We start from the raw sequence: 72,089 nt of genomic DNA, 5'->3' as shown, positions 1-72,089 counted from the left end.
TCTTTTCCACTCTTGGAACATCATAGAGTAAGTACAATGTAATTTTTAATATGTAGTAGTGTTAGGAGTTCATGAATTAAAAACTCCATATTTATGCATATTTTCAATTTCTAAAAAAAAATGTTTTAATTTTAGTTTTAAGTTGATAAAATGTTTATTTAATTTTTACCATAAAAATATTTTATTTCTTTTCATAATTAATTTATATTGCTTAATTAATTAGTAATTATGTAAATATTGCTTTTTAATTATTTTTAACCAATCAAAAAACTCCAAAAATATTTTCCTTTTAGATTTAGGTTTATATTTTTTATAATCTAATTTTTGACATATAAAAATAATATTTTTCTTGTTAAGTTTAATTATTTGTATAATTATTTGTTTAATTAGCTTGTTAATTAACTTAAAATCAATTCCAAAAAAAATCACAAAAAGAATGAATTAAGTTTAATTTGTTTTATATTTATTTTTGTATATTATTTGATATTGTTTCTTATCTTTTTCCTTTGTCCCGAATCAGAATAAAAGATCAAATATGGCAGAGATTGTATGCAGTTGTTTTAAGACTTTTGGAAATTTATCGTGTAGTCGCTATGATTCTATCAAGCTTCTGATAAATTTTCATTAATTTTAAATCCGAGATCATCATTCACTCACCACCGATCTTCACTAACATCGTGAATATACTTAACTAGCTTCAAGATGATTCACGTGCTAACATACTAACAATTGACTTTAATTTCCGCATTTTATTATATTGTTCTTTATATTTCTTGCTTTATGCTTTATTTTATTATTTATTATTTATGTTTCTGTTATTTATTCTTTGTCCATTTGGACATATTATTTATATTTCTGTTATTTTTTCTTTGTCCACTTGGACATATTATTTATATTTCTGTTATTTTTTCTTTGTCCATTTGGACATATTATTTATGTTTCTGTTATTTTTTTCTTTGTCCATTTGGACATATTATTTATGTTTCTGTTATTTTTTTTCTTTGTCCACTTGAACATATTATTTATATTCCTGTTATTTTTTCTTTGTCCATTTGGACATATTATTTATATTTCTGCTATTTTTTCTTTGTCCATTTGGACATATTATTTATATTTCTGCTATTTTTTCTTTGTCCATTTGGACATATTATTTATGTTTCCGCTATTTTTTCTTTGTCCATTTGGACATATTATTTATGTTTCCGCTATTTTCTCTTTGTCCATTTGGACGTTTATATTCCGCTATTTTCTCTTTGTCCATTTGGACGCTATGTTTATATTTCCGCTATTTTCTTTTTGTCCACTTGGACCATACTTTACTTTTATGCTAAAACACTAATAAACAACAAAAATCTAAAAAAAACGCTTAAGGTTCTCTCTTGGACTACTGGTTACTATCCCTAGCATTTTGGAGATTCGGACTTATGGACTTAGTGCCTCTAGACCCCTATTCTGTTATTACTCTATGGTTGTTCTGTCTGTCTGGCATTGGATTGTTGTCTGTTTGTGTATGCAGGTGTTTCCTTGAAAGTCCTTGATGGTTAATTCCAAGGCATTGAGATAAGGATTTTACCCGAAAACAGCCGTTACTCTGCCCGATTTTCATCAAAATTTTAATGTGCTTAATGCAAAGTGGTGCTAAAGATAATAAGTTCATCTGGATCCCCAAGTGGTAATGCGTCGGTCAACTGTTGGTATCTTATTTTGGTCAGATCATTCTCTCCTTAAACTTTTATTTTATGCACTAGGTTAGCCTCTTCATCTCCTCCACTTCTTATATTTTCAAAATCTTCTTCCTTTTTTTTTCCAAAATCTTCTTTTGTTTGTAAAACCTTTTTTAAAAACCTTTCTTAAAAATGTCTTTTACCCTTAGTGGCTTTTCTGCAAAAGTTTAGACACGATTAATTGTTGTAGTGAGTTGCGATACCCCACGATTTTGAAATTGATTGATATAATGAGATCTTTTCTGCGTGAGAGAGCTAGTGGCATACTCGTTGATTTTACCCGAGTTGGAGCCCTTCTTTCATTAGCGATGCAAAGAACTCATTTGTTCTCATGCTCAAGATCAATGGCCGAGTATTTCTCTCCGACGATGATAAAGTGTTTATTCGTTTTTTTAAACCGTTTTCCCTTTTAAGCGGAACTACATTAGCTCTGACTTCTCCATTGCACCGAGGAGGTATGTAGGCACAAGTCTTAATGTCTTGCCGAGCTTATTTTAAAAATCGAACAAGGCAAAAAGTGATCTAAGCAAAATTAAGAGCCCATGGATAACCATGGATACAAAGGGTGCTTAAAACCTTCCCTTTGTATAACCAACCCCCCGAACCCAAAATCTGTCAAAAGGTCTTTCCTGTTCTTTTATGCCTTTCCTAAATGTTGGATAAAATAAAAGTCGGTGGCGACTCTTGCAATAATAAAAAAAATCAAAAAAAAAAGAGCAAGAGCAAGGAGTCAGTTCGCCTCAAAAGAATTGATTGAGTTTTAGGCTTACCTCGAAGAATGAGAAATCAGATTTCTGAGTTTGAGGTGTTACCGTGATCTTCAGATGTTAGGCATCCATACCAGCAGAAAAGAACGTCAGAGAAGTTCACAGCTTACAGCATTCTTTGATCATCCAGTAATTGTTTAAGGATTTCTACAGCGAATGGAAAACCAAACAAACAGACAAAACAGAGAACAACAGAGAAATAATCTCGAAGTCTCGGATGAAGTTAGAAAATTCAAGTAAAATGTGCAACAGTAACCAATTAGAAATTTAAATGATTAACTACACAAAATAAAAGAAAATATCAAATTCAAAGTAAAAAATTAATTCTAAAAGAAGATATTTTTTTGTAGTTTTTTCATGAAAAGAGAAAATAATTAGAAACATAAACTTAAATATGCATCTAATATAATTTTGGAGTTTTTAATAAGAATTAAAAAAAAACACACTTATTAACATATGAAAATATTAAAAACATATTTTTTGTCATTTTTAATAAGTATTAAAAAATAAAACTAAATCCTATATTTTAAATAAAATACTTAATACTTTTTATGAAAGATAATAAAAAAACTAAGGAAAATAAAATCAATTTGGGCCAGAGGTGTTAAAATCAGATGTGGAGGTGTACAAAGCCCAATTGCTGAAAACTGAAAAATAATTTAAAAAAAGCTGGGCCGGACCGGGTCGGGTCAGGATGACCCGGATCCACCCAACTTCTAAAACACGCACATGGGTTAGAAGACAGCAAAACCTAAAACTATGGGAATGAGGCAGCGCCTCTTGCATCTCTCTTTCCCCTTTTTTTTTTTCTGAAAAACTCTTCATCTTTCTCACGATGAGCAACAACAACTATGGCCTCTCTCGGTGAAACCAAGTCTACTGCAAGAACATCTCTCCTCTCAACGAACGTGGCTCTCTCTCTTGGAACAAAACAACAACAGCGAAAGCCTCTCTTTGCTCTTCTCACGCTCTCTCGGATTCTCACCGTGAACAACAATGGCGAACTCAAACTTTCCCTCGGTTTTGTGACGAACAACAAAAACAAACGAAAACCTCTCTTGACCTTGACTCACAGCGGCCGTGGAAGAGAAATCAGAAGCAAAATTCTAGGCTTGTGTCTTTAATTTCGTTTTCAATTTTGTTTAACAGTATAACAACAAATGTTTATGCATCCTCTATTTTTCTGTTTTCGGTTTCAGACAATTCAACAATTAACAGCAATATTGAGCGTGAGGTATGAAGATAACTTACCTGCGGCTAGAAGATTTTAGCCGGATTAGTGTTGCAGGTATGTGTCGGTTGTTCTGCTTCTGTTTATTCGCAAATCAGTGTTGTAACTGATTGTCACTGCTGAAATTTTGCTTTGCAAGTTGTTGTTTTATTATTCTGAATCTTTGAATTAATTGTGATGCTGAACCGCCTTTTTTCTTGCTACTGCTTCGGAACTGTTGTTGATTGTTGTTATTACTGAATTTTTCTTTGAGTTGCTGTTAAATAATACAGAACCGTGTTGAACTGTTGATGTGGGCTTTAATTCTGCGGGACCGAGTGGGAACTCGAAGATTGTTGAATTTTTTAGCGTTTGTTGTGATGAGGATGAACAAGTTGTAAGTTGATTTCTTTTTCTCCCTCTTTGCGATATTTGAACCGAAACTGTGTTATTGATGTGGATTTGATTTGATGATGAACAACTTTGAATTATTGTTACTAACAACTTTTTTTTGAAATTGTTGTAGGCTCTTTGATGAAGGTGATGCCACGACACCTCTTTGGATTCGCGGGAACTTTGGATATTAAGGAGACTTGAAGATGATCTTCAAGTGGAAACCTTCCACCAAGGTATGAACTATTTCTTCACCCTTTTTCAAACTTATGGAACTTTGAAAATTATGAAAAGAGAGAAGTGAGAAAGCTAGTAGTATAGTAGCTTTTTTGTGTGATTTGCAATGAAGAGAATACTTCTATTTATAGGAAAAGCTTAGGATGTGTTTGGCAATTTGGTGAACTTGATTGGCAATTTTCAATCATGGCAAGAATAAGAATAAGAATATATTCCTCATCATTGCAAGAATAAGAATAAGAATATATTCTTCATCATTGCAAGAATAAGAATAAGAATAAGAATATTCTTATGCAAAGATATTTTTCATGATATAAGCCATGTGTGTAAATTTTTATGTCATTTTATGATATCTCTAAGTTGCATAATTTTATGACATAAAAATCTCTCTTTAACATTCTTTGACTTTTGCTAATTTCACCCCTCTTTGTTTCTTTTTCATGTTGCATGAGAACTTTGAAGAAAGCATGAAGAAGCTTGAACTTGAAGAATGAAGACTTTGAAGATTGAAGAATTCAAGAATGTCTTTGAAGCTTTTTCTTTTTTTCTTGTAATCCCAAATTTATTCAACTTTTAGAATTGTATGAACTTGTATTCTTGAAAGTGAATAGAATTTGAAAGTTGTAATATCTTTGAACTTTGAATTAGACTTGAAATGTTACAATCTTGAATTTTGGACAAAGTCTCTATTGTAATTCATTTGAAATTTGGAACTTTGTAAAGAGTGAAATTCAATTTTGAATGCTTGAATTTCCCTTAAAATCTTTGAATGAAGTTGTATGAACCATGAATGTTGAATATTCTTGAATGAACTTTGAATTTTGGCAAATTCAAATGATCCATGGTAGTTCTTGAAGTAATGTGAAGAATGTTCTTGCACCAATGAACTTTTAATTCTTGAATTTATGGTTTTAAACCATACTTGAAATAATCTTTCAACAAATGGACTAAAAGATATTTCTTGCAATTTTCATGAATTGTTTCAAACTTGTATTATCTTCCAAATAATCCATAAGAAACAATTTTCTTCACCATGACGAATCCATAGGCCAAAATCTTGAAATAGATTTCAAACAAAACTCTTGAATTACACAAATGGAAATGGCGCACTTTATTTGAAAACCTCCATGGACACGAAATTATCTTGCAAAGAATACGTGAATGAATGAAGAATCCTAGTTTGGTCGATTCAAAGCCTTTGAGGTTATTGAAGTGAATCTTTGAGGACCAAATGGTGACTGTGGATCTTGAATTGAGATACAATTTCCATTGGATGTTGTCATAGGGATTATTTGAAGATGATTGAAGCTTTTGATTGACTTCCTGGGGATTTTTAGGGTTTCCCAAATGTGATCCCTGATTTCAGTCCCTGATAGTTAAAAACCCTGATCTGAGGATTTGTCTGATCAATCTTTGTATAGGAGATGTTATGAGCCAATGGATTAGGTCAAAATGATGCACTTGAGGTCTTGATATCATGTCCCAAGCCATTAGGTCAAATTCTGAGCAAAAGTCAGGAGTGTGCTGTGTTCAGTCAAAACCCTAATCTGGTTGGTTCAGAGCCTTTGAGCTTGATGAAGTGAATCTCTGAGGACCAAATATTGATTGTTGATGAAGATGATTCACTTGAAATGGAGGGAGAACAAAACCCTAATTGATTGTTACTTGTACTAATGAGCGATTTCTTGATTAAATCCCTGCCGAGTCACAAGTAGCAAACACAAGCTATGCAATTTGTTAGAGATGCAAATGATGCATATGCAAATGATATGAGGTGGTATCTTAGGTCAAAAATTGGGGTATGACACTTACCAACCAATCTGTTATTTTGATAGTATGAAGAGAAACAAGAGAGATAGAAAGAAGAATAGGAAAGAAGAGGAGAAAGAGGAAGATATCTTGTAAGTGGAAGAAAAAGCTTGGATTAAAGCCAAACCAACTCCTTTTCTTCATTATCAATCATCTTATTAATGGTGGTTTCTAGATAGTTTAGCTTTTGGGAAAATATATTTATAGATTCGGAGCTTAGGATTTTCATGTTTATGATCTGATCATGATAATTGCTAAGGATACATGTTTTAACTGAGTTCCTTTGCTTGTTTATGCTAATACATGTTCTAATTGTTGTTAAATGCTTGTTGTGTTGATTATGTTGTTTGGAATGGTTTAGGATGATTGAGGTAGGAAGGAGATGTGTTTAGAAGTGATATTTTGGGGGGAAATTGCAATGACAATCGATTGTAGTGATGACCCATTCGATTGTCTTCATGAAATTTTGAAGATTTTCTGTTGTCTACAGTGACAATTGATTTCACCCCTGCGACAATCGATTGCCATGCTCAGATTTTCTGTTTTCATGCTTGGACGAAGGTTGAGGAACTTTTGGACAGTCGATTGTACTTATATGAGAATTGATTGCTTCCCCTGTTTTCATTATCAAATGAGTTTCGTAACTACGTTTTGGGCAGAGTCGTGAGTGTTAGAAAGCTAACGTAGAGAGCTATAACATGGAGAAGTTTCTATGAGTATATTCCACTATAATTTTCCTGTTGAGTCCAATTAACCCCGCCATAGGATGATCGGGCGTACCCTTACAATGTGGCGTGTAAGTGGAATAGTTTAGGTTGAAGAAAGTTGCATGATTATAGTGCTCCTAAAAATAGTAATGTTACTGATTCAACCAATATTCCTCATGATTATAGTGCTCCTAAAAAAGTTACTATTCAGCTAAGCTATTAGAACAAGATCTGTGTAATACGGTGAACTGACTTTAAAGAAAATGTCGCGGTAAGCAAGAGTCGCCACTGACTTTTATTTTATCCAGTTTAATAGAAAGGCTAAAAGAATATGAAAAGACCTTTTAAAAAGATTTTGAGTTCGGGGGGTAGGTTATACAAAGGGAAGGTGTAAGGCACCCTTTGCATCCATGGTTATCCAAGGGCTCTTAATTGCTTAGCTCACTTGTTTGTTTTGATTATTTGAAAGAGTAGTGTGTGAATAGAAAAACCTTTGAAGAAGAACTTTAGCTTGTAAATAAGCGTAGTCTTTTTGAATTTGATTTTGAAAAAGAGTGGGAAAAGAGATTTTGAATTTGAATTGAGCAAGCAATTATAAGTTACCTACCCTAAGTTTGAAATTTGTTCTTTTAGCTTTTCAGGGTGAAAGGGTCTATCCATACCATGAGAGGGCAGGAAATCTTTCAATTGGATGTGAAGGGTCATCGAGAAATATCGTTCGCCATAAGACTGTCCCTTGCCATAAAGAGGGCAGGTAGTCTAAGGGAAGGATATAATAGTCATTCTGTTTAGGCATCATGCGAGGATACCTTAGCAATTGGGACAATCATCATGTTTTACCGAGGCAACTTCGAGGGACTAGATCTCATATGATGATTTCAATGATTAAGGCAACCTTTGCTTTAGGTATCCTCGGAATCGAGGGTCTTGACTATTTTAAAGTAAGGCAACAAGGCAACAAATAAGGCAACAGGCAACGAGAGAGATTACCCTAAAGTGTGTGTGCGTGGCACAATCAAGTGGTTAATCTTACCGAAAGATCGAGTTTCTTCTTTACAAAAATCTCTCTTTTCTTAATCTTACCGAAAGATCGAGTGACAAGAAGTGTACACCTCTTGAATACCTCGATTCTTTTGGATTAACACCTTTCTTTAAACCTTTCATTAATCAAATCAAAGTGATCAAGTGACAAGAAGTGAACACCTCTTGAATACCTTGATCCTTTGAATCAAAACACCTTAATAAAATCAAAGTGATCAAGTGACAAGAAGTGAACACCTCTTGAATACCTTGATCCTTTGAATCAAAAGACCTTAATCAAATCAAAGTGATCAAGTGACAAGAAGTGAACACCTCTTGAATACCTTGATCCTTTGAATCAAAACACCTTAATCAAATCAAAGTGATCAAGTGACAAGAAGTGGACACCTCTTGAATACCTTGATCCTTTGAATCAAAACACATTAATCAAATCGAAAGATCGAGTGACAAGAAGTGCACACCTCTTGAATACCTTGATCTTTTGAATTAAAACACTTTAATTAACATGGACAACAAGTGACAATGGGGCTCGCTCCTGTTGAATACCATGGGTAAAGACGCGCTAGGTGAACACCTATGCTCAATCCTTTGCTAAACGTCCGCAAATATCTCCTTACCATTTTAAATCTCTTTCCATAAACGAGACACTTAGTCAATTTCTTATGCGAACATACTTCCACATGTGAAGATCGAATATCTCCAACTTGAATGCGATGATGGCAAAAATCTCGTCTCACTCTTGATTTAGTCATCCATTCTTGTAGTGATCTCATATCCATGTGCGCGTAGTATTTCCATTTGAAAGCGATCGAGTACCTCTCCCTAAAATCAACCAACAAACTTTTCGTGGTTCTTGCCCGAACTACGATTGCTCTGACTTTCCCATTGCACTAGGGAATACGTAGGCACAAGACACAAACGTCTTGGCGAGCATAATAATAATAAACCATTTCTTTTTTTTTCTCTTCATAATAATAAAAACCCTAAAAATATTTTCTTTTACCTTTTCTCAATTAATAAGCTAAAGAACACAAACATTACACTAACACTCAAACACGAAACTAACTAAATGGGTCCCATCGAGTACGATGGAGGTGAGGGGTGTTAATACCTTCCCCTTGCTTAACCGACTCCCGAACCCTAATTTGGTTACGACGACCATCTTATCCATTTCTTTTTTATTCGTGGGTTTTATCGATATTTTCCCTTTCCTTCTTGGAATAAATAAAGTTCGGTGGCGACTCTGTTGTACTCCGAGCGCGATAAACGCTCGAGTCACATTTTTTACCGCTACAGTATTGTTGTGACTTTGATGTTTGATCTTGTCTTGGAGATACTCAACTGTGGATTTATGATTTCTGCTTGGGGATGAGAGCCATTAATCTTGATGTATCCTGACTGGGAATAAGAGATATTAATAAACCATGTTGGAGGAGAGAAAGGTGTCGGGGAACCGGCAGTGTTGAAGATGTAAACTCCATTGAGGAGCTAAGTCTTTGTTGGGACGAGAACATTTGAAGATCTTCTTAATGATTACTCTGTGGGGATATGATCCTGTGAAACCGGCCTTGTGGGAAGACATGGATGTCTTGGAATGTGCCCCAGTATTGTAGCAACTACCATTCCTAGATTTGTATCGATTGGGATACACCAATGAGTGTTGGTTAAAGTGTTAAACAGGCTTTGCACAACTTTGCCCCTGCCAGTAGGGAGTTTTGAAGAGATTCGCCTTGCGAGGACCTTATGAGATGTTTACTATGGGTGACATGCCCCTAGTATCCATAAACTTAGTATGATGCCTCATGTCGCTTGGGGAAGTAGCTTCAGACCCCCTTGGGTGCATGCCCCTGATTGTTTGGCGCTCCTGAGAGATTCTTTGAATCTTGACCTGATTGCCCCAGTATTGACTAGATAAAGCATGTCCTTCCCCTTATCTTTATTGACTTCTAGTCAATTGAGTCAGTTATAAGGGATGTTGCTGCTGAAACAGTTTCGTCTGTCAGGATGACTTTTAGTCATTAGTCGTACCCTGTGCAGATTCTTTCTGATGCTAACATTTGAAATTATGTAGCAGAATATGTTTAATAATGGATTCATGAGATGCAACGCATATGTCTGTCTTGAGTTTGTTGAAAAACATTAAAACTGGAGATGTAAAAGCGTGATGTTTATAAAAACGTGATGTTTGTAAAAGACGAAATATCAACTCAGCATTTGTGGTAGACCTTAAGGAGTCAGGATACCTTTTTGGTGATAGTATGCTTTCGAACTAACCATGCTTCAGTTAGGACTTTCAAGGGTTGTAACGTGGCTTGGTTCACGGTTTAAGAAACAAAGTGTCATACCCCAAAATTTGCCCATACCATTTCTCCTATTCAAACTCAAATCAAGGCACAATTAAACAAGGCTCAGAGAACTAGGGTTTTATTATTCTGAAGGAAAAATCTAATTAGCGAATTTCCAACTTTTTTGAGTATTGGGCCTTTATTAAAGCATCCACGTGAGTTTGTGGGCCAAATATTAATTATTTTATGAATTTATTCATATTTGATTTTAATTCAAATAAATTCAAATAAAATCATCAAAGTAATTATATAATTGGTGCATTAAAACTTTTATTTGATTCAACTCGATCAAATCTCATCCATGGGCCAATTCAAGATCCCTAAGTCTATTATTTTATTTTGTGGCTTTTATTTATATTTATATGAATTATTATTCATTTAAATGTTAAATAGACTAAATAAAATATATAATAGATGGATTTGTTTTTTTAATCATGAGGAGGTGACCAAACCATAAAAGATTCGTGTAAAGCAAATTTGGAAAAAAATGATTGAAATTGGCAAAGTTTTGGAAAGCTTGATAATGAAAGATTCAATCACATGACAAATTTCAATCTGCCAAGATTGAATACAATTTTGTTAACCTACTTGGTTCCATATAAATACTTAGACGAAGTGAGAAAAAAAAGGGGAGGGAAGCTTCAGAATCCTATTCTCGAAAGTCAAGAACCGTGGAAAAAAAGTGAGGTTGCAATCAAGGACCTAGGTGGATTCAAGCAATTCTACGCATAAGGAACGATTTCCCAGTGTATTCTGAAGCTATTGTGATCATCACCATCAATTGAAACGCCCAGGAACTCGTACCTATACGTCACGGTTTGCTCGTTTTTTTTATTTTTCGATTTCGCAAATCCGTGCATCATAAACGTAATTCAATCATATATATGTGTTCTTCATCATGTTTGAAACGTGTTTGCATCGTTTAATTTGAGTTTCAATGCAGATTAAACATTCCACCATTGTTAGGTTTCAGAACCTTCAATTGGGATCTCTCGATACAGGAAAAATTGGCCGAAAATAAGGACACCATTGGATTCATGAGTCAATTTCTAGTTAATCCACGGCTTTGGTTTTAATTTATTGTTTCGATTCATGGATTGTTGAAATTCACAGGACCATTGCAACATGAAGTAACCGTGGCTGAAATTCCAGTCTTCACGAGGAAGACAAAGTCTAGGCGTTTTTTTTTATTTCATTAACGTCAATTAATTGCACATATAATTCCCAGCCCAATTCAATATCACCAATCCTAGCTAGCTCAATTGGCAGCGCGTTGTGTCTCTCATACGCAAGGGCAGGGGTTCGATCCCTGCCTCTTGCGTTTATTTCCTTTGATTTTTCAGGAACTTTGTTGCTTGCAGATTCAGTGTAGCTGGCTCACGCATATGCCTGATGGACCCTCGCTACAGCAGCCATTCGATCAACTTTTCAGTAGATCCAACGCATACAAAGGCTCAGCCTTACCATGAGCACTCAAGGGTCACCACACTGAATCAAAAGCTTAGTCTTTCTCCGATTTTTTTTTTAATTTTTTTTTATTACATAAATATTCTCATTCTTTTTCTTATTTTCTCTTTTTTCTATTAGTCATAGTTTTTACTTTATTTTTTTTATAATAAATTATAGTTACTTATTTTATCAAAAATTCGAGTTTTCAATTTTATTCATAATTGTTTATTATTCAATATTATTTTCAAAATAAACCTTTTATCAATTAAATAATTAGAATTATATCCAATTTAATCGATATATTGATCCAAACTCTCGATTTTTCTCCATAACTTTGGTTTTATTTCAATTAGTTTGTTATTTTATTAACTATGGTTAATTTACGCCCGAATTAGGGTTTACGAGAATTAACCCTACACTGAAAATATTTCTTTTTCGTGCCTTTTCAGGTTTGATTTTCCAGATGCCTTCCAACTACGCGCCTTCAAGATCCAAAGCTAAGTATTCATTTAAATTTCAAAGTCTATTTTGTTTCCTTTTTGATTTTAGGCTTTACCCTTTATATATTGTGCATATATTCACTCCATCGACTTGTCTGCCTTTGCCTTTTTCAGGGTTACCCCCGAGGCTTCCCGCCAACCATATCAGATCAAATTCGAAGCTAAGTGTCCTTTCTCTATTTTACTTTTAATTTCATTATTCTTTTTACTTTTATGGTTAATAAAGTTCGCCTTCGAACCGATAATGCACTCACTCTCTGTTTTCTGTCTCTTCTTTTTTCCTTTTCAGGGTTTGTCAAATGCCAAAGTTACGTCGTTGGTAACCCTAAACCCTATTTTATTTTATGGCTTTTAATTATTACTTATGTCAAACCCTATTAAGGGGTCCGCTGGTTACAATTTCCCTCCCCCATATCTGTTTTGGTTATATTATTTAAATGCGTGGTTAGTAATCCTAGGGAGTGCAACCTTTGAATTGAACATAGAATCACTAATTTTACAAGATAATATATTCGAATATGATCACGTGATTGATGCACACACGCACACTTTTGGGTAACCTCTCTGTTGCCTTGTTTCCTGTTGCCTGTTGCCTGTTGCCTTGTATTTTGTGCAGAATAGCCAGTCCCTCGAATACGAGGATACCTCAGCCATGTTGCCTCAGTTAAAGGTCATGGTCCCTAATGATGCTGCCTTCGATACACTAACATGACCTCGACCCTCGGATGTTGCCTACGGAAAAGGCTGAGGTATCTTCTGGTTGCCTACGAAAGGCTATTCTGATCCTTCCCCTTAGACTACCTGCCTCTCTATGGCATGGGTCAGTCTTTGAGCGAACGATAATTCGATGACCCTCCAATCTCCAAATGAAAGGCTTCCTGCCCTCTTATGGCAAGGATAGACCCTTTCATTCTGAAAGGCAAAAAGAGACCTATCATCTGAGTTTAAGGTAATTGCCCCTAATTGCCTTGCAATGCTCAAACCTTTTTATTATATTCTTTCTCATAATTTTTCAAAAGGGCAACGCTTATTCACAAGCTAAAGTCCCTATCTTTTTCATCTACTTTTTCTGAAAACGAGCAAGCAAAGCAATTAAGAGCCCATGGAAAACCATGGATGCAAAGGGTGCCTTACACCTTCCCTTTGCATAAATTACCCCCCGAACTCAGATTTTCTTTAAAAGGTTTTTTTTCTGTTTCTTTTTGCCTTTCTGAATTTGTTTGGATAAAATAAAAGTCGGTGGCGACTCTTGCTTAACCGCGACATTTCAATTATAAAAGTCAGTTCACCGTATTACACAAAGGATAACGACTCAAAGTTTATTTGTATCCATCCCAATCTTCGTGATGTTCTTCGATCCTATGCTCAGTTAATTATGTGTTTAAGCCTTAGCAAAGCTGGAAGTTGTAACATTAATATTTGATGATGGTTAAAGTATCAGAGGTTTAATTTGGACAGGCAGTCATCCTTTTTTTTTAATACTTTCTTTTTGTCGAGGATTTGTAGTGACCTCTTGTTTGACTTTGTTATCCCTAACTTTTGCCTGAACTATTTATTTTGAGATTACAGTCAGCGGGATGTTTGATTTTTGATAAGTCTCCTTCATAGGTTTTGACTTAACATTTTTTATCTCCTTTTCTTTTTTATGGATATTGACTGTCTGACTTGATGATTACAGAAACCCATCATTACTTGTGTAAAAACAACTGGTATAATTGAGTTAACTGAATTACTACCCTGCCCCAGGTTATAATTAAAGGTTTACAAGAAAGAAAACTTCTACTCCTTAGGCTCGAAGGGGTTTACAAGGGATTAACATCCTTATATCTCCACTGTTTAGGAATTGAAACAATGCATGTACATCGTCAGCGTAGTCCGTTCGAAAGCATATTGTATGAGGTTGCGGTATCATTTTCGTCATCCTCCCTCAAAAGGCATACAGCTTTAGAAGGAGTTAAGTATCACAAAACATATGCAAAGTAAAGACGCAGTTAAAAATGAGTGATAGCGAAATAAATTATTCAAGACAAACATATGCAATGCACTGATGATGATTATTAAAACAGATAATGTCTATCATAAACCGAATGTTTAAACAAACGGGATAGAATTTGCAAATGAAAGTAAAGCTAATGAACCAATAATCCATCCTTCTAGACGTTAATCAGTCTTGTCATGATTAGGCATGGGAGCAGTGATCACTACAGGAGTTTTAGGACTGTCGAACTCAACTTCACCAGCATCAATCATGTCTTGGATCTTATTTTTCAATGGCCAACAATCATTCGTATCATGTCCAGGGCTATTGGAGTGGTATGCACACCTCGCATTGGGACTATAGCCACGAGCAAAAGTACTAGGATTCTTAGGGGGGTCCTTTAAAGTAATCAACTCTGATTTCAACAAGTATTGTAATGCCTGAGCCAATGACATATTAATCTGGGTGAATTGACGCTTAGGCGTGTCTGGCTTGCGTCGTTGTTGTGGAACTGGTGTAGAGATTCAGAGTATCCGGGGTTCGAGCTTCCGGAATGTGTATCTGATAAGAATGTTTTAGAATGTTCGGGGTTCGAGCTTCCGGAATGTATATCTGATTGGAATGTTTCAGAAGTCTGGGGGTCGAGCTTCCAGAATGTTCATCTGATTAAAACTTTCAGAATATCCGGGGTTCGAGCTTCTGGAATGTATATCTGATTGGAATGTTTCAGAAGTCTGGGGGTCAAGCTTCCAGAATGTTCATCTGATTGGAACTTTCAGAATGTCCGGGGTTCGAGCTTCCGGAATGTATATATGATTGGAATGTTTCAGAAGTCTGGGGGTCAAGCTTCCATAATGTTCATCTGATTGGGATTGATTTGTTGATGGTATTTGTCTGACCAGTTGGTCGATCTGAAAGGCAAAGTTAGTTTTATGTGATGTTATGAATGCAAATGCAATCTTTTCAAGGATCTTTAGGAATTTAGTTAGCAACATTAGAAAATCATTTGGTCGCGTCTTTGTCTGAAGAATTCTGACTTTTGTCTTTGAATGTCTTTCTTTGAGAATCAATCTCACCATATCCAGTGGGTCATAGCCTTTGATTCAGGATACTTGTACTTTTGAATTTGAAAGCATATGGCTAGAGGAAAATAAATCCTCTTGCCCCTTAATAGGTATTGTGTCTCTGAACTGGAAAGCGTACGGTCAGAGGAAAATAAATCCTCTTGCCCCTTGATAGGTACGGTGTCTTTGATTTGGAAGACAAATGGCCAGAGGAAAGTAAGTCCTCTTACCCCTAGATAGGAATTCCGTCCTTGATAAGAGCACCTGAAATTGTGCGCCCTAAATCCCTAAGATCCTTGAAAGGGTTAGTTAATATGATATGTTATGATGTCATGATGTCATGATGTCATGCAGATGTAGTGCATTAAGTAAAGCATAAGGTAATAAAGGCGAAATGTCCTACAAGCAAATCCTGCAAGGAAATAGAAGGGTTAATAGCACACACAAGCAAGTCACACAAATGTCCTTAGGTTTAAAGGCTTGCATGGAGTTTTACTAGGTAACTATCCTTCCCCAAAGGTACTTCTAAGGATAAGGATGATATCAGCAACGGGTTCTACCAGTGACCCAGAATTGTCAGCCCCTTCTAAAGCACCCTCGAACATGGTACATGCATACCACGCAATGATACTTTAGGAAGAAACCTATCTGAGCTGTAGTATCGGGTCGTGACCATAACTTGGCATGCACCAAGAATAGCCCTCCCACTACGTTCCTAAAAGTTAAGATGGGTTAAAGGTGACTAAAGGTCCTTGAGCTCGCCAAAGATACATGCGTAAACCTCTCTCATGCAAAAGAGGTACACAATAACCAGTGGAGGCCTAACTCAAGTGCGAACTTCATATTGACCAATCCCAAGCATACACGAGGGAGGTCTCCATGACTATGCCGCTCCTATCTTAAGTGTACTTGAATCCGGGTGTAGGATTCGTCCTTCATTTAATTCCCAAAACAACCCTGAAAAATAAAGCAAGCAAAGCAAACAATAGAAAACATTTTAAAGTGAATCCTAAACTTTAAGGTAACCCCTCTTTTATTCGAAAATCCCCAGCAGGGTCGCCAGTTCTGTAATACGGTGAATTGACTTTAAAGAAAATGTCGCGGTAAGCAAGAGTCGCCATCGACTTTTATTTTATCCAGTTTAATAGAAAGGCTAAAAGAACAGGAAAAGACCTTTTAAAAAGATTTTGAGTTCAGGGGGTAGGTTATACAAAGGGAAGGTGTAAGGCACCCTTTGCATCCATGGTTATCCATGGGCTCTTAATTGCTTAGCTCACTTGTTTGTTTGGATTGTTTGAAAGAGTAGTGTGTGAATAGAAAAACCTTTGAAGAAGAACTTTAGCTTGTAAATAAGCGTAGTCTTTTTGAATTTGATTTTGAATAAGAGTGGGAAAAGAGATTTTGAAATTGAATTGAGCAAGCAATTAGAAGTTACCTACCCTAAGTTTGAAATTTGTTCTTTTTGATTTTCAGGGTGAAAGTGTCTATTCATACCATGAGAGGGCAGGAAATCTTTCAATTGGTTGTGAAGGGTCATCGAGAAATATCGTTCGCCATAAGACTGTCCCTTGCCATAAAGAGGGCAGGTAGTCTTAGGGAAGGATGTAATAGTCCTTTTGTTTAGGCATCATGCGAGGATACCTTAGCAATTGGGACAATCATCATGTTTTACCGAGGTAACTTCGAGGGACTGGATCTCATATGATGATTTCAATGATTAAGGCAACCTTTGCTTTAGGTATCCTCGGAATCGAGGGTCTTGACTATTTTAAAGTAAGGCAACAAGGCAACAAATAAGGCAACAGGCAACGAGAGAGATTACCCTAAAGTGTGTGTGCGTGGCACAATCAAGTGGTTAAATTCAGATATTTATCTTGTAAATAATGTTAGCTACATTCGATTAATTATCTTGCACTCCCTAGATTACTAGCCACAGCAGAAAAATAAAACAGTTTAATGGTCCTACGCTATTACAATAAACACCTGTGGGCAGAAAAATAAAGGCAAGAATTATAAACCTAAACTATTACAATAAACACCTGCAGGGAAATAGAGACAAAATATAGAAGGAATATAATAAGCCATTGCAAGGCAAGGTTTTCAAGGGCAATGAAGCAAACAAATAAGTGTAAGGAAGAATTGACACCTGCTCCCTTTGGCCAAAGGAGGTACCTGCAAAAAATAAAATAATAATAATAAGAATAAGAATATTAGTAATAGTAATAATAATAACACAATAAAAGAATTGGGGTTTAGCAAATTAAATTATGGACAAAATTACGAATAACCTTGATTTGGCCAAATACCAAAAGGTTTTTGGCCAAATATGAATAACCTTTATTTGGCCAAATACCAAAAGGTTTTTGGCCAAAAAAGCAATTGGGGTACCATCCACTTGGTCAATTCATAGAAAACCTGTTCATAAACCAACGCAATGTTACGGTTAAGAAAACAAATGGAAAAATAGAAAAGTGATTAAAATAAAATCAAAAAATTATGAAAACCTGATTATAAATCAAATAAAATAAGAACACGAAACTACAATTTTTTTTAGATTTTTTGAAAATACAAAAATTGAAATTAAATCAAATAAAATAGAAAAAAGAGGAATTTGCGATTTTGAGGGTCGAAATCTTTTAGAATTCTATTCTAAAGAGTATTGTTCTACGATTTTTTTATGAACTTTTGGAAAAAATTTGGAGCAAATCGAAACAGTAGTTTCAAAATTCGACTGATAGGCTGGAAAAATTATTACTGTGCTGCAACCAGAATTATAACCCTGAAGAAGGAGAAGTAGGAGAAAATATTTTTTGTGTTTGTGAGAAGAGAGAGAGAGACGGAGTAAGAGTTAGAATTGTTAGTCCCTTCAAAGTGTAGAACCTAGTGCTATTTATACATAAAAATTAGGTTAGTAAAAATATTAAAAGAATCAATTAATTAATTAATAAATCACAACTCTAAATCAAATATAATTTGATTTTGATTTCTGAAATATTTAACTAATTATGTTAATTCTTTCCTAAACTATACAATTATGCAATATTAAAAAATATGAACAAAATCTTTGCAAATCTTTTTTTTTAATGATTTTTGGACTAAAATTACAAAAAATAAAGATTTTAATGAAAAAATAATATTTTAAAAATGTCTAATAAACAAATACGAAAATAATAATTAAATGATGAAAAAAATACTATTTTTGATTTTTTTTTTATATTTTATGATTTATGGTAATTTTTTGACTAAAAAATACATAAAAGTAAAAATTGACTACTTTAAAAAATGCCTATTTAATTAGTACGAAAATTAAAATTAAAATGATTAAAAAAATGCAATTTTTGTGATTTTTGAATAAATGGAAATAAAGTTAGAACTAAAATTAAAAAGCAAGTAAAAGGGGAAATGTTAGAAGTGGGATTCGAGCCCGGGACCTCTTGCCCTTGAACCTTTTAACCTCAAATCCTTACCAACTGTGTTATGTCAATTATTCGAAATAAAATAACATTTGCAAATATATGAGGGTAAATTTTGGGGTATGACAATTTGGTTCTGCACTTTATCTCTAAGTTTTTATGATAACAACACATATATTTTATATGTAAACAATTTTGTTTCTAATGTTTTCTTGAGTGTGCGTATCAGAAGCTCTGAGTGATTCAGGATTGTTGTTTAAAGAATTATCATATATGTTGTCTTCAGAAAGACTATTTGCTTCTACGTCTGAAGAAACACCAGTAGTTCTATGGAATGTTGGATGTTAATCAGAACGGGATCTCCTGTGTACTTCTCAACAAGCTGCTGCTTTAGAAGTCTCAAGTGTCTCAAGAAGAAATAGGTTAACAAGAAGTTGTTGCTTCAGATTAGAAAATAAAGTCTACATCAGATACAAAGATGCTGCTTCAAAAATCATATGTCAAGATATGTTCATCATAAGAGTTATTGCTCATTCCTATGAAGACATAGTTTAGATCAACTGATACAACTCAGCAATACGGATTGGTTGTTAGGACTCTTGTTCGGATATCAAGACGTGCTCCACAGATACGTTGTTGCACTATTATCTAAAGATATTGTTTTATTCTGAAAGACTCTAATATTATTGCTCGTATAGTTTGTGTGTTCTCACCTCTAATCAGTTATCTCTTCAGATACAGTTTTGATCTAGGAAGTCATGCGCCGTACTTCAGAAAGGCTGCTGTCATTATTTTTGAAAGATAAAGTTTTGTTCCTATTGGTTCTGATGTTCTCATGCTATCATAACAAAGTAGTTTCTGAACTACTCATCAGAAACATCATCAAAAGAACAAAGAAAAGAAATTGATCTCTTCCAAGCTTACTACTTCAGAATCAGAAGTACATCATTTAAAGATAAAATCAAGAAAATTTTTCAATAAGATCAGTATAACGGTCTACTCAACAACTCACATTTATCAAGAAGTTCGTACTATTCAAAAGTTGTCTTCCACACCATTATGTCAAAGCTGCAAGCTACAGGCTAAGGAAGTAACTTATTCTACTATCTAACAGCTACTCTTATATCCGTTGTAAAGTAACCGTTGGCATTTAGAAAAAGACTCTTCTATCTTCACAACATATCTTTCTCTGAAGACTATAAATGAAGATCAAAACTTCCGAAGAAAAATTGTTGGAACACACCCAAGGCTTGTTGCTCAATGTCATATACAGGTTGTTGTTACAAAAGCCTAGAAGACGCTCGCAAATGCTAAAGTTGTAATTCTACTACAAAATGTGAAGAAGCCAAAGCTTAATCAAAGCAAAGCGAAAGTTGTTGCAACATTATGAAGCTAAAGCTTAATAGGAGAAAGAAAGAAGGAGAGAAAGAAGATTACTACAAGATGCAACTCAACATTTGTCATATACATCTTTGTAGAATCTTGTAAAAGCAAGGAGTTGTTGCTCATTTCTTGCTCAACACTTTTATGTTGTATTTGTACTTAAATCTTTTGTGTAATCTACTTTTAAGAAGCATTCATGTAAACACAACTAATAATAATTTTTTATTGATTGTTCCTTGAGTGACTAGTCTTAGTTTGTATACTCAAGAAGACGGTGAGAGTTTGTCATCATGGGAAATCTTCTTCAGGGGACCTGTTGGGCCAAATTTCTTAAAGGAGTCATTGATCGTTATATCTCTTAGGGGACCAGTTGGGTAAAAATTCTTAAGGGATCACTAACAGAATTAATCAATGTTTGATTGTTAGTCACCGACAGTTTTTAACACCCGAGCCGAAGAAGGTGAGGGGTGGTTGCATCGCATGTAACACCTGAGGACGAAGAGGGCAAGGGTGGTCGTCACATCGGAATGAGAGGGATCTTGAGGTCGTGCGGGTATGGGACTGCATGGTTAAAAGAGTGCATATAAGGATTGATAGGTACTACATATACCAACAAGATGCATCTTCTTTTCGGTAGCCCGTTCCATAAGAACTCTATAGTTAAGTATGTTTGACTTAGAGCAATTCTGAGATGGGTGACATTCTGGGAAGTTTCCCAGAAAGCGTGTGAGTGAGGACAAATCATGCTGAAAAGACCCGATTGGTTTGTGGGGAAAGTCGATCATCCAGAAAGCAGTTTGGGGCATTACACAGTTAGCCCGTGCAATTGTAATTATCTCTATGATTAGTGGATTAAGTCCTTTTCTAAGGCAAAATTACTTTGGTGGCTGGACAGGACTAACCTTTTCTAAGGGGAACCTGGATAAATGAATGTGTCATCTTTCTCTTTATTGCTAACATTTTGAAAATTCATTTCACCCCCACCCCTTTATTGTGTTTTTCTCTACCTTCAATTGGTATCAGAGCACGGCTCTATTATTGATTTTTGAATCAAACACTTAACCGTGTAGAGAGATCCAATTTAAGAAAAACCTTTGGCCGTAATAACCCGAAAAGAAAGAAATAACCTTTGTCTTCTAAGCTTTTAAATCTTCACGAGAAATCTAAACTTCAAAGATAATATTTGTCATTCAAAAGGAATTATCAAGTAGCAAGGAACCTTGTTTGTAGAAAGTTAATTCTTTTTCAGTATGGGATGTTTTCAACAATCAGATTCGGTCTACCATTTACTTTCTCAGTATTGCTCAGTAGGAACTCTTTCATGTAAAGAAGAGTGAGATGCTCACTTCCTAAGATCATGCATGATGGTGTCAATATAAGAAGTCCTGAAGAAAACAATCAGAAAGTTGTTAGTATGCTCAGGAGTTTATGTTGATTGAATTAGGATCTGACTTCTTGATATCAGAATTAGATAAAAGCTTTAGAAGACAAATATGCAAAGGAAATCAACTGCGTCAGAAATAAATTATGATTGATTAAAACAGGTGTCATCTAATTCCCTCAAATTTAAGTATATATATATATATATGTGTGTGTGTGTGTGTGTGTGTGTGTGTGTGTGTGTGTGTGTGTGTGTGTGTGTGTGTATCACACAAGGTTACTTATCAAAGAAGTATAATCATTACGCACATTAATTGGCACATTTAACTATGCGTTTTATTTTGGGAGTAGTTGAAAAATCATCATTTTTCGCCGAAATTTTATCACGCTTGCGTGTTAAGCAATTTTGCTTCATAATTATTTAAACTCGTTATTCCACTATCACACCTCTACCGTTCCAACTCCCAAATCCTCTTGTTTCAAACTCTATATCACCAAATGACCATGGATTCCCAATTCAACGTCTCCCACGAAAGTATTAAACACATTCTACCCAAACCATTTCCTCACCTTCTTCAAACTAAGCAAATATCCTAGGGTGTTGGTCAAAACCTATTAGAAGAACAATCCTATGATCATTCTGAAGTCAATTTGAGCACTGACTTAGAATCGTTGTGTGTTCTATGTGAACCCTTAGTTGATTTTCAAAACCTAAAAGACAATGGGTTCAACTTTTAATTTGATGTAACCTTTCAAGGATGTGAAAACTACTTCAATCGTCTCAACGATCCAATTTATCCTCATCTTGTGAAATATTTTTGGGTTCGCGCAAAAACCTCTGTTTATCAAGTTGTCTCATTTGTCAAAGGAAAGGAAATTATAATCAATTAACAAAGCATTGCAAAACTTCTTAATCACAATGGAAAAGGTAAAGATGTTATGATGCAATACAAATATGATCAGATTTAATGGAGTAAATCAAACCATTTTCAAGTCACAACGAGTTTCCATGACTAATGGTCTTCATGATCATTTAAGAATCTGGGCCAAGATTCTAGTGTTTATAATCAGAGATATCTTATGTTCTTCATTGCGTCGGGAACTCGTGTAAACCTTCCTTCCCTCCTCTTCTATCATCTTCCCTCCTCTTCTATCATTTAAGAGATACTGTTAGAACAACAAGGAATGGGAGTGTCAAGATGAAGAATCACATTCCTCTCAAAAGATTCATCTCTGACCTTGCCATTGAAAGTATTCTAATCAATGAATTTGATGAGAATGATCTTGAAAAGAACATTGGAGAACCCTTTAATTCTATGAATATGGAAAGTATGGGACTTTTTAAAGAAGTGCCTAACCCTCCTAAATAAAAGGTTGTAAATATCAACTATCCAAGAAGAGTTTCAACTGAACCAATCAGAATATCAAGTCAAAATAAGAGTCTAAAAGAGTTAATTCCGTTTGTGAACTCGTGTGTCTCAGTAGAACTTGCCAAAGAAAGGAAGAAGACTCAAGAGGAGTCAGAAATTATTCCTCTTGTTGAAGATTCTTCTTGCAAGAAAAGATTGGTTGTTGAAACTATGCTTCAAGAAACTGATCCATCTCAGAAGAAGAAACCTAATAAAAAGGAATCTCAAGATGTTGTTTCTGATACACTCCTAACCACTAAATCTTAAGCTTTTTACAAGCCATCTAATGTTGCTCCAGCCAACCCAACTTCCAAAAATATTGTTTCATCTATCTCCCAATTAACCATTCATATTTCCATATCCACCTCCCCACCTATCAGAATAGCTCAAACTGCCTCTGAAGTTATTACCTCAGGAGGTCTATCTGAAGATACGATTTCCCAATCTTCGGAAACTATTGAAAATCCTCAACTGCATGTTTTCACGTCAATAAGCACAACTCATTTTCTTCAAAACTTAATTGTTGTCTCTGTATTTTCTCATCCTTCTTCATCATATCTAAACTTTGATCAAAATCAAATAGCATTTGAAGGGTTTGTTCTGATCACCAGATTTTTTGTACTTATCTTAAAGAAGTTATCACAAAGCTGAAAGAATATGCCACAAGTGAAGTAGAAAGGATCTACAGTTTCCTTGGGTCAAGTGTTGATGCATCTCATGTTGACAATATCTGGAATGATTTTAGCAAATGGATGTTGTTAGAATTTCTTAAAATTCAAGAATTTTCAGATCAAATTATGGAATCGTCAATCAGTAAGGCTAAAGAAAACGCTCGAGTTTTGGAAGCCCAAAAGGCCGTTGAACGTGAAGCTGTAGAAAGAGAAGCTGCTGAAATGGAAGAACTAACAAAGAAAAGGTCAGGTGTCTTTTCTTGGCTACAGAAAAATGTTGAGGACATACAAAAAGAACAAGTGTTGATCAGAAAAATGTTGACAAAACAGACAATTTCAATAATTTTGTTAAAAATGCGCTTACTCAACTAGTCCTGAAATCTAATCCTTCTTATAGTTAGAATCCTTTATTTTTATCTTACTTCGCTCTGACCTTGAGTTAATTTCTTTTGGTATTAAATGTTTTATATGTGTTTTGCGTGTTTTGAGATAATTTCATATTTTATTCTATGTCTTAACTTATTCATATGATTAACAAAAAGTTATTTAACTCTATATATGTTAGTCTAGGAAACTTTAAAATATCTTCAGTTAAGAAAGAACCTTGATAAGCGTGCCTATATTTTAAAATCGCCTTGAAAATTACAACTTGCCTTTCTGACATTTATTACATTAGGTAAAGAAATATTTTTCTTGTCAGTTATGCTTCATATTTTCCCTATTTATACTCTGTTTGTAGATCCTTCTATCTTCAAAAAATTTATATTGTATCAACTCTTCCTCTTATACCAGTTCATCATGGTTCTCAAAACCTTTCATGGTAATGATGATCTTTTGGAAATAAATAAAGAAAGACGCCCAAAAAGTCTAGGTGTTGGGCAAAACTTTCATCTCGGCATACATTTTCAAGATTGGTATGGCTATCTCAATTTTCTACGAGGACCAGGAGCCATCTATCCAAACTTAATCAAGGCTTTTTTGAGATATGCATCTGTAAGCATTGATGGAAATATCATTTCATCTGATATCTTTGACTTTCCTTTCACAATCATCGTTGGTACCATTGTTGATGCTATAGGTTGTGCTAAAATGGGTATGACCATAAATCACGTCTCTCTCAGGTGCGCGCCTGATGCCAAAATGGTCTCCATATTTGATACATCCTCTGGTTTTGAACTAACTAATCCAGATAAGCTCTTACCCATTACTAAACATTGGTTTCAGCTTATTCTTTCAAATATTCTTCCTCGTGGCACCAACAAAAACTTATGATTTCATGATGATAAACTCTTGATCTACTGCCTGCTTAATCGTACCCCAATTACCCTGCCTCAAGTAATTTTCAACCATCTTAAACAGTTCATAATTTCATCCAGAGAAATGAACAAGTCCTTAATTCCCTATGGAAGAGTCATATATGAAGTACTATATCAAAAGGAAATTGTGAGAAATGTTCGTAGGATGCGTCATGGTCCTGAAAATGCTCTTGTGGAAGAAAGATGTGAGGTCTTTGAGGATCAATGGTTTAAAAAATTGCAATCTTAATGTTTTTTCTATACTTCTATGTAGTTTTCATATTGTTGTGTGTTTGTGATTGTGTATCTTTTATGATCTTATTGGTATTTTGTCTGTAATTTTTTTTAATGAAATTTATTTTTGTTTTTATCTTTGTTTCTCTTATGCTTAATCAAATTTTAAGATCAATTACAAATTGTCTTAAATATTTTTTATTATGACAAAAAGGGGGAGAAAGATTACTGATTTTATTTTGATGAAATCCCTAAAACTCTGCTTGCATAACTGAAATAAGAACTTCTAAAGTTTAGAAGGTTCAAGTAATTAAAGCTTTGATAAAGAACTTCAAATGTTGTGAAAGTTTATGTTGATAACAAACTTCAAGCATTGTGAAGGGTCTGATAGATCAAGTTGGGATAATGAACCTATCTAAGGAATAGAATGTTCTTAAGAAGAAAGAATTTATGATAAGCTAACTCGGATAAATTGCTTCCATATGCTTAATTCAGAATTCTAATCTTTGGTAATCAAGCTAAGATAATCCAAATTTTTGGTAAAGTCTTTAGTTTTAGATTCATGGGGAGATTGTTTGACTCAAGGGGAGTTTTCTAAAAATTGCTCAGATATCCCTTCATTCTAAACTATAAGTCTTTAACTCAATTGGAGCTTATGCTAAACAAGGGAAGTTTTCTTTTATATTTTAAATTCGATAATGATATTAGCCTGTAAAATTGTAACATCAAAATACTTGGTTTTGTCATCATAAAAAAGGGGGAGAATGGTAGAACAAGATTTGGTTTTGCACTTTATCTCTTAGTTTTGATGATAACAACACATATATTTATATGTAAACAATTTTGTTTCTAATGTTTTCTTAAGTGTGCAGATCAGAAGCTCTGAGTGACTCATGACTGTTGTCTAAAGAATTATCAGATATGTTGTCGTCAGAAAGACTATTTTCTTCTACATCTGAAGAAAAATTAGTAGTTCTATGGAATGCTAGATGTTAATCAGAAGGGGATCTCCTGTGTACTTCTCAACAAGATGATGCTTTAGAAATCTCAAGTGTTTCAAGAAGAAATAGGTCGACAAGAAGTTGTTGCTTCTGATAAGTAAATAAAGTCTACATCAAAGACAAAGTTGTTTCTTCAAATATCAGATGTCAAGATATTTTCCTTAGAAGAATTGTTGCTCGTTACTCTAAATACATAGTCTAGATCAGCTGATTCAAATCAAAAATACGGATTGGTTGTTAGGACTCTTGTTCGTATATCAAGACGTGCTCCACAGATACGTTGTTGCACTATTATCTAAAGACATTATTTTATTCTGAAAGACTCTAATATTACTACTCGTATAGTTTGTGTGTTCTCACCTCTAATCAGTTATCTCTTCATATACAGATTTGATCTAGGAAGTCCTGCGCCATACTTCAGAAAGGCTGCTGTCATTATTTTTGAAAGACAAAGTTTTGTTCCTATTGGTTCTGATGTTCTCATGCTATCATAACAAAGTAGTTTCTGAACTACTCATCAGAAACATCATCAAAAGAACAGAGAAAAGAAATTGATCTCTTCCAAGCTTACTACTTCAGAATCAGAAGTACATCATTTGAAGATAAAATCAAGAAACTTTCTCAAGAAGATTTAGTACAATGGTCTGCTCAACAACTCACATTTATCAAGACGTTCGTACTATTTAAAAGTTGTCTTCCACACCATTATGTCAAAGTTGCAAGCTACTGGATAAGGAAGTAATGTGTTCTACTATCCAACACCTACTTTTATATCCGTTGGAAAGTAATCGTTGGCTTTTAGAAAAATACTCTTCTATCCTCACAACATTTCTTTCTCTGAAGACTATAAATGAAGATCGATACTTCAGAAGAAAAGTTGTTGGAACATAGCCAAGGCTTGTTGCTTAATGTCAAATACAAGTTGCTGTTACAAAATACAAAGAAAGAAGAAAAGAAAGAAGATTACTACAAGATGCAACTCAACATTTATCATATACATCTTTGTAGAATCTTGTAAAAGCAAGGAGTTGTTGCTCATATCTTGCTCAACATTTTTGTGTTGTATTTGTACTTAAATATTTTGTGTAATCTACTTTTAAGAAGCATTCATGTAAACACAACTGATAATCAATTTTTGTTGATTGTTCCTTGAGTGACTAGTCTTAGTATATATACTCAAGAAGACGGTGACAATTTGTCGTCATGGGAAATCTTCTTTAGGGGACCAGTAGGGTCAGAATTCTTAAAGGAGTCATTGATCTTTATATCTCTTAGGTAGAGATGTCAAAGTGGGCCTGACCCATTAGGCCAACCCATAATCCCAATAATTTAGCGCGGGCCGGGCCGCAAAATACCTTAAAAACACGACCCTATCTTTCTAGGCCAGCCCACCGAACCTATGATTTTCATGGGTCGGGCCAAGTGGGCTTTGGGTTGGCCCATTAAAAAAAGATTTTGGTTAATTTTGAGAAAAAAAAGATTGAGATAAGATATGATGGCACAAGTGTGTTTTCAAGTGATAAAGAAAAGTTAAAGATGATGAAGATAAATTTTCAAGATGATGTGATCAAGGAAATGATTGTGAAAATTTGATAAGTGTTAGTGATAATATTAAGTTACTTTGTACTTTTACATGAATGTTTTTGTAGTATATATATATATATATATATATATATATATATATATATATATATATATATATATATATATATATATATATATATATATATATATATATATATATATATATATATATATATATATATATATATATATATATATATTTTAAACATCACTTATTTAAGTTTATGATGACTTTCTACTTATGTTATGTAGCTTTTATCTATTACAACCCTTTTTATAAAATTAAATATATAATATTAAAATAGGGGTCGGGCTGGCCCATTAGGCTACACGGGCTTTTGAAAAACGGGTTGGGCTCATTTTATGTAGCCCTTTAAGCAATCGTGTCGGGCCAGGCCAACCCATTTAAACATATTAGCCGACGGGGGCAATCCATTTGACATTTCTACTCTTAGGGGACCAGTTGGGTCAAAATTCTTAAGGAGTCACTAACAAAATTGATCAATATTTCATTGATAGTCAATGACAGTTGTCCCGTGCAATTGTAATCATCTATATGATTAGTGGATTAAGTCATTTTCTAAGGCAAAATCACCTTGGCGGGTGGACAAGACTAACCTTTTCTAACGGGAACTTGGATAATTTAATACATGATCTTTTTCTTTATTGCATTTGCTAATGTTTATCTTAAACGAATATTTTTCTAAAAAGGGAAAAGTTTTGAAAACCCAATTCAAACCCGCTCCCCCTTTCTTGTGTTTTTCTCTAAACCACCTACATTCAGTGGTGATTCCACTCACTTTTAATGGTGGAAAAGAAAAATGTAAACATACATTATTGGGCTTGATGAGGAGCTATGGGACATCCTTAAGGATGGTATTGATATTGAGGTGAATGGTGTGGGAATGGTTGTTGATAGAAAAGTTCTTACACCAGCTTAAAAAAAGTGTACAGAAAACACCATAGAGTAAGAGGTATTATTGTCGATGCTTTACCTCACTCTGAGTATATAAAAACCATAAATAAGTCTACAGCCAAGACTATCTTTGAATCATTATGTGCTACATATGAAGGTACCAGCAGGTGAAAAAGGATTAGGCCAACCTGCTGTTCTCCAATATGAACTCTTCAAAATGAAGGATGATAAATACATTGAAACCATGTTCTCTAGGTTTCAAGTTCTGGTGTTAGGTCTCCGGGTTTTGAACAAGAGTTATAGATCTGATGATCATGTCAAGAAGATTTTAAGGAGTCTTCCCATGAGATTCAGACCCAAAGTTACAGCTATTCGGTAGGTTAAAGACCTGAATACTCTAAGCCTTGAAATTCAAATAAGCAACCTTCAAAGACACAAAATGGAACTGAATGGAGATGGGAATGTGAAGATGTTTAAATCACTTGCTTTGAATTCTGCAGTAGGGAAATTTGGTGGTAAATCTCCCAGATCCTCAAGAGTCTGCAAATCAGAAGAAGCTTCTAATGAGGGGGTTGATGATGATAACTCTGATGATGAGAAAATATCCTTTATCATCAAAAGGATTAACAACTGGTCAAAAGGAATAAGCGATTCTTTGGTAGAAGCAGTGGCTTCAGAGGCTCTAGTTCCAGAAATAAAGATGATGACCAAAAGATTTGTTATAACTACAATAACTCTGGTCACTTTAGAGCTTATTGTCTTGATCTACGGAAGGAAAAATTAAAGAAAGGAAGCTTCCAGCAGAACAACTTCAGAAGTAGATTCAAGAAGAGTCTCATGGCTACATGGGATGAACTTGACAATGAAGAACGTTCTGACAAAGATGAAGGAGAAGTAAATCCAACATTAATGGCTCTCACATCATATGATGCAGTATCTGAATCTCGCTCTAGTTCATAATCAAAAGAAGATGATGAGGTATATTCTAACTTATCTTGTTTTAATCTTATTATTTTCATTCAAGACCTCATGGGTCATTATAAATATAAAGTAAGACACATGAAAATCTTAAAGAGCGGTCATGATATTTAAAGTGAGACAAGCATTGTAACACAAAGACTTTTATTCCTTAAAGAAACCAGTATAAAGGTTGGATATTAAGACTTTTACATAATGAAGACATGGAAATCTAAGAACTATCGATGGAAGTCTATGGCTGATTTATCAACTCATCCAAATAATCCAATTAGTATTGGTCAGCCTCATCTTCAGTTGAAGGTTATTCTTCCCTCCTATTGGGCCTCCTTTTTGTTGCTTCAGACGCTCTGCTTTTGCTTCGAGTAGTAACTCTAGCAGAAGTACTTGTTAAGTCAATGACAAAGTAAACATGGGTTGGTGAAGCCTTCTTAGCCTTCTGATTCTCTTCTCTAGCCCGCTTCTTCATCAACTGACTCGCATCCTTCTTGGCATCTCTCTTCTCTGCCCTTGATGGTTTTCGTCTAGCCATGTTGATGAATTGTATAAACTTAGAAGAGAAATGTGATCTCGTTAGGTTCTATGGCTTCTGCTTTTATAGAGAAGTTTTTTTCCTTGGAAAAGATCTTCAAAATCTAATGGCCATGCTTCTCGAGCCTTGTTACCTATGCTACTCTGTTAGAATCTCACTTTGACCATCTTCGAATTTTTGGTTTGCATGCTTGTCCATCAATAGGATTTTGTTTTTTTTTCCACTAATTTCTCACCTGCTACCTCTTTCACTTTGAACCGCTTTTGAACAACTTTTTTTCTATTCAACATCTTTTTCTCTTTCTCTCCATTCTTTTTTTTGTTGATGACAAGAGAGGGGGAAATATGGGAGTATTTAAAGAGTATTTGATAAAAACATTTTCTATGTTTTTATTAGGACCTGGACCCACTTTAATTAACTTATGTTATGTGCTAAATTTTTTTATTATTTTAAATCAAAATAAGTTTAAATAACTTGAATAGACCTTAGAGGATGCTTACAAAAATAAACTTATAGACTATTAGACTCAGGGGGCTTACAAACCTCAGACTCTGAAGTTGTCAAGTTATTAAAACTGACCAACCATTGTTCTTAAATATTTGTGTCTATCATCATTAAAAAGGAGGAGATTATTGAAACAAAATATGTTCATACTCCTCGGGTTTTGATAACAAAGTACTTAAAGAACAATATGGTATACTAACATTTGTTTAAGTGTGCAGAATCATTAAGCTAGTAATTAACTTGGTTCTGACCGAGTTAAAATAGCTTATGAAGAAGAAGCATTAGACACAGATTCTAATGGATTAGAATCTAATTTTTCACGTAGAACATCAGCGTCTGGTGAATCTGCCTGTGTTATGCTGGAAACATAGTACAACACCTATGGTCAGTACTTTGTGTAAAGCAACTCCATCTTGTCAACTGCCAAAATTATTGAAAAAGTCAACTAGGGATTCTAGCGCAAGGCTCAAGGCTATTTGACATGATTTCTTCAGTCCACTCCAGCATGCCTATGGTCGTCATACTTGAGACAGACACAATGGATAAAGAGATTACTTAGAAGTGAATATCCTAACCATACCAACTCTTAACGTCTTTGTCTTAGAAATTGCTTCTTCAGCAAAGACATTTGTGCTAGTTATCCTCCAACAGCTCTTTTGTTACCTTTATATAAGAAACTAAAGATTCAAAGGAAGATACACCATTAAACAACAAGAAACTACAACAACGGACCAGAATCGGTTTGATCACCAAGCTTTAGTACAAAGTTATTGTATTGCATATAAACTTGAGATTTCTTACTCTTGTGTATCTTAAAAATCTCAAGTAACCAGGTCTTTGCTTGTGTTGTATTATTTGTACCTCTGATTGTATATCAAGTACATCTTGTTGTAATCCTAAACATTTTGTTTAGAATTTGTAAAGTTTCAAACTAAGTGTTTGAGCAAGAAAGTCTCTTTCATGTTTGATTGAGCAAGGAAGTCCCGAAATGATGTGTTTAGGCAAGGAAGTCTCTTTTAGGTTTGATTGAGCAAGGAAGTCCTGAACTGGTGTGTTTAGGCAAGGAAGTCTCTTTAAGGTTTTATTGAGCAAGGAAGTTATGGAGTGGTGTGTTTGGGCAAAGAAGTCTCTTTCAGGTGTGGTTGAGCAAGGAAGTATTGGACGGGTGTGTCTAAGTAGGTTGTAGTCATGTTCTGATTATAGTGAAAAAGCTCTTGTGAGACAAGGGGACTGGACTACTCTCGGTTGGAGAGGAACCAGGATAATTCTTGTGTGTGTTTTTACTTATTGCTTATGCATTTAATCTTTCCGTTGCTACTTGCTCTTGCTTAGAATCTGAACTTGGCCAGATTCAGAAGTTGTTGTTCTTAGAAGCAAAAGTTTACCAGATACACAATTCACCCTCCCCCCTTTTGTGTATTTTTCTCACCTTCAGCCTATGCACCCCTCTTTGTAAACACAAATGATAAATGGTAATTTTCTAATTTCTTATCCTTTATTTTTATTTATCATTTATATATGTAAATAAATAGATGATTTATTTAATTTTTTTCTACATATGAAACAATTCGACACCATATGCAATTGTATTCAACTCTTATCAAAATTATGGAATTGCAAGTTATTGGCTCCAACAATTTTTCGTTGATTTTAATGGAGCAACCTTTCTTAATTCAACTCTTCACAATTTCTCTAGCTCGATTGTTGCTTCTGCAATTCAGTATAAAAATATTTAAGATGGGAAGAATTATCTAAAAGTCAAAGTAAAATAACACAAATTTTTATCAAGAATAAATATTAATTTAAAGTATTTAATTACTAATTAGTTAACTTTGCAACTATTGGCTTCTGCATGTAGTAAATTTTGGAAATTCAATTGAAAATTTAGAGATTTTAATAAATAATTTAAAATCAAATGTGCAACAATCTGATTCATCAAAAGTGATGCTTATATCCTCAAATGAAATGGATGAAAAATCTTTCTCGGAACCAGCAAATATACACTTTATTTTTTAACACAATATGTAATTTGCCATATGTATATATTGTGATTTTTTTGAATTTCTTTATGTTTTAATTTAAATTTTTGTTTTGATAAGTTATTTTAATTTAAAGTTAATCAACATTGATTATATAAAAATATTTTTTCAATACATGATTTTGTTTCATTTTGTGTATGTACAGCCTAAAAGAATTTCACTTAAAAAATACAACGATATGAATGTTGAACTTGCTCCCTATTCGGTTACATCATTTAATTTATTAATTTAAAACATTAGGCTGGGAAAAATGAAAGAAATGTCTATATTTCTATTTCTATTAAATAAAGTATTTATGATTATATTTCTATTTATTTTTATTTATAAATTTTAATATTAAAATCAATAAAAAATAATATACTCAAACCAAAAAGAGTTTGATACATTACAAGCTGAAAACCAAATGAAGACAATAACACATTGCAATCTTTAAACATATGTAAATATTCCTTTTAGTAAAGGGATGGTAAACTTGTAGAAGAAGTCCTTTAAAAATCTGTCCATTCATCAAAAGTATATAAAAAATTAAAATATGGTGGCACATAGAGAGGTGGTTATGTTGACATCAAAAGAAAGATAGACTTACATCAAATATTTTTATCGTATTTATACGGTAAATAATTTTTTTTAATCAATTGTGTTATTAATCAATTTTATCATTGCATCAATCACAAAAATTTGTTAACCTCTTATTTTTTTATTGTTTATTAACTACTTTCTTTACTCCATTAATCAATAAAAAATATAATATTAATTATTTTTAGATATTAAATTTAATATTATTTTTAGATATTAAATTATAAAATGTCTTGACCAAATTTAAAACTCTGTTAACCAATTTTATTTTATTACTTAAAATGTTTTTATATTTATAAACTCATTAACTAAATTATGATATATATATATATATATATATATATATATATATATATATATATATATATATATATATATATATATATATATATATATATATATATATATATATATATATATATATATATCATTAACCATAATCATAGTTAAATTATTATGTAAGAGTTTATTTTTTTAATTTCTAGGCACTTAAAAACCAAATTATTATTTATACTAACCCATTTATTATACTCAATTAACCAATTATATTTTCTTAGTTTTTAATATCAAGACACATTAATCAAACATTAACCATAGTTAAATTATTACGTAAGAGTTTAGTTTTTAATTTCTAGGCACTCAATAACCAAATTATTATCTATATTAACCAATTTATTATACTCAATTAACTAATTTTATTTTTTTTAGTTTTTAACATCAAGACACGTTAATCAAACTATATATTGTGTTAGATTTTTATACATCACTAACATAGTTATTTTAAAGAATAATTATTTTAAAGAGAGAGGGAAAAAAATAGAAAAAATCAAATTTATGAATATTACTGTTCATCATATTTGTGAAAAATAATAACATAAGATATAAATATAAAAATTTGGTATCTTTTTAATTAAGACGGTTAGAAAATCCAACTATATATAATAAACCTTGGATTTTTCTGTCATTATGATAAGAATCAAAATATTTTATTCACTCACACTTTTATATTATAATAAGCATTATTTTATTTCTAATGCATTTTTAATCAACTAATTTTACATAATTAATCAACTTATAATCTTTTTCTCCATCACATGTATGAAGATCGACATAAAAAGGTCATTGTTCCTTTGATCACTATCATTACACTGTATTGTAGAGCGAGACAAGCACCGAGTAAAGGACGGAAATGTGACCAATCATCATTCATTACCCTCAAAATAAATTTTAAATAACTACTTTACTAATTCTTTTATGTTATTCAATGCCATTAAATCAGCTGAGTTAGTAGCTATACAAAAATATCATACCCAAGAGTGCATATTTAAATGCATAACATCACAATTATTCATTTTTAAAACAAGTTGAATTATCGTTCATTTAACTTTGACCAGCGACTCATTTAAGTTAGTTTGTTTTTAATAATATATTTTTTTCTTAAAAAACGTGAACCATGGTTGAAATGAAACCACAATTAAGGTTGTCAGAGGATCCAACTATACAAGAACCTTAGATTTCACTTTGATTATCAAAACTATTATAATAATAAAATCTGTTTGCCACCAAAATATTTTATCAACATTGAATTCAGCAATTAACACCAACTTCATGGCAACTTCTCTTGTCCTTTTCACACACAAGTGGGTAAAGAACAAAGCAACCAAAGAACATAGCCTAGCACAAGTTCATATACCACAGACAACAACAACAACAGATGCTTGCTTATGGTTTTGTTTCCAGTGGCATTCTCCAATATTGTCTTCATGTGAAAGGAACCATTCCTTACTGTTTCCAAAACATTGATGCTATTCCCTATCTGAAAATGAAACGCACTATCTTTCTTCAAGTGGGTACCACCAATCATTCAATACATATTTCCCTCACAGCTTTTACATTTCACTTTCTAAGATCTAACTTTTTCTTACTGTCCAGGTTTCCAAAAATATACCCTAATCATTCAACACTGCTTCAGGTTAAACTTGACATTTTTTTTTTTATCTGGGTACATGTAAAGTTAATTTTTTTATGCTCAAGTTGAATAGAACATCAAGTTTTCTGCATCATTTTGCTGACCAAACTTTAGGTATATTTTTTGTACAAAGTCATGGTTTCACATGCTGTTAACTGCTATGGCTCCTTGGATTTTGATACTTTTTGATATAATAATGAGAGCCACTTTATTGCTTTATTCTTCTTTCCCACTTTGGTTTTGAGTATGTTATGTGCTTTGCATCTGTGTTTTTGTTATATGAAGGTGTTGCTTTATTTGTTTCTTTGAGCAGGGTGATTGTTACTAGAGTTTCAATAGAAAGTTGCAACCATGGTTAGAGTTTGGTTTGTGCTGTTGTTGATGGCTCTCTCCAATTTGTGGTTCTCTTCTGCTGCGGTTGGCTCGGATAATTCGACAGTACCGGAGTTTTTAAATATTGGGGTTCTCTACTCTTTCAATACTAGTGTTGGTAGAATAGTGAAAATTGCGGTGGAAACTGCGGTTGGTGATATAAATTCTGATTCTTCGATTCTTGGTAAAACTAAGTTGAAGCTCTCAATGCAAGAAGATTCAAAATATAGAGGCTTTTTGAGCATTGCTGAAGGTACTTTTTTCTGTTTGATATGTGACTTTGTTTTCGGGTATAGAACTTACTTCAAGTCTTACAGATTATGATTATTGTATTGAATACGTTGTAAACAGCGTTGCAGCTCATGGCGACACACACTGTGGCCATTATCGGCCCGCAGACATCTACGACAGCTCATGTCATATCTCATATAGCAAATGAGCTACATGTTCCTCTGCTATCGTTTTCAGCCACAGATCCTACTCTTTCCTCCCTTCAATTCCCGTTCTTCATTAGAACTGCTTTCAATGACATTTTTCAAATGACTGCAATAGCAGACATGGTTAGCCACTACGGTTGGAGAGAGGTTATCGTAGTATACGGCGATGATGACCATGGGAGGAACGGAATTGGTGCGTTAGCAGATAAGCTTGCTGAGAGACGTTGCAAGATATCGTTTAAAGCACCGATGACTCCTGATGCAAAGAGGGAGGAGATTACTGATATGCTTGTTCAGGTGGCTTTGGCAGAATCTCGAGTTATAGTTCTTCATACAAGTACTACTTGGGGTCCAAAAGTGTTGAGTGTTGCTAAGTCTCTTGGAATGATGCAAAACGGTTATGTTTGGATTGCTACTACTTTTCTCACGTCTTATATCGACATAGATAGTCCACTCTCTTCTGATGAAATGGATAACATTCAAGGAGTTATTACACTAAGAATGCATATACCCGATTCAAAGCTCAAAAGATCGTTTGTTTCTAGGTGGACAAATTTGACCAGAGGAAAGGAGGGAAATGGTCCTCTTGGTTTGAGTACTTATGGTATCTTTGCGTATGATACTGTTTACGTGCTTGCTCGCGCCCTTGATACATTTTTGAAACAAGGGAACCAAATTACATTTTCGCATGATCCGAAGATATCTGAGCTACGTGGAGACAGTTTGCATCTAGATGCTGTGAAAATCTTCAATGAAGGAAATCTGTTGTGTAAAAGTATTTATGCGGTTAACATGACTGGTGTAACGGGTCCATTCAGGTATACTCCTGACGGAAACCTTGCAAATCCAGCATATGAGATCATCAATGTGATCGGAACAGGGACTCGCAGGATCGGTTATTGGTCTAATTACTCCGGATTATCAGTTGTTCCTCCAGAAACACTTTATTCAAAACCACCTAACCGTTCCTATGAAAATCAAAAGCTACTCACCGTGTTTTGGCCGGGGGAAACAACCCAAACACCTCGCGGTTGGGTTTTTCCAAGCAATGGAAAGCTGTTGAGAATCGGAGTACCGAAAAGGGTTAGTTACCGCGAATTTGTTTCTCAGGTACAATCGACTGACATGTTCAAGGGATTCTGCATTGATGTGTTTCTTTCTGCAGTAAACTTGTTACCCTATGCTGTCCCCTATAAGTTTGTTCCATACGGTGACGGTCTAAGCAATCCTAGTAACACTGAGCTTGTGCGTCTGATCACCGCCGGTGTGAGTACCATTCCAATAGTTTATAAGAAAGTTTGGATTTTTTGTGCTACATCTCTGAGACCACTTTTTATCTTTGCTATATAGGTTTTTGATGCTGCAGTAGGAGACATTACAATTACAACAGAGAGAACAAAGATGGTGGATTTTACTCAGCCGTATACCGAGTCTGGTCTAGTGGTCGTAGCATCGGTTAAGAAGACAGATTCCAATGCTTGGGCATTTTTGACACCATTTACACCAATGATGTGGACTGTAACAGCTATCTTTTTCTTACTAGTTGGCGCAGTTGTCTGGATTCTAGAACATAGACTGAATGATGATTTTAGGGGACCTCCTAAAAAACAAGTAGCCACAATTTTGTGGTAATCAAATCCGGTCTTTCTCTATCTCCTCACTTTTCTCTGGCTCAACATATTGAACCTTTTTGGAACCCTACCTATGTTTTTTAGGCATGCAATAATTATACATCAATGTTACAATTTTCCAACAAAAATTTACTGATATCTCCATGTTTGTAACTTAAATTTGTGTTCTATTTTGCAGGTTTACTTTTTCAACTATGTTCTTCGCTCACAGTAAGTGTCATTCCTGTCTTCTGCGACACCTTTTGTCGACTTCAAGTAAATAAATTTTCTCTTTTCCTTATAATGTAGGGGAAAACACAGTGAGCACTCTTGGTCGTTTTGTGCTGCTTATATGGCTATTTGTAGTTCTAATAATTAACTCGAGTTACACGGCAAGCCTGACTTCGATTCTCACAGTGCAACAACTTTCTTCACCTATTAAAGGCATTGAAAGTTTAGTAAATATGAAAGAGCCTATTGGTTACTTGCAGGGCTCTTTTGCCCGATCCTATTTGATTGACGAAATCGGTATTCATGAATCCAGACTAATTCCTCTAAAAACACCTGAAGAAACTGCGAAAGCGCTGGAGAAAGGTCCCCAAAACGGCGGTGTCGCTGCGTACATTAACGAGCGAGCTTACATAGAGCTCTTCCTTTCAAGCCGGTGTGATTTTACCATTGTAGGTCAAGAGTTTACCAAAAATGGTTGGGGATTTGTAAGTATCTCCATACACATACTACTAATTGTCTTTTTAGTGCTTGGTCTTTGCAGTTTATTTTGGTTCTCTAGTTCAAAGTTCTCAACTGATGTAGTAGTTTTTCTCTATTTCTCGTAATTCATTTTTCTGCAGGCCTTTCCACCAGACTCGCCATTAGCAGTTGACCTATCAACTGCCATTTTGGAGTTGGCAGAAAATGGAGATTTACAAAGAATCCATGACAAATGGCTTTTGAGCAGTGCTTGTCGATTACAAGGTGCGAAGCTCGGAGTGGACAGACTCAATCTCAAAAGCTTTTGGGGACTTTACTTGGTCTGTGGTTTGGCATGTTTTCTTGCTCTCCTGATATATCTTATTCAAACCTTGAGGCAGTACAAGAAGCACAGTCCAGATGAACTTGAGTCTACTGGCCAAGGTTCGGGATCTTCACGTTTGCGGACTTTTCTTTCATTTGTAGATGAAAAAGAAGAGATAGTTAAGAGCCGCTCCAAGAGAAGGCAAATGGAAAGGATATCATATAGAAGCGCAAGTGAAGTTGGATCAAGCATAGTCTCCAATAAAGATTTTTCTCAGCCATCCTCAAACAGAATTGAGTCTGAAGTATGACCAACTGATGTCATTTCTTGAACACTAATGACTTTGGAACCCCTGCAGTCAAATCTACAAGAACTATAGTAACTGCTGGATTCCTACTGCATTTCTTTTACCTTTTCAGTAAATATATTTGTAGGATATATCAACTTGTGTCTGACTGTAGTGTAATGTAGGGGTGTAGAAAGAAAATCAAAATGATAGCTCAAGTGTCTTAACTTGGCTTTACATAATAAAATTGACCTATTCTGTTTAAGTATTAAAACCTCTATAGATTACATTTGATTATCAACAGTTCATAATAGCATGATACCAAGTCAGACATGTAGTTCTTTGCATTTACAGTAAATTGGTGAAAAAAAGTGAAAACTAAGAAGGTGCAGCTTAGATTGATCAGTGACAATATAAATACAGACACATAAATCATTGTTATTAAATATCTACATAGTCTGCTTCATGCTGCAACCAGACTTTCCTATATGAACTATTTTTAGGCCATACGAAGCAGGACAAGGCACTAATCATCATTTTTAAAATACCTTTGAAAACACTCTTCCTCCTTGCAGTGCTTGCATATGACATTATACACTTCAATCAAGAGTCTTGGGAATCGGTTTGCAAAGTAGTCATTGTATCCTTCAGGAACAGGTCCAACTAGTTCCTGAAAAGCCAGCAAGAAATTAGAAGCCATGGATATGTATGAATAGCTTTCATTTCCTAGAGTACAGATGTACAACTTATGCATGAATTATCAGTATTTTTTTTCATATGAAATGCATCTGTAACAAGAATAATTATATTTTTAGCTTTTAGGTACACATACTTTTCAAAAGCATCTCTTATGGATGTCATACAAGTTGCAGACTCCAACGCGTTTCGGACATCGCAACACACCTATTCCTAGAGGTGTTTGTATGTCAAAACCCACCCCTACCCATGGTTTTGCCAAGTTCCGAACAAAAACAACAAAGAAAATATATTAAATGCTACTAGTCCAAGTAAGAACCTGGATTTCTTGTGGCAATTCTCCATAATGATTTAGCTTGTTTCTCATAACGCGCAACAAGTCTCGAACACTGTTAAACTTATAGCGCCGGTAACGACCAATGTTAGCAATGAAAGTTGGTTCCATCTTTTCATCCCATTTACCACCTAAGGCTGTTGTAGCAATGCTTTCTAAAGCCCGCAAAAGATTAGAACTAATCTCTCTATCTTCCAGTTCCACCCTGTCACTGGTGTCACGTAAAAATGAAAGTCTTGTGTCGGGACTCCAAAAAAAAGGATGGTGCAATACTTCAATCGCTTTCGGCCTGACAATAAAAGAAATCATTTTTTAAATGAAATCGCTAGTTTGAAACCAAATCATAAATAATAAAGATAGAGATATAACACTATTCATTTAGGGGGATAAGGCTTGGTTGTTGTTGCATAACACCATTCACAAATTTCTACCCAAAGGCTTAAGCTTTTAGGAGAGTTGATCTTTTGCAAGAATATACATCCAGTCCCTCATATAATAGGAGCTATAACACAGTCCCTCAAATCTTAATTTAACAGAAATGAAGCATTTATAATAGGAGCTATCACGAGTTTCTGATCTTTTGAAAGTGGTGATATAGCAACCCCAACTCTCTCTTTCTCCAATGCTGTCATTTCTAATCCTACCTCGTTTAGTCTATTAACACATCCAACACAACATCCTCCTCTCTACTCTTAGTTTATTCATGAAATTATAACAAAATAGCATAAATTCAATTTAACACAATCCAATAAATCTTAGTCTTGGCTTAAAATAAGACCTCCTAAAATCAGCAGATCAATTAAAACACAAATAAAACTACAAAAGATTGACCGTTAGAGATTATCATAATAGGGTAACACTCTTACATCTTAATTTACTACCCATAATAAGTAAGTTCGTTTGAACTTTGAGCCTTGATCATTTTATACAACATTAGAACTAAGCAAGTCATAGCAGATGCAATGCTGTGAAGGTATGAGAAAATATATTTCCATCCTCCAAAAACACAATGAATGATAACGATTTACCTTAGATCAGGTTCATGGTTTAATAAACAGCTAATAAGATCCTCAGCTTCCGGAATGAACTGAACTAAGAATAAATTCTTTTGATTTTTCACAATATTGATGTCACGTTCAAGATTTTGTCCAAATGGATGTCTTCCCCCAGTCATACAGAAAAAAAGAACACAACCTAAACTGAATATATCTACAGCTCGTGTTTGACGTCCTTGATCAAGCTGTTCTGGGGCTTGCCAACCTGAACTGCCCCCACCTGCAATTAAGCCATTAAGCCTTAGTACTAAAACAATAGACTGACTGAATAAGATTAGATTGGATTAATATGGAAACCAATTTGAAAACAAAACAAAAATTAGGAAACAACTCCTAAGAGCCTGTTCGGTTTAATGTTTTCTATATTCATTCCTTCTTCCGAGGAGTTCTTACCAGTAGCATTATGACCCAAAGAGGACATATTTTCAAGAAGTCGTTTGCTAATGCCCATGTCAGAAAGCTTCGCACATAGGGATTTTTCCTTGTTTATTAGAACATTTTGGGGTTTCAAATCTCGATGTATTATTCCTAGTTCATGCAAATGAACAACCCCGGAAACAATATCTCTAAATTGCAAAACAAAAACAGAAGTTAGTATTATCTTTTGGTTGAATATATCTTTTAATAAATAATAAATCAAGAAGAAATTATAAATCAACCTCATCAATTTCAGTAACAGAGGTGATGGATAGCCATTTTCTTTCCAAAGATACTGTGTATCATGCTTTCCTGTCTCCATTTTTCCTTTTATCAATTCGAGTGCTTGGTCCTTCCTAAAAATGGAATCTTCTGATATATCTGAATAAATTTGAATCAAGTCGTCTAAGTTGCAAGTACAGCGTTCCAGTGCAAGGTAAATAAAATCTTGATCATACTCCACCCCATGCCATCTGACAATGTTTGGATGACGGTCAGACACAATGAGGTTTTGGATTTCTTTATAGGCTACACTATGATGAGTTTTGACAAGACGCTTGACTGCAACCGGTCGGCCTTCATATCTTCCATCAAGGACAATGGTACCATTGCTTCCCTTAGCAATCTCTTCATTTGAAACGAATAACTTACCAATTCTTCGTCCATCAACACCTTCTTCAGCTTGATTTAAGTTCTTCCATGCTTCTCCATTAGCATCTTTTGGTGTCAGTGCATCATCTTCTGAAATAAGATGTTTTTCCATTTTATCATTAGTGCCACGGTTCTTTCCTGACTTGTGTGTTTTCTTTCTCTTGGCAGGTGAATTTTTCAATTCAGAGTCTTTATTTTGGTCCTTTGGTATATCTTGATTCTTAATCACTTTCACCAGAAGAAAGATGATGAGTGAAAAGCCCGACACCAAAAGAAAAACCGTAAACAACATACTAGGTAATGGAGTTGACCATCCACTCTTCTTGTGCAAATAAACATCACCCGGTGAAGTAACCTCAATGAGAGGCTGAGGGAGTCTATCAATACTGGGTTGCAATGGAATCATCAGATCTGAGGCAGCCACTGAGAGTATATCACTTTCATTAAAAGCCCCGTGTACACTTTCAGTGATTAAAGATTCTAACAGAAATTTTTTTTTCACGCGGAAGACGTTTTGCATCTCTTGACATGGGTAAGGCATCGCAAAATTGAGTCCACTGTCAGAAAGATATCCATCCTCTACATCAAATGTAGTATGTTGGCATAATAATACAGCCTCGAATTCAGCTACTGTCAAATTCCACAATACTCTTCCCGAGTTGGGGCTAACAGACCGCAGAGAATAATCTGTCCTAAAAATCTTGAGCAGCGTCTGGGATGAATTTAGCTTCTTAGGATCAGCTAGATCTTTATGATCTGCACTCATGATATTTCTAACTCTCTTCCTAGCATCACTCAAAGGTGCAAAAACATTATTAGGATCAGACTTGGCGTGGATTTGAATGATCGATCCAGTTTTAGCATCTACTTCAAATAAACTGATTTCTTTGGATCCTAGTATAACAGCTCCATCATCCGAAATTGTAGGTGTACGAAGTACAAATTCTGCAATAGACTCTGAGATTCTCTGCAGACATGATAAACAATCAACAGAACATGAAGCTCAGAATTCCTCAGCAACAAAAAAACAATAAATGACACTTATATAAACATAACCTTGGAACAAATTGGCAGTAAAAATACTACACTCTTTTTCTACTAAGAAAAGGAACCCAATATGTTGTTGATCAATCAAGAGAAGTTTTAGCATAAATTGTTGTTGATTTGGTTAAGAAAGAAATTATCTGTTTGTTAGGAAAGAATAAGGTCGTATCGTATCACATCTATTGTTGGAATTGGGGACAACTACAGTATCACTCAACAACAACAACAACTAAGCCTTATCCCACTAAATGGGGTCAACTACATGGATCAACTTCTTTCATAATGTTCTATCCAAGACCATGTTTTTATCTAAATTGTTAATCTCAAGATCTTTCTTAATAACTCATCTTATAGTTTTTCTACATCTTCCTCTACTTCTAGCAGCTTCACTCCTCTCCATCTGATCTACTCTTCTTACAACAAAATCTACAAGTCTTTCCCTCTACATATCCAAACCACCTAAGTCTATTTTCCACAATCTTTTCTACAATAGGTACTACTCCAACACTATTTCTAATATTGCTCAACAACATAATGGGTTCCTGAATTTAGACATTGCTAAGTAACAAAAAACGCATCTATTTCTTTCAACAGAAGTGAGGATTATATGCAAACCATTACAATTCTCATATGTACTCATTAAGCCGTCAATTTTACAAAACCTCCCAAAAGAAACAGTTAAATTCATGACAGAAAAAACATCAAGACAAACAACAATTACAATTACAATGCAAGTCGAAAGTAGCATATCTACAAGAAAACAAATACCATTTTACCAAAGTGCTTGTCATGCATATACAAAGACCAATCATCCCCACACTCCACGAACCCGCTAACCGGTGCTGGTGCTGGTGCTGCTGCAGATTCATTATTTTCTCTACAACAGTCCTTGTTTACAGGAGCTTGATACGAACTGTATATCGGTGATCCCGTCGAGAACGACCATATCACCCTCATGGAACCATCCTCCTGACTGTCCATTAAATACAACGTCCCGTCTAACGTAGCAATCAGCGCTGTTTCTGCCTTACTGTCAAAACAACATTTCAAAACAAGAAAAAAGAATATGAATCTTGCATGGAAAGAAACTGAAGGAAAAAGAGAGAGATGAGGAAACTGACGGAGGAAGGGAGAGAAGGGAACGTGATGTGGGAGAAACGGCGTTGACGGAGGAGTGTTGGTTGAGGAGGAAGAGGAGGAAGGAAATGCGGAAGAGGAAGAAGAGTTTCATTTGACGAAGGAAGGAAATGATGGTGTGGAATGGAATGGAAGGGAAATAGGGTTTGTTGGATTGGGAGGAGGAGAACAGCAACGGAGAGAATCGAAGATTCCAAGCTTCTTGTTTTCTGTTCTCTGCTAGACAATGCAATGGAATGGGATGGAATATTTGGTTGGACTTTGTAGTAACGTGACTTGACTAGCAATATTGCTTTTCTTAACCCTCGTCGCAATATAAGCTTTATAATTTTTTTTTTTTTTGTTATTGATATTGTATATTTTAAAGTACTAGTACTAACATACTCTTGCGTTCGCACGGTTATGAGACGGGATGCTCATTTATTTTAGATATATATATTTTTAGAGTTTAAAGATAATGCACTGTCAGTGTAAATCAGTTTTACACATACAACCAATCAAAATGCTTTAATTTGCCTGTAATTACAGTTTTTTAAAATTAAAAATGGGCTTTATTCTGATGCATGTCTCTCATTGGTTGGCAGTGTAAAAATACTTTTTTCCCATATTTTTAATAAAAAATATTTGATTATCCGTGAAAAAATAATAATTAAAGGTATAATTAATAAAAAAATATATTTTGATCAGTAACTTTATGTCCAGTTAATAATCAATATTTTGATCAATAATTTCATGTCTCGTTTCAGTACATTTTTTTTATTATTAGATATAGTTTTTTTTAATATAAAAATTTTTGAATTAAAATTAATAATCATTATTTGAAAAATAAATAATCAACATTAAGTAACTTTATGTCTCGTTAAAAAAATATTTTGATCAGTAACTTTATGTTAGGTTAAGAAAAAATATTTTGATCATTAACTCCATGGCACGTTAATGAACAACATTAAGTAACTTCATGTCCCGTTAAAAAATATTTGTAAATATTAATATTCATTTTGCTCGTAATAAAGTTGGATTAATAATAAAGATTCTCCGGTTTATTAAAATTTTATTGACTCAATATAGTGTTGAACGCGCATTTGTTTGATTTAAAAATCCGCGCCTTTATATTTTTCGCATATAAAAATATTTGAATAGTTAATATATTTTTTATCGTACATAAATATTATTTTTATTTTAGCATTAATTAGAAAAATATTTATTTCCCATTTATAAAAATAACATTGTTTAAAAAAATTCAGATAAACAATATTTTTTTCCTATATAAAAATATTTACATAAATAATACATTTGTTACCTTATTTATAGTTGTACGTCATATAATATCTTTAAAAAAACATCAAATAATTATATATTAAAAAAATAAACTGTAAAAATAGAATAACACTTAGGGATGGCAAGAAGACCCAAACCCGAGTCAACGGGTGAAAATCCGAGTTGACTGGGTTTGGGCTCGGGTTCGTGTACGGGTTCGAGTAGTGTGAAACCCGCACCCGAAACCCAAAATCACATCCGCTTTTATATATATATATATATATATATATATATATATATATATATATATATATATATATATATATATATATATATATATATATATATATATATATATATATATATATATATTATGTTATATTATTTATATATATATATATATATTATATATGTTATATATTATATATTATATATGTTATATATTATATATATATTATATTATATTATATATATAAATATTTTGTGGAAAGTTGTATAAAAAATGTATTTTATGTATTTTATTGCGGGTTCGGGTTTGGGTAAAAAACCTGAACTCAACGGGTGTGGGCGTGGGTGTTATTTTTCCACCCGAACACTCTTTGGGTTTGAGTTCGGGTTCGGGTGTCAATTTCAGATGCGGGTTTAGGTAGTGTGAAACCCGCACCCGACCCGACTCGTTGTCAACCCTAATAACACTTATGACTATTTTATACTAATAAATTAAATAAGAAAAGAGATTTTGGACGTTGTTTCGTCACATAAATAGCTAAGATGATTTTTCATAGTTGAACCCAGAATTTGTCACTACACTATAAAATTCATTTTCTTTTTTTGTACTTTGAAAATACAATAAGGGTTGAAGAGAGTTCGTTCACGTATAGATGGCAAGAGTATGTATTCTAAGTTTTGATAGAATTAGTGAATGAATCTATAAGCCCTAGAATTTTATTATACTTGGAGGATCCCTTGGGTCGGATGCAAAGAAGTAAATTGTTTTTTTTCTGATTTCTTGGTGATGGTGTTAAATAAAGGAAAATTGGATTTTTCTTTCAATCATGGAGAAGCATTTATTCCTAGGACATCCATATGCCACGTGTGAACATGGTTTATAATTCGGGTTGGGGGACCAAGTGTCATACCCCAAAATTTGGCCATACTATTTCTCTTATACAAATTCAAATCAATACATAAAGCTCCAAGACACATTCTCCTATACAAGGGCAGAGAATTAGGGTTTGGCTTATTCAAAAGAAAATCAGTAAATCAATGGCTCCAAGGCATCTCATAGGGCTCAATATATCTCACATCATCTCCATGACAAGTACCAAGTCTCATCTCAAAGAATTGGTCACTCAATTGTTCAGAAAGTCAATAGTCGACTAGGTTAACTTAAAAGTCAACTGTGGTCAAAGTACAGTCAAAACTCCTGATTTTTTTGTCAAGATCCTCATATTGAAGTAGCATTCACCATTTGATCAAGAATTGATCATGGTTCATCAAGGAAAGATCAAAAATCAACAAATCAAAAAGTTTCTAAATTAGGGTTTGTATAGGAAAAGTCAACTGGACTTTGACCAGCCATAACTTTCACATGGAACCTCAGAAATTTCCCATACAAGGCTCATTTTGAAGGAAATTTGATTCTCTACAACTTTGTCTCTCACATGCCAAGTCTAAAAGTGTTTCATTTGAGAGATATAGACCAAAACATTATAGGTCCTTTTCAAAAGTCAACCAGGAGTCATTTTTTCCAAAAGGACACACAAGGATCATGGAAAATCATTTTGATATGAGACCAAAGACACTGGTTAGAGGACTCTCTAAGGTTTCCAAAAAGTCCTAGAACTCCTCCATATCTTAAAAATTGAGGGAGATATGGCTTGTCAAAGTTGATCGATTTTAAGAGAAAAAATGTGAACAAAAGAGCTTCAAAATGAATTTTTTGCAAAGAGGCCCAAGTTATTTTGATTCAATCTTGATCCACAAGTCATCTAAAGCCTAAAAATCAATTTCCACGAATTTACTTGAATTATGTGATTTATTATGAATTTTTATTCATATTAAAAGTAATTAAAAATCAAAATAAATCATATAATTGCAAGAAATTTGATTTGATTCTATTTTTAACTAATTCCAATCTTCATTTAAACCATATATTCAGTTCAATTTCGTGCATAATAATACTAGTTGGAAAAGATTGAAATTGAGGCAATTTCGGAAGAATAAAAATCAAATCTCAATCAAAATTCAAGTCTTGATTCAATAAGAGATTCATCCATATTTTAGTGACCTAATTGCTCACCCTATATATTCCAGCATGTGCCAAACATTAGGGGAGATTTTTGGACGAAATCTGAGCCTCCAAAAACCCTAAGAAACTCCTAAAAACTCAAAGAAAGAGTGAATTCGTTTTTGAGGTGGGAGATTAATTCAAGGTGTTTTGAAGGTTCCACTGTGTTCCTGGAGAATTGTAGATCATTCCCCAATCATTATCAAGCCTTGAAGCTTCGAGAATCACGCAAGCATAGCCAAGGTTTGTGTCAAACTTTTTTGCATTTGATTACACTCATATCATCAATATAAATTACATATGAATACGTATTCTTGACCGTGGAGATGTGTGGAAGCTTTCTGTGCGTTTCAATTTGTGTTTAATTGCAGATATGAAGATCCACCATGGCTAGGGTTTCGACCTTACCGTTTGGGGAATCCTATTTAGGAGTCGATTTAAGCCAAATTAATGGTTCTGTGGTGTTCGTAAGGACCTTTAGGATAGATCTAGGTTCCTATTTACGATTTATTGCATTTGTCTCTTGAGTTTAGAACTTGCAGGTTTATGGCTACAGAAAAAAAAGCGTGGCCAAAAACTAGGTAAAAGCGTGGCCAAAAGGGTGAAACCAGCGAAGAAGATGAAGTTACCAGGGGGGCGCGCTTTTCGTTTCAAATATTAACTAACTCGTTTTTTCATATTTAAGTAATAAAGTATATTGAAGACACCAAACATGCCATGGTTGAGTGGTGAGGGGATAGCGTCTGAGGGTCACCACGCATGAGGGAGTGGGTTCGATCCCTCACTCTCTCATATATTTTATAAAACCTCAAGTATTCTGATCCTATGTACGCCCCTTGCCAAGGACCACCATGTGCCTTCAGTAATCAACCTTCAGATCTTCAGGGGTTCAGATCCAACCTCCAAGAAGACGCTGCTCTATGGTGGACACTCAAAGCTGCGCCACATACAATCCTAAGCTAAGTATAGTTTTATTTTTTTTATTAACTATATTATTATATATTAATAGATATTATTCTTAATTGTTTTTTTACTATTATTTTTCTTTATTAAATAAAACTATAATATATTTTATTTTTAAAAACTTTTTTCTTTTTATAATAAATATTTATTTTACTTATTAATTTCATATATGTTTTTTTTATAATAATTTTATTTTCTTAATTATCTCCATATATTTATTTAATTATATTTATTTTCTTTTTCTCATTTAAATTATATTTAATTATGTATATATCTCTAAAAATCAATATTTATTGCATTTTAACTCCAAAAAATTCCTAAAAATTATTTTTGCACTCGATTTAATTTGTACCCTAATCAGGGTTTACGAAGATCAGTCCATACACTGAATATTTCTGTTTCTATGCCTTTTCAGGGTCGACTCTTCAAATACGCTCCGACCGCCAACCATGTCAGATCAAATTCAAAGCTAAGTACTTATTATTTATTTATTTTAAACTTCTTTATCTTTTATTTTTAAGGTTAGCAATGTTGGCCACTGAACCGATAATGCACTCACCCATTTTTCTGTTTATTCTTTCTTTTCCAATCTTCAGGGTTTGTCAGTCGCCAAAGCTACGAGTATTGGTAACCCTAAACCCTATCCTCAATTATTACTTGTGTTAAACCTTTTGCTTTTAATTATATCCCGCTGGTTTCAATTCCCCTCTCCTCCGCTGGTTTCATTTTCCCCTTTCCCGTAATTGTTTATAATATTGCGTGGTTAGTAATTCTAGGGAGTGCAAGTCTTGTTAATTGAATTAGAATCACTTAAATTTACAAGATAATTTAATTGAATTAACCACATGATTGTTGCACTCACGCACACTTTTGGGGTAACCTCTCTGTCGCCTTGTTGCCTGTTGCCTTGTTGCCTATTGCCTATTGTCTTGTGTGTTTTGCAGAATAGCCATGTCCCTCGAATACGAGGATACCTCAGCCATGCTGCCTCGATAAATACAAAGGTCATACGACCCTAATGATGCTGCCTTCGATACACTGATATGACCTCGACCCTCGGAAGTTGCCTACGAAAAAGGCTGAGGTATCCTCTGGCTGCCTACGAAAAGGCTATTCTGGTTCTTCCCTTAGACTACCTGCCTCCCTATGGCATGGGACAGTCTTATGGCGAACGAACTCTCGATGACCCTTCAACCTCCAAACGAAAGGCTTCCTGCCCAATTATGGCAAGGATAGACCCTTTCACCCTGAAAGGCTAAAAGAACTCTTTTTTCAAATTATAAGGTAATTTGCCCTTAATTGCTTTGTCTTGCTCTAAAAAACTTTTTTCATATTCTTTCTCATAAATCTTCAATAAGGCTACGCTCATTTACGAGCTAAAGTCCTTATTACTCTTTTTCTACATTTTTTAAAACTTTTGGCTTGAAAACTAAAGAGCAAAGCAATTAAGAGCCCATGGAAAATCATGGATGCAAAGGGTGCCTTACACCTTCCCTTTGCATAATTACCCCCCGAACCCTATTTTATTTAAAAAGTTTTTCCTGTTCTTTTAGCCTTTCCGATATTTGGATAAAATAAAAGTCGGTGGCGACTCATGCTTAACCGCACATTTTTGATTAAAAAGTCAGTTCACCGTATTACACCAAGTGTGCACACGCCTAGCGCCTTGCTTGGTTTGAACTACTTTGTCATGGGTTTTCCCTTTTTTAGGCCCAGTGAAATTCTCCTAGTCAACTGTCCCTCAAACACGAGACATGGAAAGGTGAAGTGATTAACTTAAGACAGGCAACAGTTTTATTGGTGAGAGTTGTAACGCTTTGTATTTTTTTTAAATGATTTTTTTATCGAGTTTTATGTGCCTAAATAATTTATGAGAGTGTTTTATATATTTTATGGGGTTGTTGGAGGTTGGTAGAATTTATATGATTTATTATTACTTTTCGTTAATTAAAAACACCCATGTAATATTAGTGAATTTTGTTTTTAATCCCTGTAAAATATTTCTTTTAAAAAAAACCTCGCAGGTTTCATATTCCCCTCAGATAAACTCCTGACTACCACATTTAAATACAAATTTGATGTCTAACTGTGGACCGTCCTTTCGGGCCATACCCCTCCGTGGGTGGGATACGTGAACTGACTCTTTTTTGTCGATCGGACGCTTTCGCGTCACTTTTGAAAAAGTTTACAGAGTCGCCACCGACCTTTTATTTTATCCAATGAAGGAAAGGTTTATAAAAGAAACAGAAAAAAGACCTTTGAGAGATTCTGGGTAAGGGGGTAGGTTATACAAAGGGAAGGTGTTAGCACCCTTTGTATCCATGGTTATCCATGGGCTCTTTAGTTTGCTTAGCTCATTTGCTTTACTTTTCAATTGATTCGGAATGCTTTACCTGTGTTTTTGAAATACCTTTGCAAATAGAATTTGTAATGATCCTTGTGCGGATATATACAAATGCTTGTTTATCTTTCGAAAGATGTTTTGACAAGATCGTTAATTTTGTAATGATCCGTGTTTGGATGTATACAAAATATTGTCTTTTGGAAAATTCGTTTTAAAAAACAACAGTGTATGAGAATTTTGTTTGTTTTGATTTTGAGCAAGCAAACTAGGAGGTCTACCCTGAGTTAGGAGGTCTTTATCCTTGTTCCCTTTAAAAATCTATCCATTCGTCGGATATAAACAAAAGGTTCGATTTTGTACTCGAAACAGTAGAAATGTAACTTTGATTTTGAAAAGAGTGAAAAGGGGTTACCCTAGGAGGTGCAAATGTGATTGTGATTGAATTCAGATATTTATCTTTGAAGTTAGTGATCTGACGGTTCAGTTTTATCTTTGACATACACGCAGTTTATATGGGTGCTGGAAATTAAAATGCGGAAATGTAAAGTGCAGAAAGTAAATCTACGCTATTACATCGATTGTGCGGGAAATGTAAACTAGCCTATTTACATGAATTTGACATCCTATACATTTATCTAGGAATTTTAAATTGCAAGAAATAAAAGGCATATTTTTGTATTTTTGTGATTTATTTTAAATATAATTAATGCATTATTAATTAATTTAAAATAAAGAAAAGACGGAAATATGATTAAACCTAGCAAATAAGTTTAAAAATATGTACAAAATGTTTGTTAATTGATTTTAGAACAAAACTAATTTTTTTTGGAATTTTTGAAATTTGTTTTTGGATATTTTAAGTTAATCAAAACATAATTATATAAATAATTACACAAATAATTAAGACTTAATGATAAAATTATCCTAAATATGTACAAAATTAGTTTATGATATATAAACAATATTTAACACAAAGAACAATTTTTTTATGATTTTTTTGACTAATTAAAATAATTAATAAGCAAATATATAAATACATACTAATTAATTATGAAAAATATTGAAATTTTGAAGAAAAATAAAATATTTTTATTTCAGAAAATAATATATTATTTTAGAAGTTTAAAATATTTTTTGGGGAATTTTTTGAATTTTTAAACTATTTTTAATTAATTTATCAAAGAAATTAAAATAAAATAGAAAATAAAAAAGGATACTTATTCAGTGTGGTTTGATTGAGGGGCCATAGCATGGAGCTGCGTGTGTGAGGCGTTGGATTGAAGATTGAAGTGATCCAAGGGTTCAGATCTGGGGTCACATGATGCACATGGTTAAAGTAGATCATGGGATTAGTGGGAGACCAAAGTCAGACTGGTCCCCACCTTCGCCTGCGTGGACCAATGGAAACAGAGGGAGAGAGAGCTGACTGTTGACTGACGAACCACGCTCGGACGCGTGGTCGTCTTCAACCTCCGTCCCATGCATTTTTTCAAACAGATAGCGGGGGTTTTAAACCCCCTCTATTTTTACGATAAATCATGCAGTTTTTTATAGCTTCTGAACCTGCAAAAAATACACGTTAGCAACACATGAAAGCAACCCAGATCCACTAAACATGAGGCCCTGAGTTCATTGGTGGTATTAGTTTCTTTGTTTGATGCTTGTAGCTATAGGTTCGAAGATGTTAAAGTATGAACACTCATAAGCTTATGTTAATGGCATATGGCTATCCTCACGTGGGAGTTGGCATGTTAAGGCCCAGATCATTTGCATAGGACCTTATGAGCATGATAGGATGGTTGGTTAGCATTGAAATCAGTTGCATATACAAAAACGAAAATAAAATTCATATGTACATGAAGAGTATTATATGCTTTATACGACTCTCATGGGCCTGTGTTTAAAGTTCAATCTTACTCTATTATCTTTGAGAAGATGATTAGAATGCTTGGTTTGTATTAATATTGATTGGAAAATTGATTTTGAAAATTACAAAGTATGGAGATTTTTTGAGAATTTTGAGAGGTTTGTGGCTATTCTCTTGCTATCTCTTCGTGTCTCCCTTTGTTGTGGAGGTATGCTGCTCCTTTTATAGCCCATAGGCTTCTTGGAAGTGAAGCAAGAAACTTGGTTGCCTTTGTTGAAAGTTTTGGTTCTTTAATAATAAAAAACTTTGAATTTTTGACCAAGCCTTGACTACATTCAATGCTCTTGCCTTGGGCATCAATCTTCTGCAGAAAATTGAATACTTTGGAGGTGAGTCATGCTTGGAGATCAAGCCACCAATTATCCATGCAATTTTCCTTTAATTTTAATCTTAAAATAAGATAAAATTATGTCAAAAATGGATAATATAGATGTGGGCTTTGTCTTGGTCGTGGGAGGCCCATAGTAACATGGCAAAGATGTTTGGACCATAAAAACTTGGCATCTTTTGGAAAAAAAACATTTTTGAGCAATGTTGATTTCATGCATTTTCCCAAAATTTAGCCAACTTCAACAAGGTGTGAATCCTTCAATTTTTGTCATATGAAGGAGATCTTGCACTTTTTGGAAACCTCAAAGAGTCCTCTAACCAATGTCTTTGGTCTCATGTCAAAATGATATTTGGTTCTCCTTGTGTGTCCTTTTGAAAAAAGTGTCTTTTTGTTGACTTTGAAAATGACCTGTAATGTCTTTGATCATATTTTTCAAATGGTGAATGCTATGACCATGGGATCAATTGCATTTGAAAGATAATTGAATTTCCTTCAAAATGAGCTTTGGTTGACATTTTTTGGATGAAGGATGAGAGAGTTATGATCAGTCAAAGTTGAGTTGACTTTTCAGGCAAAAACCCTAATTTTGAATCTTAGGGTTTTGTTGATTTTTGATCTTTCCTTGATGAATTGTGATCATCCAATGATCAAATGTTGAATCCTTTGACAAAATATGGACTTTGACAAAAAATTTCATTTTTGACTGTCAGTTGACTTTTTTGGTCAAACGGGTCGTCTGTTGACTGTTTGAGCTGCTGACGGTGCGTCTGAGTGAATTGAAGTTTGAAAATTTGTATGATGGTACTTTGAGATGTATGGATGTATATGAAATCCATTTGAGCTCTCAAAACTTGTTGCTCCTGTTAAAACAAGAAAAACCCTGATTAGGGACTGTCTGTATAGGAGGCAGTTAAGCGTACCTGATTTTTGTGCAGTGTTGAGTTTCTGCTAATCATGTGATATTCAGAAGACTTCTAACACAAAAATCTTGGAAATTTGAATTGTGAATGATTGATTTGATTGATTGTACAAATCACTGTGAATTGTACTGTCTGCAGTTTGTCTGTCAACCGACTGTTCGTGTACTGAAGCAGCAGTTAAAGTGAAAAATCAACCGTCAAAGTTAATTTTCTTTTTTTTTTTTTTGTTGTTATTTTTGTTTTTGTTTGGTGTGAAGCATGAAAATTTATTTACATGACTTGTTAGAAAACAGAAACATAATAAATAACTGATATTTACGGTATGCGGGCAAAATTACCGATAATAACCTGAAAATTATTTAATGCACAGAAATAGAAATATTTGACTGGCAGAAAATACACAAAATATTATCTTAGTAATTAAGCAATATTATGACAACTAGTACAACATTTAATACTGACAGTATAAATATTACATACTATATTGAACAGTACGACGAATAAACGGTACATTTAAGAAATAAGAAATACGGCAAATTTTAAGAATGACGATTGATGACCCATGCTATGAACAATAGCATGTAGATGATTGGGAGCATAACCATTGCAGGTCCACACTCCTCAGGACTGTGCAGGCAGAAGAAAGTTGTGATCACCGTAGCAATGGTGACGACTGTAAGAAGCAGTGTTTCTATCCATTTTGCCATTTTTGTTAGGGAAGAAGAGAAAATGGATTATGAAGTGGAAATTTGAGAAATGAATTAGAATTTGATGTGAGATTTTATGGAAGAATGAGAAGTATTTATAGAATGGAAAGAAGGAAAGAGACGTTGGGGAATGATGTGATTCCGTACAAAAGGAAATTTGAGTGGTAGTGAGATTTGAAAGAAAGTGTAAGGTATTGTTGGGAAAAGAGAGATGGATAGAATAAAGTTGAGATTTGAATTTGAAAGGATAGATTTGAAAAGATTTTGAAAATAATGGAATATAGCACAAAAGTTAGTGGGAAAACAAAAACAATTGTTACCAGTACAGTGTGAGTTTCCTGCTTTTGCGCCTGCAAAAAGATTTAACCCTGCATGAACTGTGTTAGTACTATTTATCTGTAAAATAAATAAATAGTATTTGTGAAGTAAGGAACAGTATTTGGCGTTTGCGTAAGAATAAATTCCACTGTAAGCCAAGTTACTGTGTAAGAAAAATTCTGAAAACCAAGTTCTTCATATGTCAGGATATTTTGAAAAAATCCATGTTTATATGAGACTCTTAATTTTCATATTGAAACTTTCCTGAAAAAAGAAGTGGGCAAATTTTGGGGTATAACACTAACACATTGGGCTTTTGACCCATTTTCTCTCAGCCTATTTTTAAGTCATTAATCCATATGTGGTTTTGCTTTTATATACACTTAAATTCTTTGCTTATAAAACGATGTGCGACTATATGTGATCATAGACACTCCAATTTCACGTGATCTTTGATAAGTTTCAGTTGCAAGCTCGCCTAAAGAAAATTCAGAGCAATGCTCAACATGTATGTATTCAATGAGAACACTATTTCCTTCACCCAATTGGGTTGTGTTGAAATGAAAATTACTTTCCTTGTTAACATCTTCCTCATGTTTCAATGACTCACTGTGAGGATAAGCTACACTAAGTTTATCATCATGCATAGGAAGTGGATCACTACTAACATTCACCTCTTCCTTTTCTTGCAAAACCTTGAGTTCACTATTATTGGTGGACTATATTGCATCCGCTGATTCTACTCGCGCCCCTTTGGTGATAATAAACGAGTTTACTTCTAGTGGAAGTTCATATTGAGGCCCCAAATAAGCAAAATCAGATCTCTTCATTTCATTTGGATTAAAAGCTCTATCACCAACAATGTTATTAGTTGACTCCACAATTTCAACCATGCCTCTTTCTGATTTTACCTCATTATTTCCTTTAAAATTAGTCTCCTTTTCACCACCTGTTAAACGAGAATCTGTTACATCTTCAGCAGCATAGATATTTTTTTCTGGCGAAGTATCACATATTGCTACAGCTTTGTTGATACTTGAGTCAATTGACATACCAGAAAAACCATCACCATGCACAATACTCAATTCTCCCACCTTTGAATCTGCAACTAAGCTTATTAATGAATCCACAATAGAGCCTGATAATTGACCTTGTGACTCGACTGTATTTTCCACTTCAAAACTTTCATTTTATGGAATTTTATGATTCTTAATTTGGAACTCATTGCTTGAGTTAGCAATCAATGGAGTCACATCCGCAGCTGTGAAACAAATTATCAGACATGATAGCACCATAGATAAGAAACATATCTTAGAGTAGGAGATATTTCTAACATAAGAAATGTCAATTCAATATTGGTGAAATTAATTCGAGTGGAAAAATGTCAGTTGGTATGGAGATTGTGTTGCATGTTAAGGCTAAAAATGACGAGGGAGCTTCTCTTATGGATGTTATAATATGCACCATTCGTGCTCGTTCAAGTTCAAATTCTAGTGTTGGATACATATGTGAAGAGGAGCTTGAAGGGAAATTGATTGTTGCATGGGATGAAAAATGAAGAACATGAAGAAGTATACAAAGCAAAAATACATATAGTCCCACATTATTTTTTAAGCAAAGAATTTAAGTGTGTATAAAGCAAAACCACATATAGATTAATGACTTAAAAACAGGCTGAGAGAAAATTGGCCAAAAGCCCAATGTGTTACACATCAAATTTTTGTTTAAAAAATTTTTAAATTTAAAAACAAAATGAAAAATATTAATTAATATATATTCTAATAATATATAATTAAAAAAGTAAAAAAGAAGATTTAAAAAAATCTATGTGGATTAAAAATAAAAAATAAACCTAATACCACGTGGATTGTCACGTAGGCAGTGAGAGAGAATCTTTGCTGTAATGTGGCAGACAGGGGTGTATATGAGTGAATATGGAAATTGCGAGGGGGGTTTAAAAAAATATTTTAAAGGGGCTAAAATAAAAATCGTTAATATTACAGGACATTTTGTATATTTAACCCTAAAAATAATAAAGTTTGAATAAAACATGAAATAATGAGAGATGAGGTGAAAATAGAATAATGAAGTAATTTGTGTGGTAATGAGTAAGAGCACAAGAGTTGAGGGGGAAAGTAGAAATAATAAAAAGATTATATTAGGTTTTTCATTTAAAAGGAAAAATAGGAGGAAAATAGGTTAGAAGTGTTGTATGTGAAATTTGGAAAAGGGAGTTGTAGAGGCAAAAGGAGAACCTAGAGGAGAAGGCATCCATTGCTGAAAATTCAACCTTGAATGTTGAAAAATCCAGGAAGGAGGAAATGTTCGTTATTGGGTGCTTACTTCATAAAGTGTAGTTAGGGATCCCCACCCTCTTCTTTGGTTTATATTATGTTTTCTTCGTTGTTGAGTTTGGTGTGTTTGGAGAAGGTTGATGTAAAATCTATCTTGTTTGTTGTAATATATGTGAAATTCGTGCATAAATCATATTGAAATTCGTGCATGATTTGAATGTATGAATCTAGATGTTGTTGTTCATGTTAATATGTTTTGGGTATGATGATCATGTTAATGAAATTGTGATAAATTAATGAATTAAGTGATTCATCTATGAGTGATTAATGTAATAAACATAGTATAAAGGGTTAAATATGTTTGTGGTCCATCTAAATATATCATATTTCACTTTTAAGTGGCTCAAAAAAATTTCTTTAAAGAATTATCCTCTTAAAAATCTCCATCCCCTTTTTTGCTCCCTCATGCAACTTAGTGACGGTTTTTACAACTAAGTGACAAACTTATCCACAGTCTTAACGATGATTTCTACAACGCAACTGAATTAGCAATAGTTTTAGCAGGAGAGACCAAAAGTTTAGATGCATTTTTTAGGAGGACCGTTATTAAAAGAGAACTTTTATAGAGACTACAACCAATTTTAAGTTATTTATAGGGACGAAATACATATAACCCTAGTATAAGTTATACATGTTGAATTCTTTGCAACTTGGGTGGTTTAAAGGTTGAAACCAGAGCTTTGATATGGCTTCAATGGTGAAATTCTCGTTTTCTGGTTTTGTTGTTTTGGGCTTCCTTGCTTAACGAGGATGAAGCCTCTCTTAGTGAGTATTCACTAAACGAAGGAGGGTTTCGCCCGATGAGATATTTAGTGTGAGATTTTAAGAGTGATAGTTGCGCTTAGAGAGAGCTTGCCAAGAGAGCTACTGGTCGCTTAGAGAGGATGACATTGCATAGTTGGTCGTTTCGAATCAATTTTTCGATAGTCTTATTTTGGCGAATGTGTAAGTACTGTTTGGTACCAATTAGCACTGTTCGAAGGGGAACCATTGGTGAGTGGACGAAATCAATAACGTATATCTGATGTCCAAATTGATACCACATGCATACGGAGTCGATGCATTGCATACATACCGACATTTGTGATTGCGTCATTATTGTATTTGGTGCATTGTTGTGGATATTATCATGTAACTGGTGATTGTTTGAATTATATTATCCTTTATTGTTTATGCATCGTTGACTATATTGAATGTTTTCTCACCCCTAGTTGTTTTTTGTTTGTGATGTTTTATACTATTTGGAGTACAAATAATCAGGTAGATCAGTAATTGTTGTTAGAACTGGAGGATGACGTTTAGGCCCCTTTGTTTTATTTATTGTTTTTTGTATTATTTAGTTTTGTTGAAGCTCTAATTTGTAATACTGGGACAAAAGACTTGTTACTGTTTTGTATTTTTCGAAGTTTGAGTTATTTAATTATATGAAGTACTTTGTTTTATTAAGACAATTAAAGTATGACTATTCTTTGAATTCCACTACTATTTCTTATTATGATGTTGTTGAAGATGTATGTTGAACATGTGTAACACCTTAATGGAATACATTTTTTTGCATGATTTTATAAATAAATAATTCGGGTGTTACATAGTTGGTATCAAAGTCTAGTTGGTTCATTCAACCTAGGTTTATGAACTGATTTATACTTTGGTGTGCGGCATGTGTGTGAACATTGTCGCTGCTTGTTGTCGTTAATTGCTACTTGTTTTTGAATTTATGATTGGTTAACTTGTTTTTTGTTGGTTGTACAAAAAGAAATGGCTGAAGGTAGAAACATTGAAGCGATTAATAATGCTTTAAGAGTAATGGCTCGGATGATGGTACAAGCGAATACGACTTTGCAAACGAATCAAAATAGTAACTAGAATGGTTGAGTTGATGAGTTTCGTGGGTTGGGAAAGTTTCAGATGAATAACTCACCTACATTCAAAAGAAGGTATGATCTTTAGGGTGCTCAGAGTTTGCTTTAGGAGATTGAGAAGATCTTATGTGTTATGGTTTGCAATGATGAGCATACAGTGTTGTTCAAGATACATATGTTGTCGGAGGAGGTGAGCATTGGTGGGATAATGCTTACCAGAGGTTGGAACCTGCGGGTACTGAGATCACTTGGGAGAACTTCAAGAAAGAGTTTATGGAGAAGTATTTTTTGATTGATGTTCGCAGTAAGAAAGAGATTGAGTTCCTTGAGCTGAAGCAAGGGAACATGATTATAGCTGATTATACGGGTAAGATCGAGGAGTTGTCCAAGTTTTGCCTTCATTACAATAGGGTAGGAGCTAAAGGTTCTGAGTGCATAAAGTTCAAGGGTGAGTTGAATCCTGAGATCAAACATTTCATTAGTTATTAGAAGATTTGTCAATTCTCTATGCTAATCAACAAATTCATGTTCTACAATAAGGATAGTTGGGCCAAATCTTCTCACTACAAGAGTGTTAGTGAGAATAAGAGCGAGAATCAGAACCGCGGTAAACCCTATATGGCTCTAGCAAGTAAGGGAAAACAAAAGTTTCAACAAAAGGCTCCATGTATGAAAGAAACAAGTGGGGGAGACACCCTTGTTGCTTTGAGATGTTTCAAATGCAGAGGGATGAGTCGTCGTGCTAATGAGTGTAAGAGCACGCGTTAGAAGTGCTTCAAGTGTGAGCAGCAAGGACACCACATTGTCAAGTGTAAGAGTAATATTCTTACTTGTTACAACTGTGGAGAAGCATGGCATATCAGTACCCAATTCCAGAAGCCGAAGAAAACTTAATCAAGTGGAAAGGTCTTTGCTTTGAGTTGTGCCAATGTCTCGAGGTTTGATAATTTGATTAGAGGTACATGTATCATCAACGGTGTTTCTCTAATTGATATTATTGATACTAGTGCGACACATTTGTTTATATCTTTTAACTGTCTTAAATATTTTTAGTCTGATGATCCATCAATTAGGAGATCTATATTATTGAGGGGATAAGGATCTTTAGAGCATGTTGCATTGAGATCGCCGAAGTCGACGCACATGCGTCATTTGTTCGACGCCTTCCTTACCAAAACCATATTAGTTAGCCATGAAGGGTATTTGATCTCCGTTATAAAACCGATTCTTGTTAGCTTCTAGACTATTTTGCTAATGACGACTCTCTTTTCTTTTCCAACCTTGCATTTTCTCTTGGATATTGGCTTGATTGAGGGGTCTATGGCAGGTTGATAATACACCATTCTAGTTTCAATGCCAGACATATCTGAAGGAGTTCAAGCAAACATGTCGACATTATTTCAAAGCAAGATGATCAAGTCTTCTTGTTCTTCTGATTTGGACAACGAGGTGCCAACCTTGGTGACCTGGTATGGAAGGGGCTCAATTTGGACCTTTTTCAAATCTTCGGTTGGGGTGAGTCTTTCATTTTCTTCTCCCAAACTTTTGTCCCAACTTGCCGCATTAAAGTCATCCATTCTAGTGTGAGGGATTACAACCAAGGTTAAGGGTTCCCTTGTTGCTGCCAAGCTATTTAGGTAAAGTTCTTAGGAGACTACCTAATCTCTCTTAAAGATAGCGATACTCCCATTAGGCAATGGATATTTTCGGCCTAGGTGGCATGTGGACATGACCTTCGCCAACATATTTATGGCAGGTCTTACCATGATGATGTTATAAGGGGGCATGACGCCTACTATGATATACTTTACTTCTGTTGGGATTATAAAATAAATTAGACTTGTTTAGGAGAGTAATAACTAATTAAATTCCTAGTGAGTCACATTCTTGTATTAGGAACTACATTAGAAACTATAAACTACATTAATGTATTCATAACTCTCACATTATATTTAATTTTTTTATATGTACATGAGCAAACCAACTTAATGAAATTTCACTTGAGCATTCCATAGCAATTATGTATTTTGACATGATATTTAGAGCCTCTCAAGGTTCACTATTGTCTCTGGTCTTGCAGTACTCCACAATTAAAAAAAATCACTTTCATTTAGAAAGTGGGTCTTTCACACTTAGTCTTTTTCATTTCTTGTATTGTTTTTGGTTCTAGAATTTACTTTTCTGGTTATTTGGTCCTTTATTTTTTGTTATTTTTCACACCTCATTCCCAAGTATTGAGATGACCCCTAACTCTTCAAAAAATGATGGATTTGCTTTCTCATTTTTCGGAACACCACCAACCACTTCAAAAAAATGAATGGAAAAACTATTTAGTTTTTTCTGTATGGTGGTTTTCTCCATGTGTTAGAGATTTTTTTCGATGTTATCTTGGTGCCTCGATATTTATAGCCCCTGAAGATTATTAATCAAGCGAATACAATCTCCCTAAAATATTAGAACCTTTAACAAGGTGGATGGTTAATACCCAAAAATCCAGGGGAATCGTTGAACCTGACGACTTCCATGGTATTGACGATTGACCCAAGACACACACATCGTGGACGTTGAGTGGGGGATTGGACGACTGATCCAAATAAGGGCGATAAACTCGATGAAGGTCGCTCGAACTAATGTATGGGCAACTCTAGAAGGACAACACTCATGCCTCCTGCTTTGGCCTCAGGGTCTTCCTTAATTATTTCATTAAGACTATGTTTGGATACAATAAAATGGACGAAGCAGAATGGAACGGAACAGAGTGAAATGAAGCAGAGAGAACACAAAGTGGATTAAAAATGTCATTCTATTGTTTGAGTATTTCACAACGGAATAGACAAATTTTCTCATTTCGTCCAAATCGAAGAGTACTAAAATTGATGGAAAGTGGTTGAATGTGATGAAATACATTTCACCAGGTTCCACTCATTTCCATCCATTTTCAATTAATCTAAAGATAATATAATTTTATACATTATATTCCATCGACCCAAACATACCCTAAATGATAAAATGAGAAAATTGGTCGATTCCATCACAAAATACAATAAAATAATAGTATTTTTATTCTACTCCGCCGTTCTATTTTGTTCCGCTCAAGTCCATATCGTTTAGATTATTTTGCAATATCCAAACATGGCCTAAAGTTGGAATTAAGGCAAACCTAATAATTAAATTCCCTGTTTTCTCCCCCATTCTGAGTTTTCTGAGTCACCAGCGTTCAACTATCCCAGCTGCTCGTGCCGTCACCATTCTTCCAGTCCGCCGCTGTGCCGCCGCGCCGCTTACGGTGAATGTGAACAAGTCATTCTGCTTCGCCTTCAAATTCACCGGACTAACATTTTTCCTCCCAATTTCAAGGTTCGTGTAAAATAATCACAATCCAAGAGTGCAGAGTAGAGAAAGTTCATACACAGTTTTATTTCCAATTAAGAAAACTCGTTTCAACTCACCGAAGTGCCTCAAATTGTACTGAGACTAAACCGCCACAATGCTTCACAACAAGTCTTTCGTTAAGAAAACCAAAGGTGGCAAAGTCATGAAGGTGCTTTCTTCTTCCTCTCCAAACCCTAACCTGAGCCCTAACCCCTTTCTATTCAACTTGCTTTACACTTTTCTAGTAATTATGTGTTTTTTAAATATTTTTTTTTATGTATGGTTGCAGCAAGTGAGGGAACACTACTTGCGGGATGATATATATTGTGGTTCTCCGTCTTGCACTGTCTGCGATTCTTCTGGTGCTCGACTTAGTGATTCTGCTTCCACAATTCTTGTTGTTGACACCAATGTTGTTCTTAATCAGGTTTGCTTTATTGTTGTTGATTTGGATTGTTTGTTGTTGCACTGCAAAAGTAGAGTTTTTTATGGTGAATTGAAATTTGTGTTTTTGTGATAGATTGATTTGCTGGAAAATTCGGCCATTGATGATGTTGTTGTACTGTCCATTGTGCTGGAAGAGGTTAAGAACAAGAATATGTCTGTTTATAACCGGTTAAGAGCTATCTGTAGCAATTCAAATAGGAAATTCTTTGTTTTTTCCAATGAGTATCACAGGTAGTTTCTTTTAGATTCTATTTTACATTGTGATTTACTACTTTGTTGCTATGAAACAATTATATTATTATGATTATGATGATAATAACAACATACAAGGAAAGTAAGAAATTGTAAGAGAAGAAGAAACTAAGAATGAGACAAAGGCTGCTCAGTCTCTTTGTTGTATGTTGAAAAATAACTATCCAGTGCAACTTAGGTTAGGGGCAGTGTAACGACCTTTGACTTCTGCTCCTATGAGAAGCATCAAAATACCGCAGGACTATAGATATTTTCTTTGTTTTATTTTTCAATTCGAAGCCCTTTTTAAATATGTATAGTGGTATGCGTCAATGTTGTTAATATCGACGCAATGGCAGATTTTTTTGTTTACAATTGCCATGGCCAATTTGTAAAGGATGTCAATGCCATGGCATTTTACGGTGTGGGTAGGATTTCTTCCCTAGTCCGCCATTTGCAATTGATAGCTCTGCAATGTGTCAGGGGGTGTTGTTATCGGGCAACTTACATTTTTCCATATACCTAGTCTTGGGTGTGGGTGGTGTCATTGAGGATTTAGGCTAATTTGACAATATCTCTAGTCAATGCGGGTTCTCACCACACAGCACACACATAGGAATGTACTTTTGGAGCATGAACGAATGCTTGTGGCACAATAACAATGGACGACCCAATAACAAATCTTGTATAGGCTTCACAGGCTAACCCAAGGGGGGAGGACTGTCAAACTTTATGGGACTATTTTTCTATATCTCTAGAAGATGTGGGATCTTAACATGGCTAAGGTTTATTAATTACTGTTGTCCAAGTGAAAGACATCATTTCACCAGAGATCTTGTGAAGAGGGTAGCTTCAGGGCTTTGTTCCTTTTGTTGGGTCGGCCGTTGTTTACTCATGTGAACGTGTCATTGCTATGCTGCTACTATTATATTTTGCTTATGTATAATAGCACGCGCTACCGCTACCTGTATCTGTTTTGATATTTTGTGTCTCTATTGGCAGGGATACATATGTTAAGGAAATGAGTGGGGAAACTAAAAATGACAGGAATGATAGAGGTTTGGTATTCTTATCAGCTTTGGATTTATTATTTATTAATTATAAGCTTCCTAGTTAACTTGGATAGCAGAGTTATCAAATTCCGGCGCCATGGCCGCTGTGGCTGATATACATGGTTGTTTTTGCGAGTTTTTCCGCAATAATCCGTGATAACGGCTTCGCAAAGCGTCCGGTATGGCGGGATTTTGGCTCTCCGCTATGGACCGCCATTGACAACACTGTTGGATAGTTTTGTTTTTGAATTGCCGATATAACCCTTATGTAAGATGTAATTCTAAAGAGTGGTAATGCAGCTATTCGAGTGGCTGCACAGTGGTATCAGAAGCATCTAGGTGGTGCAGTAAAGGTTTTGCTTGTAACTAATGATAAAGAGAATAAAAGGAAAGCTAGTGAAGAGGGCATTTGTGCAGAAACAGGTGATTGAGTTATATTTTTTTGGTGATTGTATTGTATGTTGAATAGATAGCAAACCGACGTACTTCAGCCGTGTATATGAAGAATTTAGAAACTAACAAACATTTTTTGTTGAAATGATTCACCTCAGAGCTTGTTAATCAATCTGTCTTTTGTTTCAGTTGAGTCATATGTCAAGTCTTTGGACCGACCTGATTTACTTGATCTGCTCGTGCGGCCTTCATCTGAAGATGCAGAGATGGAAGATGTTGAAGATCACAGACCATCCAAAAGGAAAGTAATTTATTCAGAGGTATTATTTTTACTCTATCTAGTAATCTGTGCCTGAAGATTTGGTTAAAATTAGCACGCGGAGCATTTACATTCTGTGAATTTTCAGCATAAGCCAATGTCAGAAATCACATCTGGTTTGCATCGTGGAATATATCATCAAGGGAAACTCCGTGTAAACCGTTACAATCCATTTGAAGCATATGTTGGGAGTGAGAGCATTGGTGATGAAATAATTATATATGGGCGCTCTAACATGAACCGAGCTTTTGATGGTGATATTGTGGCAGTTGAACTTCTGCCTGAGGATCAATGGCAAGGGGAGAAGTCTCTATCTATAGTTGGCGAAGGTATGTTAACTAAGATGCCTTTACTCTGTCAAAAGGAAGAATTGCAACTTGTTAACATTTATTGTTTCTTAAGTTATCTCAAAAGCTAATTAACCAATTTCACTTGGAAAACAAAGCTACATAGGCACAGGTCATCAAAATGTAGGGATTTTAATTTTATTCTCAAATTCGGACCATAAATTTCATTATTAAATGAAAAATGCTTTACAAGAGCGCAAGATAGAAATATTTATTGGAAATTATAACTTCCACAATTGTTCATCCATTGAATACTATAATCAGCGATGAAAACTTCCAATGTATTCCTTAACCAATGCTAATAGGAAAACATTTGTTTGAAATTTTTTGTCCTCAATTTCTTGATTCAGTTCATGAATTTTTAGCCACGTGGACATTAAATTTGCTCTTATAGTTGTATATTTTCTTGTATTAGTATTATTTTGGACGAATAGGCTCTATCTCGGGAAAGAAGAAGTACAAGGGAAAGAGAGGCTCTATCTTTGTATTCACATATTTAAGTTATTCATAGATGAATAAACCTCAATAACTAAGTATTCACGTTTGCCTTAATTTCAGCTGGATAAGCAAAGAAATATGCTGCTTTTTTTAATTCTCTCTATTCATTGCATTTAACATGAGCATGCTTCTTCTTGAGGTTGAAATAGTTCAGTCTTATTTTTGTTTTAGTATGTCCTTTCAAGTGTGAGCATTTTTTTCTATTTAAACTTCCCATCATGTAACATTGTTTGCTTGCAGAAGAAGAGGATGAGGATGAAGATGTTCATCTAGCCCCAAATAGTGCTGATGATGCACCCAGAACTACTACTCAGCAAGGTTCTACCGGAGTAACAAATGCTGGATCCAGTCGTCCCTCTGGTCGCATTGTTGGTATTATAAAGAGAAACTGGCACTCGTAAGTATCTTTTTAATTACTTGAAGCATTTTTGTGTGACTTAACAAATTGCACTCAATTGATTTGGAAACTGATATTACTTTTTTTTATCTGTAGAAACTATTGTCACTTTTATATTCAGTAATCAAGTGATTTCTGCTACTGTCATTGTTGTGTATCATTCTATTTTCGACTAAGGCCTACCTTGGTTGTTGTGCATTTTCAGTATTTGGTTTCGACTGCGAATACAATTTTGTATAAAAAGATATAAAATATTAGATGCATATATCATCTTGTTCTCTAATAAATTTGTAACAGCTTCCATACTTCAATTGTTTTTATTGTCAATCTGTTCTTGACATGATTGATGTAATATTTGTCTTTTCAGGTATTGTGGATCTTTGGAGCCAATGCCTATGCCTGGAGGAAGTCGCGGTGTTGCCTATGCATTGTTTGTCTCTAAAGATCGTAGATTTCCCAAGATTCGTATCCAAACCCGCCAACTTGAGAACCTTTTGGACAAGAGGATTATGGTATCAGTTGATTCTTGGGATCGTCAATCTCGATATCCATCTGGCCATTATGTGCGGACTATAGGAGAGATAGGTGATAGAGATACTGAAAGTGAGGTATGGAATTGGAAGATACTAATTATCTGGCACTTTTATGCTTGAATACTGCAATGTTCTTTATAAAGATGATGCATATAATCATATATAAGTGATTTCTTTTTCCTTCTTAACCTCAACCTTATTGTATTCTTCTGGCTTTATAACAACATGATTTTAATTGTAAGCTATGAAAACTAATGTAATCATCAGTCACTTGGGCAAACCATTACAAACCTTTACCCGGCTACACCGAATTGATAATCCGCACAAAATGTATGCAATGAAGCTGGGAAATAAAAATCCCTCATTCAGACAAGGAAGCACATATAATTTTAAGTGTTTTCCTTACTTTTGTAGGATGTTACTGATACTGTGCCTGCTGACCATAGGACATCATTAGATACTTTACTACTATCCTGCACTTATCCTATAATATTATTTTGTTTTGATTTTTTATGTGTGATTGGTAGCATACTACGGATCCCATACTACCCCCCATAAATTGAAAATCCATAATACCTATTGCTACAGGAATACCATTTAGTTGACCTGTGCATGTTTGAACCGCCTCCTGTCATCCTGTCCTTTCTTGATAAGAATACATGTGTATGACTAAAAACTTGCACTTTATTATGGAATGGCCACTTTATTTGTTTATGATGTGTTGTGATGGTATTTTTTGTGTTGCGGATGTTGTTTTTGTTATTTTTATCATCTCTATGTGCCTAAATTCTTAATGTTCTTGCATGTCATATTGGTCTATCTTGTCAATGTTATATTGTGATACCTAATATTGCATCCATGTTTCTTATATGCATTAATAAATTTTCTTGTTTTGCATTTGATGCACGTCTTCACAACTATTTATGTTTTTCAACCAACTATACAACATTAATTTTATAACATATAACATATTTTTCCTTATTAATATAGGTGGTTTTGATAGAAAACGATATAAACTCAAGGCCATTCTCTGCACAAGTGCTAGCGTGTTTGCCACCATTGCCATGGTCAGTCTCTTCGGAAGATTTGTCCATTCCATTTAGGCAGGATTTGCGTCATTTGCGTGTCTTCAGTGTGGACCCTCCAGGTTTGAGTCATTTTCTTATTTTTTCATTTCTATTCTTCTGCTGATGGTGAAATAGTACTGGCAAATGTAATTTTAATATTGAAAATGAAATATTTCATGCTTCAACGATGGTATAAGTACTTTTATGGCTTCTGGATGCAGGCTGCAAGGATATTGATGATGCACTCCACTGCTATGCTCTTCCAAATGGAAACTTTGAAGTTGGAGTTCGTATCCTTAGTCTAAGGACATCTATGTTACTGATGATGCATGCATCAATAAGCTTTATATATTCGCCATTTAAAACAAAATCGCTAAACTATATATTTAAAGTAGCATATATAGATGGGTCTTTGGTGCATTTATAGATGGATCTTCAGTGCATTAGAAATAGATGGGTATTAGCCATTTAAAATAAAATCAATAAACTATATATTTAAACTTTTTCAAAGAATAATTTATTTATTTGGAATACTTAAAGAGTGCCCTTAGGGCACTCTTAGCCTTTCCCTACTACTACTATTGGATGGATGTTACAATTTCATTTCATCACTTGTGTGCATGTGGATGCTATTTTAGCTTGGCATAAATGTTGATGCAATTGCTTAAAATTTTAATTAGCATATCTGAATGGTATGTTTTTAGTGTCCTTTCAAAAAATGATCAATCTAAATGCTTTTTTCTTACATGCTTGAATTGTTTACTGGTGTATGAAGTATGCTTCAGTAGTTTTTCGGTCCTTTTTTGTTTGTCTCCTTTATCTTCCCATTTTATGCTATTTCATCTCTCTTATGCAGTTTTTCTTTAATGAGTTTCTATCAGACATTGCAGATGTTACAAATTTTGTGTTTCCTGGCACTCCACTCGATGACGAGGCTTCTCAAAGGGGCACATCTGTCTATCTTGTTGAGCGGAGAATAGATATGCTTCCGAAACCTTTAACAGAGGGTATTATCATTTAACCTCTTGACAAAATGTTTGTTGCATGCTTAAAAAAAAGTGTGGTTATATCTATTATCTGCTTTATTGATAAACTTTCACCTGGCAGATGTATGTTCTCTTCGTTCTGACGTGGAAAGGCTAGCATTCTCTGTCATATGGGTATGTGCAATGTCATTCTGGAAATTATGAAACTTAATGAAATTTATATATTTTGTATATGCATGTGCATTACTATTGGATAGGAATTATTATTTAGTTAAAACCTTCAAAATATGCTTCACTGAATCACAAATTGCCGTAAGCTTTCAATTGTAAAGTTTGCATTAACTAGTTCTGTGTGTATATCATATGCATTCACCGGTGAGAATGCCAACTAAAGTAGTATAACAGCTCTAGCTTCAAACAGAATATGTTGCTTTGAGCAAAAAGCTAGTGCCACAAAGTGTAGATAAGTTCTCGGTCAAGTTGGAATATGGTTTAGATAAGCTAGTACCATAACATAGCAGCCATTCCACAGCGCGCTATTATGCTGTCACAGCCTTGGGGTGGGAAGCTATCCGGGTTTGTAAACTATAGTTTAAAACCAACATTTTGGTTATCCACTATGTTATTTCTGTAAAAAACATTTGTACCCAATTATTGAAGGTGACGGCTACACTTCATGTTAATTTTCATCTTCCAAATTTTTGTGGTTGCAAAAGTCTATACAGCATGTATATGTTATATCAAGTTGGTTCCTGTTCATTTTTTGTGGACTGATTAGTAGTAATAATACTGCCATGGTTCCCAGGTACCTTCCGCAGGCTACTGGGGTCTCTTCTATGTGTGTTGATTATTTGTTATTTTTTGAAAGTTCACCATATCTCCTCCGTGTGTTCAATAATATGACTGAGCAAAATGTTTATATTTTATGGCAGAGTTTATATTTTCCAAAATGATATCAACTTCAGCATTTTGTATTTGGGTAACACACTCACAGATTTGCACTTGCATTATTTATGTATGTTCAGGAAATGACACCTGAAGCAGACATTATTTCCACCAGATACACAAAAAGTGTCATAAAATCTACGGCAGCATTATCTTATGTTGAAGCACAAGCGAGGATGGATGATAGGTATTCTTTTATTTCTCCTTAGATCCTTTGTGATGACGTGGATAAACTTTTCTTTAATTTAGTATTATTAACTCTAATACTGAAGGAAAAAAAAGTAAACACTAAAGATATGATTCTATTCTGTAATTGTGTTATACTTGCACCATAACTGCTTACAAAATTTCTGCACCGGCTTTAGTGATTTTCGCAAAAATAAACAGGACTAGTTAAAGGAAATGTATTCTGACTTTTATTTATAAAAAAAGCCTGTGCCGCATCTGCTGAATGACTGGGTTCATGCTCATGCTAATTTTTGTAAATAATAGATCAAGTTAGTTTTGTTATTTGTTTGTTTTATTTTATCTTTAAATTAGTTTTTATCTTATTATAAGGGCCTGTTAAGTAAAGCCCGTTAGTTCTAGATTCTTTCTCTATTTGAACAAACTACAGATTAAATTGTAACTTAACTTTCCAATATATTATATAATATTTTTCTAGACTAATAATTCATTGTTGATTTATGCTTTTTCAATCAATTTATTTGCTAAAATGAAATGACCGTTTCTTATTTTGTCCATGGGGGTAGTCATCCTGTCGATGATGATTAGTTGTATCTTCTAGGCTGTTACTTTGTTATGCAATTTTATTTCCATATATAATTTGGTTACTGTATCTTGCTTTTCTTTGCAGTCGATTGATGGATCCAGTAACTACCGATTTGAGAAATATGAATAGTTTAGCCAAGGTATGGATTTATGGATACGGAATTATAGTTTTACGTCGCCAAATTGTAAGTAAGGCTGAAACTATATTTGTTTGCAATCTGTCAGAAAATGAGATTAAGGCGTATTGAGAGAGGAGCTTTGACTCTTGCATCTGCAGAAGTCAAATTTCAAATTGACACCGAGACTCATGATCCCCTTGATATTGGTATAATCTTTTCACCTCTTATTTTCACTAGTATTTCTAATTTAGGCCTTGCAATATGGGAAGTTGTTTGTTATAATGTTATTCTTATTGAATAAGAAATTCTTCTGGATTGTGGAAGTATGTGATTGTCCGTCTCATTTTAGATGTCCCATTTGAGCTTTGCATACTGAAGATAATTATTAGTTGTGTTGATTTCAATGATAAAAGAGATTTCATTTATTAAAATACTCTTATTAATTGTAGTTAGTGGAGTAGTTAGGTGAATAGAAATACAGTAAATAAGGGTATATTAGTGGGAAAAATTAATAAATGATGCATTCGTATACTAAAGGGACAAATGATTTGAGACATGAAAATATTGCAAAAGGGACACTTATCGTGTGAGACGTAGGTAGTACAAGTTTGCTGGCATCATTTAAACCTTAATAATCTATCTATGAATATGCCCGCCTTTTGGACTAGACTGTATAGGGTCTGTGTTCTGTCTAACAGTTACTTGTCTCATTTCATTATTGAAATTTAATTTTCCTTTTCATCTAATCTGTACCATTTCAACAAGTGTTCTGTCTAACAATTATTTGCATCATATCTTCATTGAAATATGTTTTTCATTTTTCTTCACCTTCTGATCCCTAAAACTTCAACTGTAAGTTATTCACTTTTGCTTTAAGATGTTTAGTAAAATTGAGTATTTTGTAGGAGAGCAAATTTAGCTCCTCCTTAAAAGGAATGGTAAAGATACAGGTTTTTTCTGCTTTCTGTTTTTGAGAATTTGCTTTTACTGTTTAATTTATTTACAGGCATGTACCAAATCCGGGAAGCCAATCAGATGGTGGAGGAGTTTATGCTTGCTGCTAATGTTTCTGTTGCACAACAAATTCTTAAAAGCTTTCCTTTGTGTTCGCTATTAAGGTTTCATTTTTTGATCTCACCTTTTAATATTTTGATTTGATAGTGTCTTCTAGGGAGAGGCT

General features: G+C 34.2%; 3 protein-coding genes across 4 annotated transcripts in view; 2 read left to right on the top strand and 1 right to left on the bottom strand.

Moving 5' to 3' along the window:
• The first annotated feature begins 34,696 nt into the window (after positions 1-34,696).
• On the top strand, positions 34,697-39,043 carry LOC131637995 (glutamate receptor 3.6-like). 2 transcript variants are annotated; one of them, XM_058908554.1, is made up of 8 exons: positions 34,697-34,982; positions 35,069-35,108; positions 35,419-35,730; positions 35,829-37,180; positions 37,265-37,542; positions 37,724-37,755; positions 37,834-38,240; positions 38,376-39,043. In XM_058908554.1, exons 3-8 carry the CDS (start codon positions 35,457-35,459, stop codon positions 38,847-38,849), a joined length of 2,817 nt encoding a protein of 938 aa, XP_058764537.1. In that variant the 5' UTR covers positions 34,697-34,982; positions 35,069-35,108; positions 35,419-35,456; the 3' UTR covers positions 38,850-39,043. The 2 variants fall into 2 exon arrangements, with proteins under 2 accessions (XP_058764537.1, XP_058764538.1); XM_058908555.1 differs by having other exon boundaries at positions 35,069-35,219.
• A 142-nt stretch (positions 39,044-39,185) lies between these two features.
• Positions 39,186-44,408, bottom strand: LOC131637996 (serine/threonine-protein kinase/endoribonuclease IRE1a-like). Its single transcript, XM_058908556.1, has 7 exons — positions 44,144-44,408; positions 43,791-44,052; positions 41,570-42,945; positions 41,304-41,476; positions 40,884-41,130; positions 39,841-40,144; positions 39,186-39,495 (listed from the first exon to the last, which is right to left on the bottom strand). Exons 1-7 carry the CDS (start codon positions 44,251-44,253, stop codon positions 39,352-39,354), a joined length of 2,616 nt encoding a protein of 871 aa, XP_058764539.1. The 5' UTR covers positions 44,254-44,408; the 3' UTR covers positions 39,186-39,351.
• An 18,135-nt stretch (positions 44,409-62,543) lies between these two features.
• The window catches only part of LOC131637998 (exosome complex exonuclease RRP44 homolog A-like), a 12,896-nt gene continuing 3,350 nt past the window's right edge, over positions 62,544-72,089 (top strand). Inside the window, exons 1-17 of the mRNA XM_058908557.1 lie at positions 62,544-62,973; positions 63,094-63,231; positions 63,325-63,482; positions 64,485-64,540; positions 64,835-64,957; positions 65,117-65,247; positions 65,335-65,575; positions 66,332-66,488; positions 66,856-67,096; positions 68,012-68,168; positions 68,310-68,378; positions 68,970-69,095; positions 69,196-69,248; positions 70,100-70,206; positions 70,876-70,930; positions 71,016-71,115; positions 71,916-72,027. Coding sequence (XP_058764540.1) covers positions 62,920-62,973; positions 63,094-63,231; positions 63,325-63,482; positions 64,485-64,540; positions 64,835-64,957; positions 65,117-65,247; positions 65,335-65,575; positions 66,332-66,488; positions 66,856-67,096; positions 68,012-68,168; positions 68,310-68,378; positions 68,970-69,095; positions 69,196-69,248; positions 70,100-70,206; positions 70,876-70,930; positions 71,016-71,115; positions 71,916-72,027 — 2,078 coding nt within the window. The 5' untranslated portion in view covers positions 62,544-62,919. The remainder of the gene's footprint in view (positions 62,974-63,093; positions 63,232-63,324; positions 63,483-64,484; positions 64,541-64,834; positions 64,958-65,116; positions 65,248-65,334; positions 65,576-66,331; positions 66,489-66,855; positions 67,097-68,011; positions 68,169-68,309; positions 68,379-68,969; positions 69,096-69,195; positions 69,249-70,099; positions 70,207-70,875; positions 70,931-71,015; positions 71,116-71,915; positions 72,028-72,089) is intronic.

This window comes from Vicia villosa, unplaced genomic scaffold (genome assembly GCF_029867415.1).
Source record: "Vicia villosa cultivar HV-30 ecotype Madison, WI unplaced genomic scaffold, Vvil1.0 ctg.002131F_1_1, whole genome shotgun sequence".
NCBI lineage: Eukaryota > Viridiplantae > Streptophyta > Magnoliopsida > Fabales > Fabaceae > Vicia > Vicia villosa.
Note: the sequence above shows the minus strand (reverse complement) of the source record. Positions and strands in the feature narration are given on the sequence as shown.

Coding starts and splice junctions, on each gene's coding strand:
- LOC131637996 (XM_058908556.1), bottom strand. CDS start 44,253: ATGAAACTCTTCTTCCTCTTCCGCATTTCCTTCCTCCTCTTCCTCCTC. Junction 40,145..40,883: donor AACCATGAACCTGATCTAAG/GTAAATCGTTAT, acceptor TTTTATTGTCAG/GCCGAAAGCGATTGAAGTAT. Junction 39,496..39,840: donor AATTGCCACAAGAAATCCAG/GTTCTTACTTGG, acceptor CTGGCTTTTCAG/GAACTAGTTGGACCTGTTCC.
- LOC131637995 (XM_058908554.1), top strand. CDS start 35,457: ATGGTTAGAGTTTGGTTTGTGCTGTTGTTGATGGCTCTCTCCAATTTG. Junction 37,543..37,723: donor CAAGTAGCCACAATTTTGTG/GTAATCAAATCC, acceptor TCTATTTTGCAG/GTTTACTTTTTCAACTATGT. Junction 38,241..38,375: donor CCAAAAATGGTTGGGGATTT/GTAAGTATCTCC, acceptor ATTTTTCTGCAG/GCCTTTCCACCAGACTCGCC.